General features: G+C 45.2%; 2 protein-coding genes and 1 non-coding gene across 6 annotated transcripts; 1 reads left to right on the top strand and 2 right to left on the bottom strand.

Annotated features, from left to right (window-relative positions):
* Positions 1-15,648: 15,648 nt before the first annotated feature.
* Positions 15,649-44,476, top strand: Zyg11a (zyg-11 family member A, cell cycle regulator). Its single transcript, XM_075945112.1, has 14 exons — positions 15,649-15,784; positions 21,188-21,353; positions 26,199-26,950; positions 29,900-30,040; positions 31,586-31,762; positions 33,463-33,527; positions 34,184-34,283; positions 34,369-34,422; positions 35,222-35,383; positions 35,462-35,506; positions 37,525-37,719; positions 39,808-39,869; positions 40,095-40,192; positions 42,792-44,476. Exons 1-14 carry the CDS (start codon positions 15,695-15,697, stop codon positions 42,971-42,973), a joined length of 2,289 nt encoding a protein of 762 aa, XP_075801227.1. The 5' UTR covers positions 15,649-15,694; the 3' UTR covers positions 42,974-44,476.
* On the bottom strand, positions 30,943-31,005 carry LOC142834511 (small nucleolar RNA Z39). The gene has a single exon (XR_012907602.1). It is a non-coding gene; the product is annotated as a small nucleolar RNA Z39 (small nucleolar RNA).
* Positions 44,460-60,438, bottom strand: Echdc2 (enoyl-CoA hydratase domain containing 2). 4 transcript variants are annotated; one of them, XM_075945113.1, is made up of 10 exons: positions 60,225-60,438; positions 55,569-55,636; positions 55,405-55,492; positions 52,972-53,058; positions 52,015-52,107; positions 50,613-50,669; positions 50,300-50,487; positions 47,017-47,067; positions 45,591-45,638; positions 44,460-44,983 (listed from the first exon to the last, which is right to left on the bottom strand). In XM_075945113.1, the coding sequence occupies exons 1-10, from the start codon at positions 60,355-60,357 to the stop codon at positions 44,906-44,908; spliced, it is 891 nt and encodes a 296-aa protein (XP_075801228.1). In that variant the 5' UTR covers positions 60,358-60,438; the 3' UTR covers positions 44,460-44,905. The 4 variants fall into 4 exon arrangements, with proteins under 4 accessions (XP_075801228.1, XP_075801229.1, XP_075801231.1 ...); XM_075945114.1 differs by lacking the exon at positions 52,015-52,107 and having other exon boundaries at positions 44,854-44,983; positions 60,225-60,432; XM_075945116.1 differs by lacking the exons at positions 50,613-50,669; positions 52,015-52,107 and having other exon boundaries at positions 44,854-44,983; positions 60,225-60,432.
* Between the last annotated feature and the right edge of the window lie 1,027 nt (positions 60,439-61,465).

The raw sequence follows: 61,465 nt of genomic DNA, 5'->3' as shown, positions 1-61,465 counted from the left end.
AAGTAGAGACACAGGGTTGTGGTCGACTTTGATCCCACTCAGCTGACAATTCTGCGTAAGTGCTAAGATTCCAGGCACATGCTGCTGTGTCTGGCTCTGGGATGGTTCTGAAAGCTGTCATTAAGACAGGGTTTTCAATTCTAACTGAAAATAGCTGAATATAGCTAAATCCTGAGTACAGCCAAAATATAGTAAATACATGTATGGTTGTCCAGCCAGTCTCTAACAGGTCTCTCCTTCATAATTGGAGACCATAATGAAGTACTTGCTACTTCCAAAGTCATTGGCTTAGGGGTGTGCTTTCAAGCAGCTTAGACTAAGCTGAATGACCTTGTTGAACCCATCAGTGTACTCAGACACAAGCCATTGAGTAGCAACACTTGGGTCAGCTGAAGGAAATACACGCACAGGGTCCCAGGTCCAGTCCCCAGCATCCCGCCCAGCAAGGAAATGAAATAAGACTTCATAAGATTGTAATCGAATAAAGCAAAGTATAGCAGATCAAAGCATCTGGTGTTTGTGCATCAAGTAAGTTTTGCTGTGGTCTTTATACTCTGACTTTTTCTCCTGGGTTGAGAGTGTAACTCAGCTCAGTACTAGAGTGAGTGGCTCTGAGTTAAATTCCTACTATCAGAAAACTAAAAATCTTAATAAAACCATAAATCAAGAAGTAATGGGGTGGACACAGTGACTAGTGATTGTAGCTGATTTAAAAGGTTTAAGAGAGTCCTATCAGACCCACAGGTTCAGAAATCGACCATTACTATTGCTGCTTGTTAGCCCGGCAGGTGAGTTCACCCACTCAGGATGAATGAAAACCGCCCTGGGAGTTCGCTTCTCTATTTTTTGTTTCTAAAGAATCAAAGGTCCATGTTTAAAACTACCAACCAGCCATGATTGGTGGCTCACGGCTTTAATCCAGTACTTGGGAGGCAGAGGCAAGTGGATTTCTGTGAGTTTAGGGTTCGTCTCATCTACATAGTTCCAGGAGAGCCAGGGCTATGCAGGGAGACCTTGTGTCAAAGCAAAAACTGCATCAATCATATAAATCCAGTTAATGATATTTCTCTTACAAATGAGTCCTTTTATGCTGGCCTGTTGTCTTCCTATTCAATTTTTATATTTTTTACTTGTTTTTGTTTTCCTTTGTTCTGTTTCATGTAACTAGAACTAGTTTAGAACTCTCAACCATCCTGCCTGTGAGCCCCAAACACACCACCTTACCACCTTCCTGACTGTTAGTCACTTCAGCATGACTGTTGAGATAACACTGGTCTGTCTTTGATGCTCTTCGACCATACTTCCCCCCTTTGGTATATGTTACTGAACACATTAAATATACAAAATTGGGGTGACTTATTGAACAGTAAGTTTGGCTTAGTTTTTGGTTTTGCTTCATTTTTTTTTTTTTTTTGGTTTTTCGAGACAGGGTGTCTCTGTAGCTTTGGAGCCTGTCCTGGAACTCCCTTTGTAGACCAGGCTGGCCTCGAACTCACAGAGATCCGCCTGCCTCTGCCTCCCAAGTGCTGGGATTAAAGGCGTGCGCCACCACCGCCCGGCTTGGTTTTGCTTCATTTTTTATTTGAAACAGTATCTTACATACCCCAAGCTGGTCTCAAACTATGTATCTAAGGATGACTTTGAATGCTGCCTCCCCATGCTAAATGTTGAGATTACAGGCATGAACCACCACCCCCAGCTATTTTTGCCTTTTTTTTTCTTTTCTCTTTTTTTTAGTTTTTTGAGACAGGGTTTCTCTGTGGCTTTGGAGCCTGTCCTGGAGCTAGCTCTGTAGACCAGGCTGGTCTCGAACTCACAGAGATCCGCCTGCCTCTGCCTCCCGAGTGCTGAGATTAAAGGCGTGCACCACCATCGCCCGGCTTGCCTTTTTTAAAAAAATGATTTTACGTGCATTGGTGTTTTCCCCGCATGTATGTCTATGTGATGGTGTCAGATCCTCTGAAACTGGAGTTACAGACACTTGTGAACTGCCTTCTGGGAATTTAACCTGGCTTCTCTGGAAGAGCAGTCTGTGCTCTTAACCGCTGAGCCATCTCTCCAGCCCTTATTTTTGCCTTTTTGAGATAAGAGTCTGGATATATATATTTGCAGGCTGGCCCCAGCCCTCTGAGTGTTGGGATTATAGGAGTGTACCAAGCCAGGTTTGACATTTTAAAATACATCCTCTGCCCAGAACAGTGTGTAACAGTACTCAGAGCAAAGGGGAGAAGAGGTAACAGAACGAACCATTTTGTACATGATAACCTGCAACCTGTCTCCTCTCCGATGGCATACTTTTATTAGTTGGTTAGTTGTGATTTAAACAGTGTAAATGAGTTGAAGACAGGTTAAGGCAGTGCCCTACTGTCAGCTAATAAGGGCTCTTTTGGCTTTATCTGCATATTTATGCGAAGAGTTTGTATGTTTGGGCTTCAGAACTGCTGAGGCTGCTTCCGGAGAGGTGTGCAAACTTGCTTTCCTTAAACCCCTCGTGGCCATTTCACGTGACTGTCTCTTGGATATTGGATATCCAGTTGTCATCTAGTGTGTGTTGACACGGTTTTAATTTTCAGTGTTAATTCAGAAATGTCCATTTTAGTGATGTGTAAACCAACTAGTGATAAGAATAGAGTATGACAGAGAATTTTGCAGTTGGGTTTTAGGTGTGTGTTATGGCTTGCATTACTTAGAATTTCATGGACCGACTTTGCATGATGTGGCATACTTTGTGGTACATGCATTTGTTTCCAAATCTTAACCCAAGAGACTGATGACAATAGCCTTTAAAAAACATTTTCTGAGCCGGGCGGTGGTGGCGCACGCCTTTAATCCTAGCACTCGGGAGGCAGAGACAGGCCAATCTCTGAGCTAGAGGCCAGCCTGGTCTACAGGCTCCAAAGCTTTGAGAAACCCTGTCTTGAGACACACACCCCCAAAAGAAAACATACTGCTGTGCTGAGGGGATGGCTCTCTAGGACAGCACAGCCTAGCTGACAGACCAGTGGTAAGAACATGCCAGGCAGTGTGCTAACATATGCTGTAACCTAACATGCAAGTGCTGGGGCAGGAAGATTGTGAGGTCTATACTGTCTTCTCCTATATTCTCAGATGCCAGGGAGGCTGAGGTAAGGTCATTTGAGTACTTAAATTTGAGGACTTAAATGAGATGTGAGTTTAAGATGAGCCTGGGTAACATAAAAAGATCCCCCTACCCCCAAAGCTTCAGAGAAACTCTGTCTCAAAAAAACAAACAACAGGGCTGGAGAGATGGCTCAGTGGTTAAGAGCACTGACTGCTCTTCCAGAGGACCTGAGTTCAATTCCCAGCACCAACATGGCAGCTCACAATTGTCTGAAGATCCAGTTGCAGGGGATCTGACACCTTCACACCAATGCACATAAAATAAAGTTAAATAAACCATAAAAAATATTTAAAAAAAAACAACAACACACACACACATATAATTATTAGTTGGGTGTGGTAGTGCATGACTTTAATCCCAGGGCTTGGAGACAGATCCCTGAGTTTGAGGTTAGCCTGGTCTGCAGAGTGAGTTCCAGGACAGCCAGGCTACACAGAGAAACTCTGTCTTGAAAAACCAGTTATACATATTTTTTTCAAGATTTATCAAAATTATTTTGTGGCAGATCATAAATCTATTTCATTAATGGTAAAGACTTGATTTTGAGCTTACTTTATGGAAAACTTTGAGTTCTTTTAAGGATTTTGTTGTTGGGTTTTTTTTTGCAGGGGAGGGTTGTTTGTTTTTTAGATAGGGTTTCTCTCTTGGAACTCACTTTGGAGACCAGGCTGGCTTTGAACTCACAGAGATCTGTCTGCCTCTCCCTTTGTTTTGTTTTTGTTTTTTGGGGTTTTTTTTTGTTTTTTTTTTTTTTTAGTCAAGAGACTTAATATGTTGCCCTGGCTGTCCTAGAACTCTCTCTGTAGAGCAGCAGGCTGACCTGGATCTGTCACAGAGATCCACCTGCCTCTGCCTTCCAAATGCTGAGATTAAAGGTGTGCACCATTACACCGGACTCTTTTAATCTTATTTTAATCAACTTTGAAGCAAGAAGTTTTTTAAGTAATGAAAGGTGAGTCACTTTTCATAAAAGGAAATCTTTGGGAACATTTTTTTCCTCTTAAAGAATGTCAAGATTTCTCAGTCTGCAGAAACACCTTTTTTCAGTCACCAACTTGTGTGGGCCAGTGAGATGGCTTAACGGGTAAAGGCGCTTGCTGCCAAGGCTGAGCTCCCTTCCCTGTGGTCGAAGGAGCCAGCTGACTCCCACAAGCTGTCCTCTGAGCCCATGTATGCATTATGTACACACTCATGCCCCACATTAAATAGAGAAGTATTACAAAATTAATCACCAACTTTTAATGTCCACACTGAGGAGACAAAGCAGAAGGGTCTTGAATTGGAGGCCAGCTTGAGCTGCTAAGTGAGGTCCAGGCCATCTTGGGCTATATAGAAAAACCTTATTTGCAAAGTTCAAAATAAGTGATTAATGACAAAATAAAATCTTTGATTCTGCAGGATTCCTCTGTCAAATTTTAAACTTGTGCATATGAAAAACTGTCTTTTCTTTGAACTCCTATGTGTTTACCTCTTCAAGGAACGGAGACCCATCAGGAAACGGAATGTGTATATCTCAGACAACAATCCTGAGTTGTTTGGGCTAAAGGTATTCTGGTTATGGCCTGGTGAGCAAGAGTATTCTGCACATGAATCATGCTGTATATTCAAATGGAACAGTACTTAAGTATTAATGTTGTATGTACAAATTGGGATTTTTTTGCTTAAATAAATGTTACAAATTTTACATAAATATGTCTAGTTTCACTCATATACTTTGAAATTTAATATTAAGCCAAGCTTTATGTTCCTTAGTAATCTATTGTGACGAGTGCTTTCTGAAACTTGCAGAACTAGAACATCATTCCTTAATGAAGTACGTATGTTAGAGCCAGACTTGCTGGTATACATCTGTAATCCCAGCACTTAGGCAGACTGAAACAGGACTCAAGTCCAAGGCCAGCCTGTATGATATAGTGAGACTCCCCCCACACACTTCAACAACAAAATTTTGTTTTAAAATAAAGTTTGGGTTCATGACTCATTGGTAGAGGGATTATTAAACATGCTCTGACACTTCAAGGAATTTAATTTTAATGGAGAAGCATAATAGATACTATTTAACAGTGTGTTCTAGAACAGTCTGAAGTGCTTGTTAAAGGGACCAATGACCACATCTAATTTTAACTGGACAGTTGAGTCCAATTAGTCCAAAAAATCCTTAGAGGGTAGGGCAGTAGTGGTACATGCCTTTAATCCCAGCACTCAGAAGGCAGAGGCAGATGAGTTTGAGGCCAGCCTGGTTTACAGAACTAGTTCCATGACAGCCAGGGCTACATAGAGAAACCCTGTCTCAAAAAACAAAACAACAAAAAAAAAGTTCTGGAGAAAATGATACCTGGGTTTGTCATCAACAGTGGAGATTGTGGGAGGCAGAGGTAGGTGGATCTCTGAGTTTGAGGCCAGCCTGGTCTACAGATCAAGTTCCAGGAGAGTAGGAGCTACACAGGGAAACCCTGTCTTGGAAATAAATAAAAATAAGACAGTTTATAGATAAGTCAACCTGACAATAGTGCCCACATTTAATCCCAGCACTGAGGGGACTTTGTTTTGTTTTGTTTTGTTTTTTTGGTTTTTTGAGACAGGGTTTCTCTGTGGCTTTGGAGCCTGTCCTGGAACTAGCTCTGTAGACCAGGCTGGTCTCGAACTCACAGAGATCCGCCTGCCTCTGCCTCCCGAGTGCTGGGATTAAAGGCGTGCGCCACCATCGCCCGGCTGAGGGGACTTTGGTTAGAGGTTTGACAGTCATTTTCATACACAAATTTAAATAGTATTTTTAAAAATACAAAGTAAATAAATAAAAATCCTCACTGCCTAGGATGTTGCTACCATGCAAAGTTCCACCACACACATACACAACTGTGAACTGAACCTAGGCACATGCTAGACTAGTGATCTACTACTGAGCTATATAGTTCAGTCTTTTAAAACTTTCTCCTGAGCTAGGTTGTCCATGTCGGCCTTGTACTCACCCCGTAGCCCAGGCAGGTCCTGAGCTTGTGATTCCCTCTACCTCAGCGTTCCAAGCAGGCATTACTGTTTAGGCTCCACAGAATTATGAAAAGATGTTGACTGTAAGGGATGGAGATCTAATGCAGTTAATAATACTGGAAATCCTTTGTTGGCTGGTGAAAACACTTAGGTAGGTTAAGGCACTTGCCTCCAAGCCTGACAACTTGAGTTTGATGCTCAGAATCTAGATAATTGAAATGAATTATTAAAAATGCTGCAGGATCCCGTTGGTGGCAGGCAGCAGAAACACTGCAGGTCCCCAAGCAGTGGTAGCGGACCGTGTGGCAGCAGGCCCTGAGAGCAGCCAGTCCCAGGCAGGGACAGCTGCAGGTCCCTTTGCAGTGGGGTTGGATGTTTATTTCGTGGTTATGGAAAGGAGGGGAGAAGAGAAAAGTAGAGATGCAGAGAGAGAGAGAGCGAGAGAGAGCGCCCTGGGTTCGATTCCTGGCACTATATAAAACTGGAGAAATGATTCAGCAGTTAAGAATGTGTACTGTTGCCGGGCGGTGGTGGCACATGCCTTTAATCCCAGCACTCGGGAGGCAGAGGCAGGCGGATCTTTGTGAGTTTAGTTCAAGGCCAGCCTGGTCTACAAGAGCTAGTCCAGGACAGGCTCCGTATCTACAGAGAAACCCTGTCTCGAAAAACCAAAAAAAAGAATGTGTACTGTTGGCTTAAAACATTTTTTCTTGCTTGTTTCGAGATGGTGTATAGCTATATAACTAAAATGGCTTCCAAGTCAGTAGGTAGCCCAGGATGGAACCTATGTGGGCAATATCCTGCCTTACCTTTCAAGTACTGGGATAACAGGCTCTGCCACCACACCTGGATCCTACTCTTTTTTTTTTCTTTTAAGATTTATTTATTATATATAAAATGTTCTGCCTGCATATGCCTGCACACCAGGAGAGGGCACCAGATCTCATTACAGATGGTTGTGAGTCACCATGTGGTTGCTGGGAAGTGCTCTTACGTGTTGAGCCATCTCTCCAGCCATCTCCGTGGATCCTACTCTTGTAATGTTTTTATTTTCTACACAGGACTGTGGATCCCAAGTCTGGGCATGAGTTCTACCACTGAATGCATCCTTAGACCTGTATAACTTTTTCTATATAATTCTTGTTTTAATTGTATTTTAAATTTTTTCTTGACAATTCCATAATGCATTCAATGTTTCTTGACCTTCTCCAGAACTCCCAACACATGCCTCTCCCAACTTCATGCCCTCTTTATTTTTTTTAACACTTTATTTGATGTGCATTGGTGTGAAGGTGTCAGATCCCCTGGAATTGGAGTTAAAGAGAGCTGTGAGCTGCCATGTGGGTTCTGGGAATTGAACCGGGGTCCTAGGGAAGAGCAGTCCGCATTCTTAACCACTGAACCATCTCTCTAGTCCCCTCTCTCTCTCTCTCTCTGTGTGTGTGTGTGTGTGTGTGTGTGTGTGTATTGGTTTTTCGAGACAGGGTTTCTCTGTAGCTTTGGAGCCTGTCCTGGAACTAGCTCTTATAGACAAGGCTGGTCTCGAACTCACAGAGATCCACCTGCCTCTGCCTCCCCAGTGCTGGGATTAAAGGCGTGCCCCACCACTGCCCGGCCTCTGTATAATTCTTAAAATTCATTTTTCTTAGCATTAAATTGTCTGCCCAATAAGTGACTTAGTAGAGTTTTGTTTTTTTATCACCCCACCCTAGGTTTATCTTTTTGTTGTTTTTGAGACAGGATCTTCCTGTCTCAGTCTTCTTGTTCCCAGACTGCTGGGGTTATATAGTCATGTACCCATGTCTTTGTGTCTTTATGTCCTGCTCTTTTGCTATATATATAACATGAGGCCTGGAGAGAGGATCAGTCATGAAGAGTGCTGGCTGCTCTTGCAGAGGGCTGGAACTCAAGTCCTAGTACCTACATAGCAGCTCCCGATCATCTGTATCTCCAGTTCCAGGGCATCTGATGCCCTCTTCTGGGGAGGTGCACATGTGGTGTACACACATAAATACACCCAAACACATGAAATGAAATAAAAATTCTTTTCAAGTTATTGTTGGTGTGTGTATTGGGTATGGGTACCCTCTCCTCTGTGCATGCAGAGGATGATGTTGGGGTATCTTCTCTCACTCCAATCACTCTGCTGACAGTCTCCAGCTGAACTTGGCTGGCTTGCCAATGAGAACGGACCTGTCAGTCTTGGCCATGGGTGCCTTTACCCTCCAAGTCATCTCACCAGTCCAACCTGAAGTCTTTGTGTGTATACAGGTCTATGTGTGTGGGTGTACATACATGCCACATCAAGATCAGTGAGGATCAGTTTTCTTCCACCATGTGGATCCTGGGGATTGAATTCATTGAAAAGTTTCTATATCCCATAAGCCTCTCCGCCTATGCAATAATCCATATCAGACCAAATCAAACTGAATTAGAAAAAGCCTAGGTTTAATGGGTACAAACACTCCTGGGTGGCTTTCCAGCCCCCCAGAGAGGAGACAGGAAAGAAAGTCCAGAAAAACACGGGGAGGGGCAGTTAAAATACCCTGTGGGAGTGGTCATGAGCATTTCTGGGGAGGGGTCATCATTTGGACAGCTTTCTGGGTGGGGGGCAGAGTCTGGAGGGAGGTCTTTCCACTTTCTGGTGTCTTCAAAGGTTTAAAGTTCTTGTCATACAAGTCTTCCACTTGTTTGGTCAGAGTTACTCCGAGATATTTTATGCTATTTGTGGCTATTGTGAAGGGCGTTGATTCTCTGATTTCTTCCCCAGCCCTTTTATCATCTTTGTACAGGAGGGCTACTGATTTTTTTTTTTTTGAGTTAATCTTGTATCCTGCTACATTGCTCAAAGTGTTTATGAGTTGTAGAAGTTCCTTGGTAAAATTTTTGGGATCACTTATGTAAACTATCATATCATCAGCAGACAGTGAGAGTTTGACTTCTTCTTTTCCAATTTGTATCCACTTGATCTCCCTTTGTTGTCTTATTGCTCTAGCTAGGACCTCAAGAACTATATTGAATAGGTATGGAGAGAATGGACAACCTTTTCTTGTTTCTGATTTCAGTGGAATCGCTAGGAGTTTCTCTCCATTTAGTTTGATGTTGGCTGTTGACTTGCTGTATATTGCCTTAATGATGTTTAGGTATGTTCCTTGTATCCCTGCTCTCTCCAAGATCTTTATCACCACTCATAAATCCAGTTCCAGGAGACAGGACACCCTCTTCCGACCTCTGCAGGCACCAGGCACACATACACGCAGGTCATACACACATACACATAAAATGAAATAATTTCTAGAAATTATGCTGGCTAGTTTTCATTTATTTATGCTTTTGGATTTATTTTGTATGTTTGAGTGCTTTGCTTATATGTCTGTCTGTGAACCACATGCAGGCCTTATGCCCAAGGAAGTGGTAAGCCAGCATGTGGGTTCTGGGAATGAAACCTAGGTCTTTGCCAGCTTCTCCAGCACCTAGTTCTTTTCTTTTTTATAATTTATTTATTTGCATTTGTGTTTGGTGACACGTATGTCTGTATAAGGATGTTGGGTTCCCTGGAACTGGAATTACAAACAGTTGTGAGCTGCCCAGGTCCTCTGGAAGAGCAGCCAGTGCTCTTAACCACTGAGCCATCTCTCCAGCCCCCCCACCTCCTAGTTTTTATGTAAACTTGTCCCATGCTACAGTTATCTGAAAGAAGGGAACCTCAATTGAGAAAAATGCCTCCATAAGATCCAGCTCTTAAGATATTTTCAGTTGTTTTTTTTTTTTTTAAGTTTTTCAAGACAGGGTTTCTGTGTTTAACAGTGCATTTTCTTGCTTTTTTTTTCTTTTTGGTTTTCCTTCTAGACAGGATTTCTTTTTTTTTTTTTTTTTCGAGACAGGGTTTCTCTGTGGCTTTGGAGCCTGTCCTGGAACTAGCTCTGTAGACCAGGCTGGTCTCGAACTCACAGAGATCCGCCTGCCTCTGCCTCCCGAGTGCTGGGATTAAAGGCGTGCGCCACCATCGCCCGGCTAGACAGGATTTCTTTGTAGCTTTGGGTCCTCTCCTAGAACTTGCTCTGTAGACCAGGGTGGCCTCGAACTCAGAAATCTCCTTGCCTCTGCCTTTGAGTACTGACTGATGCCACCACTGTCTGGCTTCAGGGCATTTTCTTTTCTTTTTTTTTGGTTTTTCGAGACAGGGTTTCTCTGTGGTTTTGGAGCCTGTCCTGGAACTAGCTCTTGTAGACCAGGCTGGTCTCGAACTCACAGAGATCCACCTGCCTCTGCCTCCCGAGTGCTGGGATTAAAGGTGTGCGCCACCACCGCCCGGCTCAGGGCATTTTCTTAGTGATCAGTGTGGGAGCACCCACCCTATTGTGGGTGGTGCCATTCCAGGACTGGTGGTCCTGGAGTCTATAAGAAAGCAGGTTGCCCCCGCCCCCCAAAAAAGCTGGGTGGTGGTGGCACACGCCCTCTGTGAGTTCAAGGCCAGCCTGATCTACAGAGAGAGTTCCAGGACAGCCAAGACTGTTACACAGAGAAACCCTGTCTTGAAAAACTAAAAAAAAAAAAAAAAAAAAAGAAAAGAAAAAGAAAAAAAGCAAGCAAGCAGGTTGGGCAGGCTAGTCAACAGCAGTCCTCCAGGTTCCTGCCCTGTGGCCTTCCTGTCCTGACTTCCTTAGATGGTGAGACACATGTGGAAGTGTAAGCCAAATAAGCCCTTTCCTTCCCAAGTTGCTTTGGTTATGATGTTTATCACAGTGATAGCAACCCTAACTAGGGTACACCAGAGAAGCAGTTACAGCCAGAGAGGAGAAGCTGTGCTACAGGCCCAAGATGCTATCTGATGCCATCCTTAGCTTCTGGCTTGGATGAAGCCAGTGGTCTGTTAACAGATTCCGAAAGGTTTCTGTCTATTAGTCATAGACGCTACTTCAGACACAAGTGAGCTGAGCAAGGAATGGCTGCTGCAGAGGGCTCAGGCTAGCACAAGATAAGGTAATTAGCCTGTGGGCCTGCAATGTTCTGGGCTCCTGACTGCAGGGAATTCTAATCAGCCCCTCCGTCTCTGTAGAGGCAGCTTTGGCTCACATCGCCACTTGAGATCAGGTGTTCAGACCAAGAGTCTTCCTGTTTACCTCTTAGCGCTGCACAAACATGCATGCCTTTCCCTTCCTAGTACGAAAATTAATACGGTCTCATAGGGGCTGGAGAGATAGCTCAGTGGATCTGGGTTTGGTTCCTATGCGGCTGGTTCAGTCACTCATCACACTGCGTCCAGATGGTTCAGAACCGCTGCAGTTCCAGGGGATCTCACACATCTTCTGACCGCTAAGGATTCCTATATGCACATGTTGCTGGGAAACCAGAGCAGAAGCCATGTTGGCTTTTCTTCAATACACGAGCCACATTGTGGTTAAGTCCCCGCACCCTACAAGGATAGGTTTCTACTTCTAGTTAGGAACCTGTGACCCCATGATGTACGACTGACTGCCCCTGGCCTGTCCCTTGCCCTGCAGAATGTTTCCAGGGGTACTTTGATCAATACTTGCGCCCACCAACTCTGTGATGTGACTCCTTAATGACATGATGGATATTCTTATTTTCTCATTTTATTTTATTTAATTTTTTAAAAAACTTTTAATGATTTATTTAACTTTATTTTATGTGCATTGGTGTGAAGGTATCAGATCTTGTGGAACTGCATTTTCAGACAGTTGTGAGCTGCCATGTGGGTGCTGGGAATTGAACTCAGGTCCTCTGGAAGAACAATCAGTGCTCTTAACCGCTGAGCCATATCTCCAGCCCCTTTCTCATTTTATTTTTGATAACTGCCAATTATCTTGTCCTTTTTGCAGCTATTTTCTATTGACCTTGTAGGTTTTTTCCCTCATAAAAGGACCTTAAAAAACTAACCCAGGTTGCTCTCTAAAATCCCAACTTAGTGGATCATGGTCGGGCACACACATACACATAAAATATAATAAATAAATATTTAGAACTCTTTGTGAGATGGGCATACTGGCACTGGTCTTGGTGAGTTCAAGACCAGCCTGGTCTACATAGTGAGTTCCAGGAGAGCCGGGGCTGCATAGAGAGATCCTGTCTCAAAAAAACAAAACCAAACCAAACCAAAAAAAAAAAAAAACAAGAACAGAAACAAAAAGATTTTAGATTGTTACCTTTTTGAGAGAGAGTGTGTGTGTGTGTGTGTGTGTGTGTGTGTGTGTGTGTGTGTGTTAAAACAGGTATCACTATGTGGCCCCTAGGTAGCCCAGAACTTAGGGATCAACCTGCTTCTGCCTCCTTGGGATTAAAGGTGTATGCTGCCATCCCCAGCAAAAAAACTCCTTCCCTTGGCTCTTCTGATGCTCAGTTCTGTTCTTTTTTTTTTTTCTGACACCGGTGGTTTATATTAAGCATATTTAAATACAGTACATTTTGGGGGAAAGTTTCTTGGTATAACACAAGCCCATGTCCACAATAAAGCTTAAGGCTTGATTACATCAAAATTCTTTTCAAAGTACTTGTCACTTCTTGCATGAAGATGGTTCTATAGATAGGCTACATATATGTGCTATCTTAAGGGCCTAGGGTAAGGCCTAGTGCTCTTAACAGTCATGTGCAGAGGTCACCCAGGCTATTAACCATTTCTGGCCCTGGTATGTGGGAGCCTGGGGGAGCCAGATGTGGCCTGGCCCTACAGATAGCACAGAGGTTGCCTTGCCTGTTAACCACCTTAGTTCCCAATGACCCTGCGTGTTCAACATTCCTGGTTTCCCTAGTGCGTATCTGTGAGTGCAAGGACCTCTGTACCCCTACAGGCCAGTCTACTTGTATATTTATTTACACTAACTCATAGTCTCTCTTTACAATGGATTTCTTTTTTTTTTTTGGATTTTCGAGACACGGTTTCTCTGTAGTTTTGGAGCCTGTCCTGGAACTAGCTCTTATAGACCAGGTTGGTCTCGAACTCACAAAGATCCGCCTGCCTCTGCTTCCTGAGTGCTGGAATTAAAGGCTTGTGCCACCACTGCCCCGTTTACAATGGAATTCTTTTTTTTTAAATATTTATTTATTATGTATACAATATTCTGTCCGTGTGTGTGTCTGCAGGCCAGAAGAGGGCACCAGACCTCATTCCAGATGGTTGTGAGCCACCATGTGGTTGCCGGGAGTTGAACTCAGGACCTTTGGAAGAGCAGGCAATGCTCTTAACCACTGAGCCATCTCTCCAGCCCCTACAATGGAATTCTTAAATCTAAGTATACACTATTCTTTTTTTTTAATTGATATTATTGAGCTCCACATTTTTTTCTGTTCCCCTCCCTGCCTCTCCCCTACCCGCCTTCAATCTTCCCCCAAGGTCCCCATGCTCCCAATTTATTCAGATCTTGTCCTTTTTCTACTTCCCATGTAGATTATATGTAAGTCTCTCTTAGTGTCTTCATTGTTGTCTAAATTCTCTGGGATTGTGTTTTGTAGGCTGGCTTTCTTTGCAGTTTCTGCTCTTTCAGTGTGATGAGTGACTGAAACCTAGCAGCCATTTCTCTACACCTCAGCTAGCAGTGAAGGTAAATTGAGGGCCCCTGTAGCCAAGAGCCCTTTTGACAATCAGAGAGCTGTAAAAATCCCTAGGGGTTGGAAAGCTGTTGGGGCAGGGGTGGGGAACTAGTCCAGGCCTAGAAGGAACATCTGTAGTACCTTCTGTTTTTTAGAAGTCACAGCAGAATTAAGAGACTTTTACCTTCTAGTCTAGAAGGTCCCCACATAAATCCTCAGTTCTTCCTATTTTATTGGCAGTGTTACCAAAAATGGGAGGAGAGAAGAGTGTTGGAGTGGCAGGTGATTGTCTAGGTTGAGGCGGGACCTTGTTATGGGCTCTGGCTGAATTCCCTAAGTAGACTAGGCTGGCCTGGAATTAGTGTTGATTCTGCAGCTTCTCCTACAGAGACTGGGGACCTCCCAGCCAGCCTCACCTTTAGACTCTCTGGGGTCTTCACTTCCTTGGGATGAAAGGAGGACCTCAAGCGTGGTACCAAATTTCCTTCCTTGTTTTGTTTTTAGTAAAAAACGATTAAAGACTGTTTGTGGTTGGCTTTTGGGGCTCACCTAGCACCCAGGGAGGTGGAAGTAGGAGAATCAGTTCAAGGTCACCTTCAACTACAAAGTTCCAGGGTGGCTGAAAAAGAAAAGAGCCTGTGAGAGACAAGTATTTCCTGGTCATTTGTTCTTGAAAACTAATTTTAACATTTAAATTCCTTTATCTAGATGGGGACTTTGGGTGGTATTTTCCTTACATTATCTTATGCAATCTTGACTTCAACCTTGGGAGAATTATCACCGGAGCACCAGATTTTACTTTTGAGGAAATTAAGTTTTAGAGACTTCCAACATTCCTAGGGATTTTAGCTCTTCTCTCTCTCTCTCTCTCTCTCTCTCTCTCTCTCTCTCTCTCTCTCTCTCTCTCTCTCTCCTTGCCTTGGCATGGATCTCGACAATATATGGACATTAAATTAAATAAGATGGTCTTAATGTAGTAGAGGCTAGTCTCAAACTATTTTTTGGATGACCTTGAACTGCTGACCCTCCTGACTCCCCTTCCCTGACGCAGTTAAAAAGGACCTAGACAACAAAGAGTACCCTATGTGGAATCTACATAGAAAGAGGGAAAAAAAGCAAGACCTCCTGAGTAAATTGGGAGTGTGGAGATCACAGGAGAGGGTAGAAGGGGAGGGAGGGGAGCAGAGGAAATGTATTGTTCAGTAAGAACAATAAAAAAAAACAAGCAAAAGGGTCTGTACTGTGTTTTGTTTTTGAAATGTTATTGTATGTGCGTGTCATGTGTGCAGGCAGGCGTAACTCTGCATGCTGTATGAAGTCTGTTGTCCCCTTTCACCTTTGTGTGGGTTCCGGAGATGGTACTCAGGTGTACCTTCTTTTACTCGCTGAACCAGGTCTCATTACAAGCAGCCCCTAAAAATATTTTGTATAGTTTACATCTAAGAGTCGAAGTGTGACTGGTGTCATACTTCTAGGGGCAAGACCTTTGAAAATTCGTTTAAATTTGTTAAAGCATTTAAAAACCTGGGATATGATAGTATTCCACAGCACAACTGCGTAATGCTCTAGGTTCCGTTTCTAACAGAAAAAACAAAACAAAACTAAACCAAACAAACAAACTTCAAGGGGCAGTGGCGGCACACTCCCGTCACCTCAGCCCGCGGGGACGAAGGTAGGTGGGTGGCTAAATCCAAGGCTAGCCCGCCAAGAGAGTGAGTTCAAGGACAGCCGGGACCACACACCCGTGGAAACCCTGTCTTGAGAAAAAAATAAATCCAATCCAACCCTGAGTGCGACTGTGGGAACGGTCTCGGCAGCCGGTTCCGAGGACGGTCGGCCTCCGCGGCTGCGCTCGGCGAGCGAGGACCGTTGGCCGTGCGGCCGGGGGCGGGGTCGCGGCGGGCGAGTGCGCGGCGGACGAGCCTGCGGTTCAAACGCCCTGCGCCCAGCGCTGCGCCCTCCGCGAGTGCGCCGTGGCGTGACGCTGCCGAGCGGGCTCGCGCGAGCGGGGGAGCCATGGTCTATTTCCTGCACGGGGTGCTGTGGCCGCAGGCCCTCATCCTGCCCGATGCCCTGGATGACGCGCGGGACCGCTGCGTCGTGCAGGTGAGTGTGGCCGCCGTTCGGGTCCCCGGGCTAGCGCCCGTCCGTCGTGTGGCGCGCCCCAGGGCTGCTGCGGGGCGGCCTCCTCCCCGCGGCCCGCGAGTTGGTCGTGACGCTTCCTGGGGTTCGTGAGTAGGCCCCCCCCCACCCCGGACCCCGTGGACGCCGCGTCCCGCCCCCGCGTGCTCCCAGTCCTGGGCTCTGCTGAGGGAGGCGCCGGAGTTCAATCCCCTTCCACACTGAGTGCCCGCTGCGCGCCGGCCCGCTCCCCTCAGACTCCCACCCAGTGGTTCTCCTCAGCCTATTCCCCTCAGACCCCCACCCAGTGGTTCTCCTCAGCCTGCTCCCCTCAGACCCCCATCCAGTGGTTCTCCTCAGCCTGCTCCCCTCAGACTCCCACCCAGTGGGTCTCCTCAGAGCCTGCTCCCCTCAGACCCCCATCCAGTGGGTCTCCTCAGAGCTTGCTCCCCTCAGACCCCCATCCAGTGGGTCTCCTCAGAGCCTGCTCCCCTCAGACCCCCAATCCAGTGGGTCTCCTCAGAGCTTGCTTCCCTCAGACCCCCATCCAGTGGGTCTCCTCAGAGCTTGCTCCCCTCAGACCCCCATCCAGTGGGTCTCCTCAGAGCCTGCTCCCCTCAGACCCCCATCCAGTGGGTCTCCTCAGAGCCTGCTCCCCTCAGACCCCCATCCAGTGGGTCTCCTCAGCCTGCTCCCCTCAGACCCCCATCCAGTGGGTCTCCTCAGAGCCTGCTCCCCTCAGACTCCCATCCAGTGAGTCTCTTCAGCCTGCTCCCCTCAGACTCCCACCCAGTGGGTCTCCTCAGCCTGCTCCCCTCAGACCCCCCCAGTGAGTCTCCTCAGAGCCTGCTCCCCTCAGACCCCCATCCAGTGGGTCTCCTCAGAGCCTGCTCCCCTCAGACCCCCATCCAGTGGGTCTCCTCAGAGCCTGCTCCCCTCAGACCCCCATCCAGTGGGTCTCCTCAGAGCCTGCTCCCCTCAGACCCCCCCCCAGTGAGTCTCTTCAGAGCCCACCCAACCAGACCCTTCAGTCCTCCTTAGCCCCCTCCTCAGCCCCCCAGCCCTTTTCTCAGCTCTCCCAGTCCCTCTTCTGAGCCTTTGCCTTCCTTCAGCCCCCTCTTCAGCCTCTTCAGCCCTTCGTCTCAGCACTCCATCCTCAGCCCCTCCCTTCAGAGCCCTCAGCGCCTCTTCAGCCCCTCTCCTCAGCCTTTTCCCTCAACCCCAGCCCCTCTCCTTAGCGACCCCAGCCCATCTCCTCAGCGCCCTCAGTCCCTCTTCTCAGTGCCCCCAGCCCCTCTCCTCAGCTGCTCACCTACCCACTCCATTAACCCTGTGGAGAAGGAGGAAATTGGAAATCCCAGGTTGGATGGGTCTACACAGGAACTTGACCTGGAGTATGCTGACCTTGGATGCTGAGTAGCACCTGGGGAGTGAAAATTGTGCTGACTCCGTTAACCCCAGTTCTCGAAAACTGTGTGTAAGAAAGAGATAGGATCTCCCAGTAGAGCCCAGACTGGCCTCAAACTCAGCTCTCCCTCAGTCTCCTGAGCACTGGGATTACAGTTGCCTGATAATATGGCCAGCCCCTTTTAATTTTTTCCCCTTGAACTCTCGAAATTCTCGTGCCTCTGCCTCGTCAGACCCCCACCCAGTGGGTCTCCTCAGCCTCTCCTTGGATTTAAAAGCCTTTAGCTCAATCCTGTTTTAAAGGTTCATGTAAAATTGGGTTGTATTTGCAAATACATAAAATTGATTTTTGTATAGCAATTTTGTATTCTCTTGCCCTTCAAAAGTTAGTCATTTTGTCTAGGGTTTTGTTTTGTTTTTTTGGCTTTTGCATGTGTGTGCAGATCAGAGTTGTTGGTAATGTATTCTCTCCTTGCACTATGTGGAGTTGAGGGACTGAGCTCATGTGAACAGGCTCCTTTGTCTGCTGACCCATCTTTCTGGGCCCCTACTTTATTTTGAAGTATGGGAATGAGACTGGTCTGGTGGCTCAGCAGTTGAGAGGACATGGGTGGGGTTCCCAGCACCTGTGGGTCCAGAAGAATATGGTCCATTCTCTGAATCTAGAGTTGCAGGCAGATATAGGTGCTGGAAACTGAACTGTGGCCCTGTGTGCCCTTTTAACCTTTGAGCCATCTCCTTAGCCCTTTTTTATTTTATTTATTTATTTTTTTGGAAATAAGGTCCTACCCTAGATCAGGCTTATCTGGAACTCACTGAGTAACTCATGCTGGCCTTGCATTCTCAACAATCCTCCTGTCTCATACAACTGCTAGAATTACTGGTTTGTGTCATAACTTCGTGCTTGGAGAGAGAGTATGGTGTGTGTCTGTCTCAGCACTCAACGTTACAGTTACAAGCTAGTGACACTGGACTCAACTTCTTTTTGCTTGTGTTTGGGGGTTGAATGCTTCATCTTTGTGCCTGCCAGGCAGGCATTTTACCACTGATCATTCACCTCCTCCCTCAAAGGTTTCAACTGATATTCATATCTATTTCTTTGGGTGTTATAGAGCTCCCTGTATACCTCCACATTTATAAAAGGGTTAATTCAGGGCAGTGGTTAACGCCTTTAATCCCAGCATTTAGGAGGCAGAGGCCAGCCTGGTCTACAGAGTCAGTTCCAGGACAGCCAGGACTGTACAGATTAACCCTGTCTCAAAAAACAAAATAAGGACCTGGAGTGATGGCTCAGTGGTTAAGAACACTGACTGCTCTTCCAGAGGTCCTGAGTTCAATTCCCAGCAACTACATGGTGGCTCATAACCATCTGTAATGAGATCTTCTGGCCTGTAGGTAGACATATAGGCAGAACACTATATACATAAAAAATAAATCTTAAAAAAAAACAGCAACAAAAGCAAAACAAAAACAAACAAAAAAGGAAGTCAGCATTTCCAGGGCTTAAATAAATTGCTGGCTTTGGTAACAGATATCCAGGAATTTTTTTTCTCTATTTATCAAATTTATTGGAATGAAATCTTCGAGTTTTACATTATCTTTTTTTGTTGTTTGTTTTCGAGACAGGGTTTCTCTGTAGCTTTGGAGCCTGTCCTAGACCTAGCTCGAACACACAGAGATTCACCTGCCTCTGCCTCCGAGTGTTGGATTAAAGACGTGCACCACCATCACCCGGCTAAATTATCTTTTTTAAAAACTTTTTTGTGTGTGACAGGGTTTCTCTGTAGACCAGATTGGCCTCAAACTCACAGAGATCTGCCTGCCTCTGGGATTAAAGGCATATGCCACCACCACCTGGCATAAATCATCTTTTTAACGTATATGGTACCTGTAAATTTTTTTCTGGTTAATAATAACATTAATTTTTTTCTGGAGAACCTTTTTTTGTTTCATTAGTTGTGGGTTGTATCTTTACAACCAGAATCTGTTTCTCTTTATCCTCTAGCACTGGGGTTATAAGCTTTGTCCGACTTTTATGTGGTACTGAAATTACCTGGTACAAGTGAGAAGGAAACACGGAATACAACAAAACCTATTTAGGAGTTTAATAGAGGGGGCGTGTACAGGCCTGGGGAAGTCAGAGTGCTGAGAGAGAGAGGGAGGGGAGGGAGCATGGGCCATTAGGCACTTCTGCCTGAGGGCTTGTCTGCAAGTGCTTGGCCCCTAGAACTCTGAAGTATCAGCCTTATTGTGGCTGGAATCATTACAGCTACTAGGGATCTGCTGTCACCTCTGTGTGTGGCATGTATTTTGGGTCCTGTAAATTGCAGGAACTTCCAGAGACTTGGCAGTTGATTGTTACCAAGATTTGTTAAGAAACCTCCTCCAAGGTAGACTGTTTGAACTCAGAGGAAATTGTAGCACAAGAATAGCTGAATCTGAACCTGGAAGAGAATTCCTGATCCTCCAGCCTCTGGGTTACTGGGATCAAGAGTGTGTTTTGTCATACCTAACTAAGAAAATGTCACACACACACACACACACACACACACACACACACACACCCTTAGGAGACAAAGATTGCCATGAGTAAGTTTTGTTTTTTTTTTCTTTTTTAAAAATTTCATTTATTGGGGCTGGAGAGATGGCTCAGTGGTTAAGAGCATTGCCTGCTCTTCCAAAGGTCCTGAGTTCAATTCCCAGCAACCACATGGTGGCTCACAACCATCTGTAATGAGGTCTGGCGCCCTCTTGTGGCCTGCAGGCATATATGCAGACAGAATATTGTATACATAATAAATAAATAAATATTTAAAAAAATTCATTTATTTATTTATTTGTTTGTTTGTTTTTTGAGGCAAGGTTTCTCTGTGTAACAGCCCTTGGCTGTCCTGGAACTCGCTTTGTAGACCAGGCTGGCCTTGAACTCTCTGAGATCCTCCACTTCTGCCTCCCTATGCTGGGATTAAAGGCATGAGCCACAACCACCCACCCACCTCTTCTTGAGTTTTTGTTTGTTTGTGGGTGCTGGAACCCGAGTCCTGGAAGAACAGTCAGCACTCTTAACCAGTGAGCCATCTCTTCAGCCCCTTTATGAGTTTTTAAATCAATTTATTTGGGGGGAGTACTGCGAAGGTGGGGGCGCAGAGGTCAGAGGACATCCTGGTGATCAAACTCAGGTCCTCAGTCCTGTGAGCAAGGGTCTGTACCAGCTGAGTCATCTCACCTCCCCTTTTCTGACTGCTTAATTTAAGCACTCAGAGTTCTAAAACTGAACTTTCAAAACTGCCTTAGCATTATCTCATAGGTTCTGGTAAGCTGTGCTTCCATTTGCATTTGGTTCCAGAAGTAATAATAACTTACTATTATTATTTTTGAGGCTGGCTCTTGCTATGTATACCTGGTTGGTCTTGAACTCACTGTGAAGATCAGACTGGCCCTGACCTTATAGATATATCTGCCTTTGCCTCCCAAGTGGTGGGATTAAAGATGTGCAGTATCATACCTGGTTGTTGTGTTGTTTAATTTAATATGTCCTGTATGTGGTATACGGAAAGCAAAGAACTACTTGTGGAAGTTGGTTTTTCTCAAGTATCAAATTCAGATCACCAGGCTTGGCAGCAAGCACCTTACCTGCTGAGCCATCTTGCTGGCAATGACCCCCTTTATGTTGAATGTTTGCAGATCATTTCTTTCTCTCTCTCTCTCTCTCTCTCTCTCTCTCTCTCTCTCTCTCTCTCTCTCTCTCTCTCTCTCTTTCTTTTTCTTTTTGATTTTTTTTTTTGAGACAGATTTCTCTGTAGCTTTGGAGCCTGTCCTGTCCTGGAACTCACTCTGTAGACCAGGCTGGCCTCAAACTCACAGAGGAGATCCACCTGCCTCTGCCTCCTGGGTGCTGGGATTAAAGGCATGTGCCGCCACCACTACCCAGCTGCAGATCATTTCTAACAATTTTTTTTTCTTTTTTGTCTTCTTGTTTAGGAGGAAGCATCACCCTACTCTTTGGTCAGCATCTGCCTAGATGTCTTGGTTGCTACATTAGAGCAATGGTGTTCTACAAGACCTGATGGAACATTGTGCCTCCCAGAGCATTGGCATCTCCCTCGAGAAATATCTGATCAGTTCCTTGAGAGGATGACTTGGCGAGGTACTAAACATTCTCTTTAGTTTGGTCTTAAAGTGCTTTACCTTTTGTGTGTGTGTCTCACTGAGTTTAGTTAGGGTAGTTTACAGAGCCGTTGACAAGGGGTTATTTACAGGAGCACAGACCCCCCTCACCAGTGGCTACACTATTGAAGACAACCCCATATCCTTATCTCCACCCCCACCTCACCCACCATGTGCACAACAACCATTAATTACATTTATATCCTCATGGAGATGGGTGCAGTAGAGAACACCCATTTAGGGCTCAGCTTCCAACAGGCTCGTGTGTGCTGTGTGTATATGGGTGCCCGTGTGTACACATGCAGAGGCTAAGAGGACATCAGGTGATCTGCTCTATCATTTTCTTCCTTAACTCCATGAGACATACATAGTCTCTTACTAATCCTGGAGCTAAGGCTGACAGTCAGCAAGCCCTAGCCACTCCTGTCTCCACACCCACACAGCTCTGGGTCTTGGTGGGCCTCTCACTTGAGTGCTGGGGATTTGAACTCCTGGGTATGTTATGTCCAGTCAACAAAACGACAGCAGTACCTTCCCTGCGAAGGCTTCTACCTCCCTGGCTGCAGGCTTTTGACCAAGTTTACAGTACCAGAGATAAATTCCCTCTTGTAGCATGGACCTCAAATCCAACTGAAGAGCAGCTGGTTTTTCCTATGACAGACTTGCCAGTATTGCCCCAGTGGCCGAGTCTTGCATGGCCCCTCGGTAGTTAGTATAAACAGTCCACAGCTGAGTAAAACTTGACAGTTTTCCCCTAACAGCATCTTTTGGTATAAGGCCTGGCGAGCAAGGGAGGAAGCGTTTAACTCAGTTCCAGCTTCACTGCTTGATTCCTCATGCAGTCAAAGTATATGGTGTCTTTAGTATGGTATTTGTTACCTCTAATTCTAGAGAGCATCTAAGAACAGTGACAATAGCCTGTATTATTTGGGGGAATGTAAGGAACCTCAGTGCTTAATAATTTGAAAAATAGGGGGCTGGAGAGATGGCTCAGCGGTTAAGAGCATTGCCTGCTCTTCCAAAGGTCCTGAGTTCAATTCCCAGCAACCACATGGTGGCTCACAACCATCTGTAATGGGGTCTGGTGCCCTCTTCTGGCCTGCAGGCATACACAGACAGAATAATGTATACATAATAAATAAATAAATATTTAAAAAAATAATAATTTGAAAAATACCTTTATTTATAGTTTTTACTTTGATTATCTCAATCTTTACAGGATAATCTAATTTTGTAAGCTATTCTTACTGCTAGCCTAATAGGTAAAGAAAATGAAGCCATTGTCATTGATCTGTTTCTGGCTTCCAACATTCTTATATTCGCATCCATTATTCTCTGAACTATGGGTGTGAGCTTTTAAAGTTTCTTTGGGGCTGAAGATGTAGCTTAGTGGTGGAAGACATGTCTAGTGAGTTTCAGGACACACAGAGCCAGACTCAATGGCACATGCCCGTAAATTCAGCACTTGAGAACAGGAGTCAGGAGGATCAGAATGTCAGTCCTCTTCAGCTGATAGTGAGTCTGATGCCAGTCGGGGCTCTAGGATATTCTGACTGGGGTGAAAAAAACAGCAACAAAGGAGAGAGCAGCAAGAAGGCTTAGTTAGTGTAAGGGCACTGAACACTAAGTCTGATGGCCCAAGTTCTAACCCTGGGGCCTACATGGTGGAAGGAAAGAATAAGTTCTGTGAGTTGTCTTCTGACTTCACACATGCACCATGGCATCAGTGCACCCCCTCCCCACCTGATAAATAAACTGTAAAAAATCAAAATAGCAACAAGAAGTGAACAATGAGAAGGAATACAAGGATATGTTTGATTTGCTTTGTTAGAATTAAACATTTGGTTTTACATTTATTTGTGTGTGTGTGTGTGTGTGTGTGTGTGTGTGTGTGTGCAGCAAGCTCCTTTATCTACTGAGACATCTCACTGGCACTTTAAAAATATTATTCTACTTGAGACAGAGTCTTACAGTGTAGCCTAGCTGGCCTGGAATGTGCTATGTAGTTCAGGCTGGCCTCAAACTCATGGAGATCCTTGTGCCTCAAGGCATGTACCACCACACAAACCTATTTCTTTTAAAAAAGATTTTTTTTACATGTATGAGAGTTTTTTCTACATGTACATATGTATATCACATGTATGCTTGGTGCTCAAGAAAGCCTAGTAAGGTCATTAGATCCTGGAAGTGGAGTTATAGATGTTTTAAGCTGCCATGTTGGTGCTGGGGACTGAACCTAGGTAGGCTTCAAGAGTAGCAAGAGCCATCTCTTCAGCCCTCGTTTGATTGATTGATTGATTGATTGATTGATTGAGATGAAGGTCTCATCCTTTGAACTCCAGCATGCAGGCAACCCTTGCCTCAGCCTTTTGAGTAGTTGAGACTACAGCCTGCATCACCCCACCTGAATGTGGGTATTTTAGAGAGTTCTGCGGGGGTTGCATATGCCTCATTTCATGTGTTTAGGTCCTGGAATGTTTTGGATTTGGGAATACAGTTGAACACCCATAATCTGAAAATCTGAAATGCTCCAAAATACAGAGCATGTTTAGTATTGTTTTGACTTTTTTTCTTAGTGTGTGTTGGTATTTTGCTGTGGGTGTTGGGTTCCATGGAACTAGAGTTAGAGTTATGAGCTGCCATGTGGATGCTGGGAATTGAGCTTGGGTTTTCTGAAAGAGTAGCTAGTTTCTTAACCACTGAGCCATCTCTCCAGCCCCCTTGTTGACATTCTTGACCCCACCTCATTCTAGTAGAGTTCATTCTAGTTATTTACCGTCCCAAAATTTGTTGGGTTTTTTTGTTTGTTTGTCTGTTTTTTTGGACAGGGATTCACACATCTTCCTCTAGGCTGATCTCAAAATCAAATATGTAGCTGAAGATGCTCTTGAACTCCTGATCCCTCCTTCCTCCATCTCTCAAATGTTGGGATCACAGGTATTCACTATCACACCTGGCTATTTCTTCTTTTTTGAGGGGTGGTGGTGGTGGTTTCTCTGTGTAGCCTTGGCTGTCCTGGAACTCTGTGCTGTCGCTCTGTAGACCAGGCTGGTCGCAAACTGAGAGATTCGCCTGCCACTACCTCCTGAGTGCTGGGATTAAAGACTTGCGCCACCACCACCTGGGGCTTTTTTTTTTTAAGAAACATGTACCAATTTAACCTGACATTAAGCACTCAGAGTAATGGTAGAAGGCTATAAAGAAGACAGTCGCCACCAGGCGGTGGTGGCGCACGCCTTTAATCCCAGCATTTAGGAGGCAGAGGCAGGTGGCTCTCTGTGAGTTCAAGGCTAGCCTGGTCTACAAGAGCTAGTTCCAGGATAGGCTCCAAAGCCACAAAGAAACCCTGTCTCGAAAAATAAAACAAAAAGACAACAACAAAAAATTTTTATTTAATTTGTATGGTTGTGTGTGCTCATGCACATGAGCAGCCAAGTCACACGTATGGATGTCAGTCTGCTCTCACTTTCCAACACACATGGGTCCTGGGGATCAAACTTGGGTCATCAGGCTTTGCAGCAAGCACCTTTACCCACTGAGTCTTCTCAGTGGTTCCCAGCTATGTCTCTCTGAAAATATAAATATAAGCTAGGAGTGATAGCTGGGCTACAGAATGAGTCCCTGTCTAAAATACACAGAACCTTCCCTAAAACACATCACTCTCACCTGCTCCAGTTTTATCAGTCATATTTTCCTACTGTGAGTTTAAGTTTTTTTTTTTTTTTGGTTTTTCGAGACAGGGTTTCTCTGTAGCTATGGAGCCTGTCCTGGAACTTGCCCTTGTTGACCAGGCTGGCCTCAAACTCACAGAGATCCGCCTGCTTCTGCCTCCCAAGTGCTGGGATTAAAAGCGTGCGCCACCACAGCTCGGCATGTACAAGTATTTTAATTATCTACTGGTGAACCCTCCAAGATTGAGTTCCTTGGGCCATAGATGTCTGATGTGCCCATTGCTTAGCATGGAATCTTTATACACGCTTTATAAATCTTTGCTAAGTGGAGTCTAGTATAAGCTGTTCGTTTTACAGATGAGGATAATAAAGTCTTCTGAGGTTGTAGCGGTGGCTCAGCAGCAAAGAGCACAGTTGCTCTTGCAGAATCCAGGTTTTGTTCCCAGTACCCATATGGCTCACAACCATCTGTAACATCAGTTCCAGGGGATTGGATGCCCTCTTCTGACCTCCGTGGGAACCAGGCACACACGTGATGCTCGTAGACTCATGAGGGCAAAACACTCATATACATAAATCAATCAAAAATTAAAAAAAAAAACGGGGATAGGTAAGTGGCTTGTTAAGTCATCCTGGATTTTGATTTAGAGTGATTATAACAGAACAAGCCAGGTGTATTGGCATATGCCTTTAACCCTAGCACTGGGGAGGCAGAGGCCAGCTTGGTCTACAGAGTAAGTTCCAGGACAGCCAGAGCTACATAGTGAGACTCTGTCTTGAACCCCCACCTACCCTAAAGTGATTATAATGGGGTTACTTGCTTATTGTTTGTTCACCTATTTGGTTTTATGCTTTGTTTCTTTGAACAAGGTTGGCATAGATTAGCCTGAGCTCCGAAGTATAATCTTCCATAAATTGACCTTAGGCAAATTAAATTCTTACATTTCCTCATCTATCTGACAGTAAGTACCAATAATTCCCCTGTAGTGTTAGTGCAAAATACGAACGAGGTAAGAACAGCATCTGGCACAGAGCAGGCAGCAGTAAATTTGGTCAGAATTTTTAGTAGCGTCTGTCCTTATTCACTGCTGCATCACGGCCAGGAAAGGCATGAGATTTGGTTGTCATTGTAAGCGGTTCTGCTTCTCTTACAGGCAAGTTGACTGACAGGACAGCAGCCATTTTCCAAGGCAAGCAAACGAAACTGAAGCAGATAAGTATCCAGAGAGCTAAACTCTCGGCAACAGCCTTCACAAGAGCTTTCTGCCATCACAAGCTTGTTCAAGTGAATGCCACCTCAGTTGACTCTGAGCTTCTAGCCCCAGACATCATCCACGCTCTCCAAAGCAGTGCCTGGATCCAGGAAAACCTTCAGTGCCTTCTGTTAGACTCAGCTAGTGTCCCTCAAGACTCAAGACTACTGGCCTTGGGTCAGTTTGTTGGCATTCGCACTTTAAGCGTGGCCAACATGTCCTTTTGGAGTGAAGACCTAGTGAGCGTTTCTCAGTTACCAAACCTGGAAAACTTGGACATCTCCAATACTCTGGTCACTAATATCTCTGCACTCCTCACCTGTAAGGACCGACTCAGATCTCTCACCATGCACTATCTGAAGTGTCTGACCATGACCAGTCCACAGATCCTTGCAGTCCTCAGACAGCTGAAATGCCTGCTTCACCTTGATATTTCTAATCACAAGCATCTCAGGTCAGATCTGGCTTTTCGTCTATTACAGCAGAAGAACATCCTGCCCAACCTAGTATCCCTGGATATTTCTGGGGGCTTTAATATCACCGATGAAGTTATGGAATCCTTTCTACAGCGGCGGCCTGACATGCGGTTTGTGGGACTCTTGTCCACGAGTGCTGGTTATGCTAATTTCTTTATCACAAAGCAAGGCTTGAAGGTTTGTTTTAACATACATTTTTGTTTTGTTTGTTCAGAACATTATATGTTCTTTTACATTAGAATCTATATTAGTTTGGCTTGCTTATATATAGAGTCCTTAATAGTTTTTATTTTATTTTTGTTTTTTGTTTTGAGACAGGGTTTCTCAACATGGCCCTGGTTGTTCTGGAATTCACTGTGTAGACCAGGCCAGCCTTCAGCTCACAGAGATGCACCTGTCTCTGCCACCTAGGTGATGAGATTAAAGGTGTGTGCCACCACTGTTGGGCTCAGCTAGTGTCCTTAATTACTGAGCCATCTCTCCAGATCCCTGAAAAATAATTTTTTAAAGAGCACTTAAGGAGGCAGAGGCGGGTGGATTGTGAGTTTCAAGTCAGTTTGGGCTGTGCAGTAAGACCCTGTCTCAACAGAACAGAAGCACTTTCTTGTCAGTTTGAGTGCTGGGAAGATGAAGGGAATGGGGGAGGCAGGTGGATGTTTTAAGTTTCTTTTCATTTTGTAAGATCCTTATTTGTTGTATCTCTTCTGTTTAGTTTTTGTTTCCTTGTTCCTTACTACCAAGGAATGTTGAAAACTTGATCATGCCTAGTATTTTTTTCTTAAATCCTTGTGTTTTGGAGAACAGCTACAGGAGAGGGTGTAGTAGAAAATCTGGAGACCTGTCATCTTTAGGCTAACGAAGTGGGCTGTTTAAAACGCATTATCCTGTAGTCAAACAGTCCTGTACAATAAAGGAACTTCTGGAGGCATCACAATCCCTGACTTCAAACTCTACTACAGAGCTAGAGTACTGAAAACAGCCTGGTATTGGCATAAAAACAGACAGGAGGAACAATGGAATCAAATCGAAGACCTGGATATTAATCCACACACCTTCGAACACCTGATTTTTGACAAAGAAGCAAAAAATATAAAATGGAAAAAAGAAAGCATATTTAACAAATGGTGTGGGCATAACTGGATATCAACATGTAGAAGAGAGAAAATAGGTCCATATCTATCATCATGCACAAAACTCAAGTCCAAATGGATCAAAGACCTCAACATAAAGCCAGCCACACTGAACCTCAAAGAAGAGAAAGTGGGAAGTACACTTGAACGCATTGCCACAGGAGACCACTTTCAAAATATAATCCCAGAAGCACAGACACTGAGAAAAACAATTAATAAATGGGACCTCCTAAAACTAAAAAGCAAAGGACATGGTCAACAAGACAAAACGGCAGCCTATAGAATGGGAAAAGATCTTCAGTATCCCCACATCGTATAGAGGGCTGATGTCCAAAATATACAAAGAACACAGATATTGGTCATCAAAAGAACAAATAATCCAATGGAAAAAAAATGGAGTACAGACCTAAACAGAGAACTCTCAACAGAGGAATCTAAAATGACTGAAAGACATTTAAGGAAATGTTCAACATCCTTAGTCATCAGAAAAATGCAAATCAAAACAACTCTGATATTCTGTCTTACACCTGTAAGAATGGCCAAGATAGAAAACACTGATGCCAAGTTATGCTGGAGAGGATGTAGGGTAAAGGGAACACTCCGCCATTGCTGGTGGGAGTGCAAACTGATACAGCCCCTTTTGGATGTCAGTGTGGCGATTTCTCAGAAAGTCAGGAAACAACCTTTCTTAAGATCCAGTAATACCACTTTTGGATATATATCCAAAGGATACTCAATTGTACCTCAAGGACATGTGTTCATGTTTGTCATAGCCAGAACTTGGAAACAACCTAAATGCCCCTCACCTGAAGAATGGATAAGGAAAATGTGGTACATTTACACAATAGAGTACTACACAGCAGAAAAAAAATGACATCTTGATATTTGCAGGCAAATGGATGGATCTAAAAAACATTGAGTGAGGTAACCCAGACCCAGAAAAACAAATATAATATATACTCACTCATAAGTTGTTTTAAGACATAAAACCAGCCTACAATTCACAATCTCAGAGATACTGGAAAACAAAGAGGACCATCAGAGAGACATACATGGATCTAATCTACATGGGAAGTAGAAAAAGACAAGGTCTCCTGAATAAATTGGGAACATGGGGCCCATGGGAGAGGGTAGAAGGGGAGGGGAGAGGAAGGGAGGAGAAAATAGAAAAATATATAACTCAATAAAATCAATAATAAAAAACAAACATCGGGAGGCAGAGGCAGGCGGATCTCTGTGAGTTTGAGACCAGCCTGGTCTACAGAGCTAGTTCCAGGACAGGCTCCAAAGCCACAGAGAAACCCTGTCTCGAAAAATCAAAAAAAATAAAAATAAAAAAATAAAAAAAAACCCAACTCATCACCCTGGGATAGCAAAGCAAGGAAGAGTTATGGCATATGAGAAATAGGGTTAGCACCAAGGATGAGGATGAGTGCTCTCCTTTTTCTGTGCCTTCCAGCTTTGACTGGATGCTTTCTCCTGTGTGAATCTTCCCATAGACCTCCATTGTGATTGTTGATTGTTGGAATTTTGCACACTTCTGTGTGGCTTGTTTGCTGTTTGCACTAGAACTGTACCCTGGGCTTCACCAAGGCAAATCTCCAAAGCACAGCCAATTAAGGGTTTATGGGTTTTGTCCTTAACCCCCCAGTTCTTGATTCAGATAGGGTGCTGGTCTCAGATTTGAGAATTCTCTTGCCTCTGCCTCCCGAGTGTTGGGATTCCAGGCATAACTGGACTGTAGTTTAGGAAGTGCCTGACTCTGACACCATCACCAGCTTGCTTTGTTATGGTACCGAGCTGCACATTTTGCTCCTAGGATAGATCTGTAAATTGGAGGTTGAGGAACACAAGATTCTCTTAGAATTAGGACTAAATGGGAACAACTTTGTAAACACCTGGGTGTTTGACTAAACAGCTACTATGGCTCTGAAGCTGTGGGCACCCAGATGCTTGTGTGAGGAGGTGAAGCTTCCCGTAACTCCATATTTTTCAGGTTGCTGGAGGAGCCAACATGCACCAGCTCTGTGAAGCCCTGAGCCGGTATGGAAACAGGTCGTGTTTTATGAAGGAAACGCTCTGTATGCTCTTCACAGAGACGCTCTCACTGCACGCCATTCTGCCTGCCATTCTAAAGGTACCTCAGGAGGTCTCATCTTACCTTACCTGGGCATTGAAAGCTGTTTACCAGCAGGCATGGTGGTGCGCACCCTTAACCCCAGCATTCTAGAGGAGGCTAAGGACAGGTCAGTGGGGGTTCCAGGTCTCAAAACAAATGGGAAAAACTGTTTATTGAACACTGCAGGAAGATAATAGTAGCATTGTATTATCTTTTTAAAATACAAAACAGGAGTTAGGAGTTTGTAGGAATTGAATTCACTTTGCTTTAGACATTTCCTATGCATGTACTTATTTGTTTTGTCTTAAAAGTCTCATACCTGATCTTTTTCATTCTTTTTCTTCTGTGAGTCTCACATGTCCCAGGTTGGGCTTAAGCTTCATGTTGCTGAAGATGATCTTGAATCACTGAACCTCCCACATCTACCTCCCAGGTGCTAGAATTACAGGCATGTGCCATGATGTCCAGTGTATGTAGTGCGGGTGACTGAGTACACCTCGTGTGGTAGGAGGTGCTGTAGCACTACGCTACAGTCCCAGCTCCAGCCTGGATTTTCTGATTCTCTTCTGACCAAGTGCTAGGACTGCAGAAGAGTCCCAGGTTTTCAGGCATGTTTACACGCCTGGCTTATGCCATCCTGGGCTTTGAACCCAGTACTTTGTTTATGCTAGACAAGTGTTCTATTAACTGAGCTAGATTTCTTGTCCTAAAGTCAGATTTTCTGAAAGAAAGCAAGAACAGAACAAAATGAAATGAACTGTTACCTTGAATAGTGATACATACTTGTGAATCCAGTACTCAGGGTGCAAAGATTTGAGGATCAGAAGTTCAAGGTTATCTTTGGCAAGGCCAGCTTGGGATACATTATAGCTGAACTTTGGCTTAGGAAATGATAAGCTCAGTTTTATTTTTATTTTTTACACATCAGAAAGCATTCACACTATCTTGAGTTTATCCATACTGACTTGCTTCATCACATTTAAAACTCACTTTTAAAATTTAATTTTACATACATACAGGCAAAACACTCATAAAGTAAATCTAAAAAAGAGAATTTAACTGGGCGATAGTGGCGTATGCTTTTAATCCCAACACTCAGGAAATATCCCCCAAACGGTATAATCTTTCTGATGTTTGTGTCTCTTATAGTGCTTGTCACAGTACCTTGGATGATGGCTTGGGAAATGATCATACAATTCGTGGCACACATGAAGAGATTCAGATCCAGAGCTACCTAGCTGGTTAATGGCTTCATTTGGATTTGAAGCAATTGCAGCAGTTCCTCAATGTCCTACAGAATAAATGCTATAAGAATAGGAAGTCTGTTATTAACCTAATAAGCGGACAGTTGTACCAAAATAGACTGAAGACAATGTGGGGGGTGGGTTACTCTGTGTAGCTTTGCTTGTCCTGGAACTCTCGCTCTTTAGACCAGGCTGGCCTCAAATGCAGAGATTTACTGCCTCTGCCTTCTGAGTGCTGGGATTAAGGCATATGCTACCACTGCCTGGCCACCAGAATTTTTAATGGTGTCTTGTCCCTCTAAAACAAATTTATCTTCAGCTTGTTGCTATAGGAATGAGGAATCATCCACAGGATCTGCCAGTGCAGTTCACAGGTAGTGCTTGTATCCTCAACCTGATTCGGGAGAACCTGGCTAAGGGAATGCCTGTTCGTCTGTTGTCAGAGGTCACCTGTCTACTCTTCGAAGCAACAAAGAATTTTCCGTTCTACAAACAGGTAATTTGAATTAAATTGCTGACTAATATTTAGTCTTTGAGCAGATGCAAGGAAAATACATATTACTGAACTGCAGTTTTCTGTTCTTTTATAGATAAAATAGTACTCAACTTTATAGAGAAAAGTAGGAAATATCGATATGCAATGAAGCATTTACTCAGAAAGCTGGGTGTAGTGGTATACACCTTTAATCCCAGTGCTCGGAGGCAGAGGTATTGTACTCAGATCTCTGAGTTTGAGGCCAACCTGAGCGATTTCCAGGCCTGCCATGGCTACACAGAGAAACCCTGTCTCCAAATATATATAAATAAAAAACCATTTACTAAGAAACATCCACTTGCTAGGTGGTGGTGGTGCACGCCTTTAATCCCAGCACTCAGGAAGCAGAAGCAGATGGATCTCTGAGTTTGAGGCTAGCCTGAGTTTGAGGCTAGTTCCAGGACAACTAGGGCTGTCTCGAAAAACAAAAATGGGCTGGAGAGATGGCTCAGTGGTTGGGAGCATTGCCTGCTCTTCCAAAGGTCCTGAGTTCGGTTCCCGGCGGCCACATGGTGGCTCACAACCATCTGTAGTGAGGTCTGGTGCCCTCTTCTGGCCTGCAGACAAACACACAGACAGAGTATTGTATACATAATAAATAAATAAATAAATAAAATTTAAAAAACAACAACAAAAACAAGCAATGCAAAGCAAAAAACAAAAAGCCCATCCACTAACATTATCAGGCAGGTGTGATGGCACTCACCTATAATCCTAGCACTTGGGGTGGAGGCAGTAGGACCAGAAGAGTGGGTAATTCTCTGCTACTACATATGGAGTTAAAGGCCTGACAGGGCTACATGAGATCCCCTCTCAGACAAACAAATTCCAGGGAAAAAAGAAAATTGAGTTGTGGCCAAAAGTAAAAGTTAGCACTTAGCAGGTAAACATGACAAGCCTTAAGATCTGAGTTTGATCCTTGAAGGTTGGGGTCATCTCTCCCAGGCTGGAGAGGTGGCTCAACAGTTAAGAGCACTGGCTGCAGCTGGATGGTGGTAGGTAGTCCATGCCTTTAATCCCAGCACATGGGAGGCAGAGGCAGGCGGATCTCTGTGAGTTTGAGTCCAGCCTGGTCTACAAGTTCCAGGATAGCCAGGGCTGTTACAGAGAGGCCTTGTCTCAAAAAAAAAAAAATCAAAACAGCAAAACGAGCACTGGCTGCTCTTCTAGAGCACCTGAATTCAATTCCCAGCACCCACATGGCAGCTCACAAGTGTCTGTAACTCTAGTTCCAAGAGATCTGACATCCTCACACAGACATACATGTGGGCAAAAATGAAAAAAGATATATTAAAAAATGGGAGTTGGTCTTTTTAAAAAATGATTTATTTTTATTTTATTTGCATTGGTGTTTTGCCTGCTTGTATGTCTGTGCTAGAGATCTTGGAATTACAAACAGTTGTGAGTTGCCATGTGGGTGCTAGGAATCGAACCCAGGTCCTCTAGAAGAGCAGTAACCACTGGCCCATCTCTCCAGCTTGTGACTTGGTCTTTAAGAGTATAATTCAGTCTTTACTCCAACTGTAGGAATAAGTTAGAATCCTGGAGAGGACTCCATAGGTAGCGAGGTGTCCACAGGTCACACCAGCCGCGCAGCTTAACCTGGCTCAGAATGGAGCATCACGTTTGCTTATGAGTGTCTGTCTTTTCTTCCCTAAAAGTTACAGAAGAATTGCCTTCTCTCCTTAACCAGTTCCAGGATTCTTTGTGACGTTCCGTTTGACAGGCAAGTACATAAAACATCTTATTGAGTTCGGGCCGGCAGCACTTGGCTACTCGCCTTCTTACTGGAGTGTACTTCTCCTGGAGTCTCTCTGAAATGTTCTTATTTTCATTGATAAGGCTTCAGAAGTTGACATTTTTACTTTAATTTTTAAAATTTTCTTAGCACATATTATACACAATACTGGATTTCTTTATGATACTTTCATGCCTGTATAAAATGTATTGCTATTATTCAGCCCCAAGTACTTTCTTGTTCCCTTCTACTCTGAGCCTCTTCTTCTTCCCAACTACTCATCCTTCCTTCTGCTTTTCATTTGTCATTTGTGAACCTGTTAGCTTAATTAGGCTTACTTACAGGAAATAAACAATGAGGGTTTATTTACGTGGAGGGACACTGGCCACACCAGTGAGGAAAATACCCCTCCCTCTGAGATAAGCCATTAACTGGATAGACTCTAAGGGAGGGGTGGGGCCTCATGAGCTGCACCGCGTATTTAACTGATTTATTCTCAGGGAGGGGCTGCACCTTGGGAGGCCTCTCCACTGTCAGCCTTGAACTGTGGATAGATGTTTTTAGAAGGAGAAGAAAGAATTTATTTTCACTTTTTATAATTTTATAAATTTTATGTACCTGTGAGAAAAAATTCTACTTTTCAGGTTTGATGCTGCCAAGCTTGTTATGAGGTGGCTGTGCAAGTCTGAGAACCCCAAGATGCAAACAATGGCAGTAACCATCATCTCCATCCTAGCCCTGAAGGTAGGCATGTACCAGAAGCACCGTTTCCCCTTCCTAGGCTTGGGAAAACTTGGCCACTTCACTTGGCTCTCCTGTTTGCTTGCAGCTCCTGCCTGAACAGACTGAACAGCTTCAGGAAGAGCTTATCATGACAGTGAAGGTGAGCTGAGGGGATCGCCACTCCTGCCCCACCATCTGGGGTTTGGACCTAGGGCCTTTTGCATGCTAGGCAAATGCTCTACCGCTCAACTATATCCTTGGCCCGTGATACTGTTAAGAAAAAAAGAATTTTATGAATGAAGCATTTATTGTTTTCAAGTGACTTTTTTTTATAATGTGTGTGAAATTTTATTTATTTATTTATTTTGAAACAGGGTTTCTCTGTGTAACAGCGCTGGCTGTTCTGGAATTTGCTCTGTAGATCACGCCTGCCTCTGCTCCTGAGTGCTGGCATTAAATGTGTGTGCCACCACCGACCAGCTTAATGCAGCTTCTAAAATGGTTTTTATTCTGTACTTATTTGAGAAGAGGTTGTATGAAATACAGCTGAGTGTTTGAGTGAGAAAGACAAAATTGAGGGTTGGATTTGCCTGGATATGAGGCAAATGAATGGCACATTCCTGAATAATAAAAAGTAATGATCGAGGAGAGTAAAAATATGGTATCTAAATGGTGAGAAGAGGAACTAGCAGTCTGTGGACATATTCACCAAAGAAATAGGATTGTTACCAGATACAGTGGACACTTCTGTGTTTTTTTGTTTGTTTGTTTGTTTTGATTTTTTGAGACAGGATTTCTCTAATAGTCCTAGCTTCCTGGGACTCGCTTTGTAGACCAGGCTGGCTTCGAACTCAAAAGTACTCAACCCAGCTATATTCCCAGCTCCTACTTTTAGGGTTCCTCTTCCCTTTCTTATACAAGAGTGGAGTGGTTTAACTCTCTGTTTCTTTGGTTTTTAGGAGCTTCTAACAATAATCAGAAAAAAGACAGCCGAGAATTTAAAAGATGTCACCTTCTTGTTTACTCTGAAAGCGCTTTGGAATCTTACAGATGAGTCTCCATCAGCTTGCAAGTACTTTATTGAGAATGAAGGATTGGCAGTCATCATCCAAGTCTTAGAGGTGGGAAGGTGGGATTGAGTTTAGATATAAAGTTCTTTCTTTTGTGGTGTAGTAGTAACCTATGTGTTCTTTTGACAGACGTTTTCCGAGCCTTTGATACAAAGCACAGTACTTGGTCTTTTGGTAAGGTGAATTGTTTGAATTAATTTATATAAAACTAATCCTTAACTACTACTTACCTTGTGTTGGGCACTGCTATAGTCAGTTTAGATGCATAGATTAATTTAATCATATTCTGAGCCAACAGATAATCCTTGTATGTTAGTTACCTGTTGTTGTGAATAACCCACTGTTAACATGAATTGGCACCAGTGGTCAGTTCAATCTTATGTCTCACAGCGGAGACTAAAGTCCCCATTTACCAGACCTTTCCTAGCTCTGCCTATATCCTGTTTACTAATATTAGCCAAAGTCAAGCTGAGATTAAGGGCAGTGGGCATCCTTTCATGGGAGGAATAGCAGAGTCCCATTGCTAAGGAATATTAGGAGAGAATTATTTCAAGAATAAGCAAGATTGTGGGTTCTAATTGCACTCTGTCCCCAGTGTCAGGTAGGACTCATTTGTCTCGTCTAGTTGGTAAGAGGTAGGATGAAAACCCAAACTCAGGCAGCCAGGGTCTAGACCCTCTAATAAGAACCACTTAACCTGTAATTCCAGATTGTCAAGGCAGTCAAAAATTTCAGACTTCTGCCGGGCAGTGGTGGTGCACGCCTTTAATCCCAGCACTCGGGAGGCAGAGGCAGGCGTATCTCTGTGAGTTCGAGACCAGCCTGGTCTACAAGAGCTAGTTCCAGGACAGACTCCAAAACCACAGAGAAACCCTGCTCAAAAAACCAAAAAAAAAAAAAAATTTCAGACTTCTAAATTCATATGTCTGTATTGTCTCTTGACCAGGAAATCCCACAATTTAGAAAGTTGTTTCCAGAAGAGCTGGAATTTGAAGAAAAGGTGAAAAAGAGAAAAACAGTAGAAAATAGTCCGACAAAGTTGAATGGAAGTGTTGTATATCTTAGATGAAAAACATCTCATCTGCCAATATAACAGATATGATTTTAGTCCTTCTGGAAGCCTGGTAGACTGCTAAAGACTCATGAGGACTTTTCTCAGAGTTATGCTAATGGTAACTTGTGTTTCTGCTGGGACTAATGTTGGATAAGCTTCACACGGAAGTCATGTTATCAACAAGGGGTTTAGCTGGTTAAAGAAGGATTGACTAGTCTGAATCTCAAAACCAGGGCAGTTGCTTTACAGTTGTGATTCCTTTGGACATCCTAGTGTCTGGACCTGAGGACTGCAGAAACTAAAGTGCTGATTTAACGATCTACTCTATGAAACAGTGAGGCTTCCGGGGCTTGTCTCCATACAAACCTCTCCCTCCAGCATGAGCAGGTTCTTTACTTCTTTCTAACCAATAGTGTGGCAACTTTGACAGGATGTTAACTTTGCAAAAGTAACATACACATACAAAGCTTCCACTGCCTCAATGTCAGTGAGTGCGTGGTTGGAAAAGAGGGACATCCACGTTCCAAAGAACTTCAGATACCCTGTAAGAGTTGAATAAGACACTGAAGTAAGTCTTAGTTCTGCAGCCACAGGAAATGAATTCTGAGTAAGGCTGCATGAAGTTGTGACCATGCGAGACCTTACTGTCATGTCTCATGCCTCGCGGCAGCTGTGAAATAATAAATGCTTGTTATTTTAAGCCAGTAAGTTTGTGGTAATTTATTACACAGCATAGAAAAAGAACGCAATGTGTTTAAAACAACAGGACAGTTTTCATTTTTAAATTGATAGATAATGTAAGCATTTGTGTTAGACCTAGATTACTTCAGGCAGTCACTGGCAATGCTGACAAGTTAGTCTTGCTGAAGGTCAAATTTCTTTGCAGGATTAAACATTAACTGAGAGATAAAGCTGTTTTTATTTCTCTCATACTGTGCCCAGCACTTAGTAGGTGCTTTATTCTGTTTGCTATTAAAGATCATGTCCTTCATGAAGGGGTGAGACTTGGGTCATAAGCCAAGTTCAGAGGGAGGGGGCTGGTCTAATTCTGAGACCGTGTCTAAAGGGAGCAGTAGGGAAGGTGCTGGTTCCTGGTCCTTCCTCAATTCCTGCCCTGCTGTGTTTTGCTACCCTGTAGAACAACGTAGCTGAAGTCAGAGAGCTCTCTCCCAAGCTGATGACAGAAGATGTTTTGAAACATATCACCAGTCTGCTCCAGAGTACCAACATAGAAGTGAGCTACTTTGCTGCAGGCGTGATAGCCCATCTGACATGTGACAGACAGCACTGGCTATCCCGTGACCTACAGAGGAGACATCTTCTCCAGCACTTGGTACAAAATCCAGAGTAATTTCTTCCTCAGACAATTTATTTTCCTTGAGTTTTAGAAAGATTCTATGTCTACTGAGATTTACCACTCATCTCATTAAATGTGTGGGCTACTATACCTAGCTTTAATAATAGTTCCAGAGTTTTGTGTGGCTTTGGAGTTATTTTAGAGTTCTACAGCATTTAGATGTCCTGTCTCTTTAGTATTGTTTCTGCCAGTAATTATTCATCAGGTTTGTCTGTCAAGTTAGCAGAGGTATCTAGGTCAATCACTTAATCCAAGATCTTACTCTGTAGCCCAGGAAGACCTGGAGCTTTTGACATTCCTCTTTCCCTATGCTTCACAGTGGTGGGACTGTAGTCAATGGCCTAGCCCAGTCAACTTTCTGTTTTCAATCCCACCTCTAGTTCATTTCAGAAAGTACCTGGTATGCCAGCGTTTTTTCCCTCAGAAGTTCCATTCTTTTTGTTTGTTTCTTTGTTTTTGTTTTTCATGACAGGGTTCCTCTATGTAGCCCTGGCTGTCCTAGAGTTCACTCTAGTCTAGGATGGTCTCAAATTCAGAGATCTGCCTGCTTCTCGAGTGCTGGGATTAAAGACGTGTACCACCACCGCCTGTCTATTCGTATTTGTTTGTTTGTTTGAAAAAAGGTTTCTCTGTGGCTTTGGTGCCTGTCCTGAAACTACCTCTTGTAGACCAGGCTGTCCTCGAATTCATAGAGATCCACCTGCCTCTGCCTCCCAAGTGCTGGGATTAAAGGCGTGCGCCACCATCACCCAGCTCGTATTTTTAACTTTATCCAATGCTGCATCTGTTAAATCAATAATTTCTCAATCTACTCTGTTTTCTGTTTGCTTCTGTTTTAAATCCTGTGGACATTTGTTTTGGCGGTCTCGTCTTGCTTTAAAGATAACTTCTTGTGAATGCTTGGAGAAATACAATGGCTCTATGTTCATCTTTTGCAAGAAGAAAGGATGGATCTTTTGTTTTAAAAACAACAGATTTACCATTCCGTTAAATAAGAATTAAGGAAAGTGTATAGGGAAAGCCATATTCAGTCCACTCTCTTTAAAAAGAGGTCTTTGGTTTGTTTGAAAAAAATTTTTTTACACCTTTAACTTTTATATATACGGATATTTTGTCTGCATGTATATGTCTCTGCACCATGTGTGCAGTGCCTGTGAAGGGTAAAGAAGAACATCATATTCCTTAGAACTGGAGTTAGACTGTTGTGAGCTACTATTTGGGTGCTTGGCATTGAACACAGGTCCTAAGCAAGAACATTCAATGGTCATTTCTTCAGCCCTGCTTTTTTAATTTTATGTGCACGAATGTTTGCCTGTTGGTCTGTGCGCCATGCCTTTGGAGGCCAAAAGAGGGAGATCCCCTGGAACTGGAGTTTTAGATGATTGTGAGCCACCATGCGGTTCTGGATTCAAAAGCAACTAGTGCTTAACTGCTGAGTCCTTTAGTCATGTCCTCATCCTTCTCAGAATACTAGGCACTGATTGACACAAGGCTTCACAACAAGCTAAGCTAGCAAAGCACTCACCACTGAGCTGTTTTGCTTTGTTTTTCGAGACAGGGTTTCTTTGTCCTGGAACTCGCTATATAGACCAGGCTGAATTCACAGAGATCCAACTGCCTTTGCCTCCTGAGTGCTGGGAATAAAGGCATCTGCCCGGCACTACTGAGATCTTACACCCCAGCCTACCACTGCAGTTTTTTCCACAAGTTGTTCATAAATTAGGTATATCTAAAGTTTTCTAAATCAGCCTCATAATTTAAATCATTATTATTTGAAATATGTCTAAATAGGCTGGGCTGTGGTGGCGCACGCCTTTAATCCCAGCACTCAGGAGGCAGAGGCAGGTGAATCCCTGTGAGTTCGAGGCCAGCCTGATCTACAAGAGCTAGTTCCAGGACAGCTAGGACTGTTACACAGGGAAACCCTGTCTCGAAAAACAAAAAAAAAAAAAAAAAAGAAAGAAAGAGAAAATGTCTATATGAACTAGCCTATTGTGATGATTTGTAAGTCGTAGAATTCAACAGTAGCACAATACTCTGTTTCTCCTTCTCTCCTGAGTGCAGCGTGTAACCCTCCAGAATTGGCCAAGTTCACAGTGTAAGATGTCAGCATTGGTGACTTACAGGTAAGTCTTACAGCAGTCAGCCTTGCCTTCCGTGTCCTCTCCTCTGCAGCGATGCAGTGATAAAGTGTTAGGTCAAGTAGTCTCCTGTAAATTCTAAGGAAAGCTTTAAGACTTAAGTTTTCCTTATGAAAAGAGGCTACCAGCATGTGCTCATTCATTTTCAATGAGACAGTGAATATGTGCTATATCCTAGCTTTCTGAATTGACACCTTTGTGTTTTTGCAGATCTTTCAAAGCATTTTCTCCACTCCTTGGCAACTTCTCTCAGCCGGAAGTTCAGCACTGGGCACTATGGGCCATGCATCATGTCTGCAGTAGAAACCGTATGTATTCAATGTGCATTCAGAGCAAGTGTTTTCCAGCTAATATCCGAGCAATGGATGAGTTTAAAATTGATTTTAATAAGATGTTCTCCCCCACAAACAAACAAACAAACAAAAATGTAAAGCTGGGCAGTTGTGGTGCATTTAATCTGGGAGGCAGAGAAGGTGAGTTTCTGAGTTCGAGGCCAGCCTGGTCTACAGAGTGAGTTCCAGGACAGATACACAGAGAAACCCTGTCTCGAAAAGCCAAAAAAAGTTTATGGTTGGGGTCACCACAACATGAGGAACTGTATTAAAGGGCCATAGCATTAGGAAGATTGAGAATCACTGGAGAGATGGCTCAGTGGTTACGAATACTTAGTTCGGTTCCTGGCACTCACCTTTGGGTGACACAACACCTGATTCCATCTTCTGGCCTTCTTTATTTTTTAACCAATGACCTTCCTCCATCATTTCCCCTTTTTCTGTTTAAACAAAAAAAAAGGAAGGCTTTAACTTTAACATAGCAAAATTACATATAACAAAAGTTATCAAGTAAGAATTACAGTTACAATATTTATATCTACATTATCCTTTATCATAACAAAGGAAAACAGCTGTAACTATCTATTCAACTGCATCAAAGACTTCAGAAGGATATAATATTACCTAAGTAAACAAGAAATAAGCAACTTTCAAAACTCTAGAAATGACTTACATGTACACATTAATTTTTTAAATGAAACCTAAAATTATTAAAGGAAATAGAAAAGATAAGGGGAAAGTGAAAATGTCTTACTGGTTTTTAAGAAGCTGCAGAATTCTAAGCGCAGACATCCTGCTCCTACTCCTCACAGGTTAGGACCATGAGCTGTACTGCTCTTCTTCCCTTTTTGTCTTCGGGTGCTGAGGGTTGGCCTCTGCAGCCTTGCACACATGAGGCACTACACACCACTGGCCTCATTCTGTGCCTGCAATTCTACAGTGTGCTTTTCCGTAGTCACTTATCACTAATACTCCATTGTGTGTCTGAGATAGTCTCTCTTGGTAGCCCTGTGTGTCCTGGGACTTGCTTGTACAAAAGGTGTGTGTTACCATGCCTGGGTGTATGTTAGTTTCATGTGTATGGGTATTTTGTCTGCATGTGTGATTCTGTATTCCATATATATGCAGTGCCTATAGAGGCTGGAAGAAGGCATCAGTTCCTCTGGAACTGGAAGAGCAGTAAGTTCTCTTAGCTGCTGAGCTGCCTCTCCAGTCCCAAGAGCTTCTTTCCCTTTTTATTCTGGCTCCAGGATCATTCCTTTGCTCTATTCATTCAGCTAAACATTTAGAATCTTTATTTGCAACGGTGTACCTGAGAGTGTATGTATGTGTACATATGATATGGGATTCCCTTCTGTATGCTAGGAATATGTTTTGTTACCATTGGTTATTAAAGAAGCTGTTTTGGCCAATGGCTTAGTAAAGCTGAGCGGGAAATCTGAACAGAAATAGAGAAAGTAGGCAGAGTCGAGGAGATGTCAAGTAACACCAGCTGCCAGTCAGAATCTTATCAGTAGGCCACAGCCTCGTGGTGATACACAGATTAATAGGATTTAAGATATAAGAGTTAGTTAATAAGAAGCCTGAGCTAATAGGCCTAACAGTGTTGTAATTAATAGTTTCTGTGTGGTTATTTGGGTCTGAGCAGCCGGGAAATGAACAAGCAGTCTGTCTACATACATACATTGCTTTTAGGAACCTATGGAGGCTAGAAAAGAACATGTTGGAATCCCTGAAACTAGAATTACAGGTGGTTGTGAACTGCCATGTGGGTGCTAGGGATTGCATACAGGATCACTCCATGGAAGGCTAAGGGGAAGGACTTTTTATTGTAGATATGAGAAAGAGAAGTCAGAAGCATCTAAAAGAGTCCACAGCGGGGAATAGACTGAACATGGCCAACAGACCTGGACATGGCCAGGGCTATCTGCCAGAGAGGGGAAAATAGCAGGGGTTAGAGAGTAGAGAAAACAGAAGTGGGGAGAGAGAGAACCCATGAACATGCAAACATTGAATAACAAGGCTATAAGGAGAATGGGTATCTCTGGCAAGGGAAGCTCATGAGCTGGAGGGAATTTATGATGGGGAGGATGAGAAGGGCAGGATTTTGAAATATGTTATAGTTACCTTCTGCCAAAGGTGAGAGAAATGATCCTTTTAGTAGATGGGAACCAGTTTCACAAGTTCCTGAGAAATGCTGACTTTTATCTGACCACCATACATCCTGTAGTTCAGGATGAGCTCATTGGACTGCCTTTTGGAGTCTGGGGAATTGGAGTTTTGTTTGGTGCAACCAGGAGGAGCCAGCAAAAGAACTGAGCACTGTTAAAACTGCTGAGCCATTTCTCCAGCTCTGGTGTGCTAAACCTAAAGGTGTTTGAAGCATAGAGTTGTCTAAAAAAAATGCACTACAATGACCATCTGTGGTTTCGCCATGCTAATTACTCTGGAATTGACTCGTTTTTACCTGATAATTCCTGAGCCACAAAGACTTCAACCTTTCCACTGTGAATGTCGTGAATTGGGAATGTTTAAAATGCAAGCTGTCCACAGAGGGCTTTTGTTTTTCTTCTAGCTGGCAAATACTGCAAACTGCTGGTCGAAGGAGGAGGACTGCAGCTTGTGTGTGATATCCAAGAGCACGGTCAGGCCAATGCCCAGGTGAAGCAGATGGCGGCCTCCATCCTGGAGGACTTCCGGATGCACTTCACAAGCTACCAGACACTCCCCACAGCTCCAGTGCCCTCTTTGACCTAGGAGCCTTTGAGGGGTGCTGCTTTAGGACAGAGCTTCTGCCTTTGGGTAACAGAATTTTAAAACCAGCTGTTGGCGTTTGTCAGTTGTCGGCATTTATCTATTGACTATCTTGGTGTTTTTTTTTTTCTGCTACAAAAAAGGCTTGGTCCTACTCCTGCAGAACAGGAACAAAGACCTCAAAGAGACTTGGTATTGGCCCAGACTTAAGATCTTACTATGCATGCAAATTTGTGTGTGTCCATGTACACATTTGGGCGAATGCTTAAAGAGGCCAGAAGAGGGTATTGGATTTGGAACTGGATGTAGGTAGTTTTCCCATTCCGTAGCCACTCTCAAACACTGTAGATTATATTAATTACAGATGCTTGGTCAATAGCTCTGGCTTATTACTAACTAGCTCTTATATTTTAAGTTAACTCATAATCTATATTTATGCTCTTCCATGTGTTGGTACCTTTATTAGCATGGCATGTTCATCTCCTGTTCCCTGTGTCTGCTGATGACTCCAGATTATACCCTTGTTCTTTATTAACCAGTGAGAGTAATACATATTCAGTGTACAGAAGGATTATTCTGCAGCAGATGGAGTTATAGGCAGTTGTCAGCTGGGAGCTGAGAACCGAGCTTGGCTCCTTTGTAAGAGTAGCAAGCACTTTTACCCTTACCCGCTGAGTCATCTTTCTGGCCTCTGGCCAAGACTTAACTGGAGTAGTACCATAAGCCCTCTTTGAGCGTCAATTCAGGAATAAACTCATTCTTAGCAATTCTAAGCCACATTCTAAACTATAACCCCAGCCCTGAGACAGAAGATATAGAAGGATCTCAAGTTCAAACTAATCTTGCCTACATACCACCTTGCTTCTATTGTCCACTGTCTCAGATAAGCAGAATTTATGATCATGTCAATAAACTGCACACTCTACTCACATTGCTGTGTGTTCACCAAAAAAAGGTTTAGTTTCTGAGCCTGGGTTCTAGTACTTAGGAACATTGTGTTCCTCTGCTAGTGGGAAGGTGTGCAAGGTGTGTTGTCCAGCTCCCTACCAGGCACCCCTTCAAGTTTGGTTTCTTTTCCAGTAGTCTAGATCAGGAAGATGCTGAGGGTGGGCTGATATTAAGGCCCTGAATCCGTGGTTTTCTCCCTTCTGGGATGCAGACATAGCTTGGTATTTGTTTAGGCAGCAAATCAATGGTAAGGCTGGTGTGTTCTGCAAGCCATGCTTCTGTGGCTCCAGGGCAAGCTTGTCCTTAGTAGAATAGGAGAGGAGGCAGGCATTTAGGTATGCAGGGGCCTGGGTGGAGCTGGCCCTGTATCCCCTTTATTTTTCAAGTACGGCACCTTTCAGCTCACCTCTGCTTATGCCAGTTCAAACCACTCATCCTCCAGGCACCGCCCGAATCCCCATCCCGTCTTTCAGGGCTGCTAACCTTCGTCAGTGTTCCTGGCCTTCTGCTGTTTGCAGAAGGTCCACAGTTCAGAACAAGCTAATGGCTGTAGCATGTTTATTGAACATAAGGATTTTAAGTCATCACAACTGATTATTTCCAGATAAAAAAGCTGAATTCTAGAGAAGTTAAATGGTTTGTCCAGAATTTCCACCGGGTTATCTGCAGAGAGCTGGGATCTCTGAACTGGCTGCTGACACTTGCTCAGATAAACCTGGATGGATTTGTTCTGTGACTTCCTTCTCACTGTTCCATGACGATCAGAGCTTCTTTGAGTGAAGGGAACCAGGAAGGCCTGGGTCCCACTGACTAGCCAAGGTGAGCATTGTGGAAGGTGGCAGTGGGTGGCATGGTCAGCGCCAGTCACAGTGTCTGTCATTGTTCTTGTGAAGAAACTGAGGGCTTAAGAGGTGAGCTTAAGAGGGCTAGCCTGCACTTTTCCTCTGCATCCTGTTCTTTTATGGTGTGCGTTTAAAATTAACTGGATCACTTGCCAACAAATTTTGGGGGTCGTTTCTCCCTGAAGGCCGCCATCCCTTCCAGCCGGTCCTGGGTTGGGATGTTCTGCAATGATACAATGGCTATTAGTTTGGGAAGAATAGGATCAGAGGACAAAAAGGCCATTGCATAAGTGGATCTAGACTGTGACATCTGGGTTCAAGGGCTCCCATTGTCTCTGGACTCTGGGTTGTGTAAAGTTGCGAGCCCCAGAGGCTGCTGTATCCGGAAGGCCAGCCTCTAGCAGCTGGCTGTCACTCCTGACATTTGGAGTGCCCATGAGGGCGTCGCTAGGTTCTGTTCACCAAGTCAAGACTCTTTGCTTAGGATTTTTGTCTGTTTGTTATGATTGAGAGTAGCGTTTTTTTGTTTCCTTTCTCACAAGTTATCAGAATAGTATGCCATCAGGTGTATAGCCCCTCCGTGTGTTCTAGCCATGCCCCAGCTTAGCCCCCAGTAGAGGCAGCTGGCACTGGGCAGCAAAAGTCATTTTTTTCTGTTTGTGAAGCATCTTTTATTCCTGTGGCTCTCTAGGTACTAAATGATTAAGGAAAGAGTCTTGAGTTGAAGATCTGTGATTCCCTGGGAGCCACTGGCATAGTTAGACTGCATGAGGCTCCCTGTGTTTGCTCAGCCCCCACCAAGCATGCACAAACCAGCAGTTGTTACATACCTGGGCATAGCACATGTGTTCAATGGCCATCCCTGATGCAATGTCCACCTGCAGAAAAGTACTTGCTGAGTCAATATGACTCTTTCTAACCCCCTCCACACAGAGTCCGCCCACCCTACTGTCTCCACTAGTCAGAACAGAAATAACTGTTGCCTGGACGTCACAACAGTGATGAAGACGCCAAGAGAAGTAGGGAGGAGGCTGTGTGCTGTGGCTTCTGTGTGTTTCAGCCAGTGTCTCTTCTTCCTGCCTTTTGTCATGAGGCTCCAGTCTTTATGACCTGGCACATTCTCTAGCCTCTGCGGCCTCGTGCTCACTGTTGCTGACGCTGGCACAGTCACTAGCGAGCACAAAACTTACTTCCAAAGCAAGTGCTTTGATCTACTGGGAAGTCTGAGACGTGTCAGAGTAACCTAAGGTCCCAGATGCTGCAGTAAGTGGAAAGAGTGGGTCTTTGGCTTGAGACCCCTCCCTTCCAGGTTGCCATGTTGCCATTCCTAGTTGGTCCATCCTCAATTTACATGTCTGTGTTTCTGCTTGTATTTCAACTTTTCTCTGGCTCCTTGCTTTTTTTTTTTTTTTCAAGACAGGATTTTCTGCATGGCCTAGACTGGCCTTGAGTTCTGAGATCCTCTTGCTTATGTCTTCTGAATGTTAAGATTAAAGGCACACGGGCGCACACAAACACACACACAATGTCTAACTCAGTACTGCTCAGTACAAATAGCTACTTGTCCCATGTGGCTACTTAACTAACTTGGTAAGTCTTTCAAATATCAGAAGTGAGCAGTAATTCTTTTCACAGTTGGGGCTTGAAGCCAGGACCTCATGCTAACCAGGCAAGCACTGGGCTAGTACCTGACACTGGTACCATTAATATCACGTAGGCAGTAGACATATTTCATTTCAGTTCTCAGGTCTGGTGCAGAGGAATGGTCAACAGGTCCTGAGAGCTGACTTATGTTCTTTATGGGCCACCAACCCAAGCTCAGGTACATGAACTGAGGACCACACAGACCTGCCTTCTTACTGCTTACTTTTATGTGGTCTTGCCCTTCTGAACCTGTTTCTTTAGAATGCAATCAAAAATATTAGCACATGCTAGGTGGTAGTGGTGCATGCCATTAACCCCAGCACTTGGGAGGCAGAGGCAGGTGAACCTCTGAGTTTGAGGCCAGCCTAGTCTACAGAGCGAGTTCCAGGACAGGATCCAAAGCTACACAGAGAAACCCTGTCTCAAAAAACCAAAAATGAAAAATAGGAAAAAAAACCCAGTACACTTCCCACTGAAGTGAGCTACATGTACACTGACTCCCTGAGTGTTGGGAGAGTCCATTTCTGAGGAGCTCTGACAGCTGTGTGGCAGGAATTTACTACATCCTACCTAGTGAATGGCTGACTTAAATCCTGACCAGGAGAATCTTACCTCCATTCCTCGGTCGATGGCAACTTTGCCCAGTCGCACAGCAATGGGAGCCTAGGGGAGAGAACATCCAGAGACTTGGACTAAAGAGACAAATAGCTCAAGGGAAGAGCTTTGGACAGTTAAGTACAGCCTGATTGTATGTCCAGCTTTCCCATTGATACACTCTTACTTTAGTGTATTTAGTGCATTCATTTCTAGAATGAAGGAAGCACATGTCCTGGCCCCTTTAGTCTTAACCTACTGGCATCATTAAGTCCAGCTTTCCAACATGTTCGACCCATTACAGTCCACAGACCTTCAGCTTCACCCATGCTAGCCAAGTGCTCTCCCACTGAGTGAGACCCGCAACGAGCCCCTCACCTCTGAGCAAACATTTAAGGTCTTGCTAAAGCTGGTCTTCCTTTGTGGTCCTTATCCTCAGGATAACAGGCATGTACCACAAAGGTGGTCACGGTGCTTACAGACGACACATCTTACAGATGGGATTGAGTACTGCAGCCACAAGTATCCAGCGAGTTCCCCAACTCCCATTCACCTCCCCATTGTTGTTCCTTCCCTTCCAGCCCTTCCCCAGTAAGTGCTAGTGTTTGGCTTTTATTTTATCCCCTTCTTGCCTCCTCTATTTGGTTTGTTTGCTATGATAGCCGATCAGCAGCACTGATTTTTCTCATAAGAATAAAAACTTAATGTCCTCCATGATAGCACCTGGGAAAGTAAATTTGAGGCCAGACTGAACTACATGAGGCCCTATTCTCCCCCCAAAAATAAAGAGAAAAGACAAAGAAAAAAAAAGCTGAGTGTTCATGTTCATAGAAGTGATGGGTAGAATAGAATAAAAAAAACTAGCGCATGCTGGGCGGTGGTGGCGCATGCCTTTACTCCCAGCACTTGGGAGGCAGAGGCAGGCAGATCTCTGTGAGGCCAGACTGGTACATAGAGTGAGTTCCAAGATAGGTAGGGCTACACAGGGAAACACTGTCTCAAAAATAAAAACAATTGTTAAAACATACATACACCACATGAACATAAGCACATTTCTAGCTATGTGAATATATTAAAATTAGAAATACAGTGGATACAATTTCAGATGTTACTTGGGAATAGGAATAGTGGGTCACTGTGGCCTTACAGCCAGCTCCTTTAGTTAAAGGATAATATATTCTAGTGGGTCTCTGTAAGCTCCAGAACTGTTTCACTCTCTGTTCAATGGTTTGCCCTAATTGCCTACTGCACAAACCCTACTCTGAAAGTTCTAGCTGTGGGACATGTAAGTGGCCAGTGTGGTTAGGCTGGTGTTTGGTACACAAAGTTACTTTGATTTTATTTAGAAGCAAGGTCTTGTTTTGTAGTTCTGGCTAGCCTGGAACTTGCTATGTGGATGATGCTATGTAAACCTCTACTGTGTTTAAAGGTATGTGCTACCTCTCATTCCTGGCTTTTTAATTTTTGTCAGTACTAAGGATTGGTCCTAGCTAGAGCCTTGTGTGTTTTAGGCAAGTATTCTACCACTGAGTCAAATCCCCAACCCTCCCTCCAGCTACTCTTGAAGCACTGAAATGCCTGTAACTCTAGGATGATGCAGATCTTCCATACTTCACTATTTGGAAATCTAAATCACCCTGAGCTTCTGTTCCGTTTATTCCAAAAGGCAAATATCCAGACGACATGTCCAGCTAGCTCGCCTGCCTGGCTCACTTGGTCATTCTGAGTTCTGTATGAGCTCAGAGGCTTTGTCAGAAGTTTGTCAGCTCAGGGCATCAGACTCCTTGCTGAAGTATACGCAGGAAATTGGTCCGAAACAAGTTAATTGTCCTTGACAGAACATCCCATTGTGTGGGATCATTTCAATTTAAAGACTGCAGAAGTTCCCCTCCCCTCTAAAAAGTTTAGGGGGCTTAAGATAGGTTCTCCGTAGCCCAAGCTGGTCTTGACCTCAAAGAAATCTTCCTACCTCAACCTACTGAATGCTAGCATTATACAACTGGCTTCAAATGGAGTTTTCAAGACAGGGTTTCTCTGTGTCGCCTTGGCTGTCCTGGAACTTGCTCTGTAGACCAGGGTGGCCTCAAACTCACAGATCTTCCTACCTCTGCCTCCCAAATGCTGGGATTAAAGGCGTGTGCCACCACTGCCAGCTTCAAATGTAATCGTAATGTTAAACTGATGTGTGGCTAATATTTGAAATACTGTATTTTGGCTGTTTTGTAACATTGAAATTAATATATTTTCCTTCAAAATTAAAATTTTTGGATTCTACTTCTGAGTGTCTCTTGTGTTTGTACACATGTCCACCTGTGTTGGTGTGTGTGGACCAGCTGACACTTCACATTTCATCCTGGCATTCTGCTCCACATTTTTAAGACATGGTCTCTCTTTGGTTTCCCAGTTAGTTTAAGTTGTCTGGCCTCCAAATAAAGCCCTGACAGGTTTTTACTTTCATTCTGGGGACTGAACTCAGATTCTCATGCTTGGGAGGCAAGCACTTGACTGGCTGACCTCCCCAGACACGTTTCACAATCCTACAGTTTTGATGCTACAGTCACTCGGTGACCTAGATGAGTTCAGTTGCCTTACACTTTCATGAAAACTGATCTTACCCTCACTTCCAGCTTCCTTTGTGAAAAGCGCAAACCTCCAGGCCTTGGACACCCAAATCAGCTAGATCCTGGGTCTAAACCTGCCCATCAAGTAGTTTAAATCTTGTGGGATTACTCCAGGATCGACCTCAGGGCTCTTGCATCTAGCGCAGGCTAGTCTTTAACTCACTAGTTAAGGTTTATTTAGCATGTATGAAGTCCCCTCTACCAAGTCCTACTCCTTCCTAAGGATTTCTAAAGATGAGTTAATGTAGGTCCTGATTATTTCGAGAATCAATCTGCTGTGCAGTGTGGTAGGAAAGGTGGCACGTCTCGTTTTCTGGTTCTTGGGGACACTTAAAGGGAGCGCTGTGTAGTATCACAGGTGCCTCCTGCATTTGAAAGGGATCTACTGTGGATTGGGGATCGTGACACCATGCTTCATACAAGTAATGAAGGTTGCTACCATCACAGGAAGTTACTAGATACTGCAGCTTCGATGGCTGACAGCCCACTAGATTCTAGTCCTTCTAAATTTACTTTGAGTTTAGAATTAAAGTTGGCTTCAGCTACTCTGTAACAGAATAGGTGCCAAAACTTCAGGGGTCACTTTGTCTTTAGGTGTGGATCCTGTGCAGCTCCAGGACACATTTGGTCCCCTGGGCCGCCCATCATCCCTCCCTGCTGTGCCCCAGCTGTCACCATACCTGGGGCAGGATCTCCTGAGCCAGGGCCAGTGCCCGGTGGTAGGCAGCATTACCCTCCTCATTCTGAGCCACAGTGTGATTTACCAGGCCCAGCTGATGGGCCTGCATCCCATCAAGTCTCCGGCCTGTGAAGATGAGCTCCTTTGCTAGGGCCACGCCCAGGCAGCGGGGCAGCCTCTGAGTCCCCCCTGCCAGTAGAGGGGAGAGCAGTGAGTCAGGCTGAGAAGGGTAAATGGAGAGAAACTCATCTTGGGAACAGTCAGGACGGAAGGAAGAAATGACCTGGGGCAAAGAAGTGGGAAAGAGAGGTTACCTGCTCCTGGGAGAAGTCCTCGGGTGGTCTCAATTAGCCCCATGACAGCTGAGGAAGCTGTTTAAACAAGAATGAAGTTGCCTCTTACACATCCTCTATTACCAGTCCCTGGGCAGACCATAGCTCTGCCTCCAGCTACTTCCTCTCAAGGTCTGGCCATACCAAGACCTCCAGTCTGCCCAGGCCCCTGCCCACCACTCCAGCTACTGTGGTAAATCTTCGGGTCTTCCCTTCCTGAGTGTCCATCATGGGGAAAGATGGCTACCCTTCTGCCCATGTCACACAGACTAGGGAATGAATGAAGTGCCGGCAGCAAGGAAGGGGTCCCCAGCGGATGCCTGACATTGATTTGTAGGTTACTGGATTTTCTAACCTGGACTGTTCATTTCACCTGTTACAGCTGTGGTTCTCCCTCATAGACTGTGTCAGCCTGAAATATCCCTGAGGGTTCACAGGACAGTCTTCTAAGTTTTGCCTCCTGAGTGTTTTTCCTTGATAGTCCTCTGCTGAGTTCCCTAAATACAGGCCACCTGACCCATGCAATAGAGGAAGTAAGATAGGGCTGCGCCATTGCTCAAGAGGGGTTCTCCACTCTGAGTTACCTGCCTGGACCTCCTGGAGAATTCTGTTGGCCTGGCTCTGGGGTTGAACCCTCTCCAGCTTTTAGTGTGTTTGTGTGTGTGTGGTGCTGGGGATGGAACCAAGCTTCAGGCATGCTAGGCAACCCCTCTACCACTGAGTCAGACCAAAGCCCCGCTCAAGTCTCTCTTCTGCACACACGGTGTAGACAGAAACCGCTTTCATGCCTGGATACATAGTTTAATATTCCTGGCTTTGAAAGGGAAGGCAGTAGGGGGCGGGCACCTTGGTGGCACTCCAACTATCTACCTCTCTAAGAAGGGCTCTCCCAGCTAAGTCTGACCTTGAAAAGTGACCAGTGATCTTGGTTCTCCTCCACTACTTGGGGCTCTACTGTAGAACAAGTAACCACACACCTGGCTGGCGCAGTGCACCTGATCACACTGCCCAGTCACCTTTGCAGTGAGCTGGGACAGTGACAAACAGCCCTCACGGCTCACCTTTGTTCAGTTCAAGTAGTCTAACTTGGCCAGATCTACACGGTCAAGTTCCCTAACTTTGTCCTCTTTGGCTTCGCCTCTCTTTGCTGCGTAGTCAGCTGTGGCTCAGAGAATTCTGCAACCTTTCTCAGATGAGGAAAGTAACTCTCGTGGGCATGGTCTATAGCAGCTATGGGTGGTAAAGCGGTTTATCAGCTTCCCTGTCTCCTACGCTGCCTTGGGGCTTCAATTGTTTGAAAGGCCAAGTGCTGGCTGACTTAACAGAAATCTGACTTTCCCAGCTTGGCTCGGTTGCCACCCCCCAACTCTACCCTGCCAAGTACCTGCTATTCGGAGGTCACAGGCCAGGGCCAGTTCCAGGCCCCCGCCCAAGGCAAAGCCATCCATGGCTGCAATAGTGGGAGCAGGGAAGGCAGCTGTGGAGACAAAGGTTGGCTTAACCTACAAAACCTAGTAGGTCCAGTACGGAGGGCCCCAGACAGAGGGTCTTGCAGATCCCAGGCTGAGGAACCCCACCTGATACCTCAGTCAGGTTATCTGAGAAACTTGTTTTTCCCAATAGGGTAAGTTCTGGGCCCAATTAGGGATTGGGAACAAGGGAATGGGCTGATGCTGCAAGCCCACCCTCTTGCTAGGACCCGTCTCCTATGTACCAAGCCCTGTGCATGGTCCTGGCATGGAACCCAACCAGGTGTACCCCCGTCCCTCCAGGGGGATCAGCCTGAGAAGGAAGGCAAGCAAACTCATAACCAGGCAATGACAATCTGAGGCCTTCTGTGTTCTGAGAACAGGGAGCTTAGGGTTGTTGAGGAGGACTTCCTGTGTGAGGACGCGCTGGAGGCCTTGGAGGGTGGCTGAAAAGTCAGGTAGCTGGGAAGGGTGTGCCAGGGACTAGGCACAGTCACTGTCAAAGCCCGAAAGTGTGTTCAGTGAACTTGACAACTCCGGAGTTACTAGGAGGACTGGGAGGTCCACGGGACTGGGTCTATGGCTAAAGAACTAGGGCTGCTAGAAATAACTTGTAGCCAGACTTGGTAGCATATGTACACCTGTAATCCCAGCAATGGAGGAGGTCCAGCCTGGAGTACCCAGGGTGTATAATAGTTTTTAAAAGGAGGAAGGGAAGAAATGTACCTCTCCGACCCCCGTCTGCTCTTCGCAATCCCTTGTGTCCTCATTGAGCTCAAAACAGGAAGAATACCCTCTTTAGAGAAGGGATGGCGTCAGCCAGAGGAGGTGCCAGCAGAGCCCCCAGCCCTCCACCCCACTCTCAGACTCACCAATCTCACTCATCAGGCCTCGGAGCCGCTGGACAAAGAACCCCACCTCCTCAGCAGTCATCCGCTCCCGCTCCTTCAGGTCTGCACCTGCGGAGGGCAAGCCCTTGGTGACTACTAGGAAATGGCCTGTTACAGCATCCCAGGTAGTGAAAGGAGCCAGCACGGGAGACCAGAGAGAAAGCGGAGGAACCAGGAAACACAGTCCTAGGAGCCAGTAAAGAGAGGGGCAGCCACAGCATCAAAACGAAGTGGACTTCTTCAAAGTGAACGCCCTTTGTACATCAAAGAACACTGTTAAGGGACTGGAGAGGTGGTTCAGTGGTTAAGACTGCTCTTCCAGAGGACCCGATTCAATTTACAGCGCCCACATGGTGGCTCATAGCCATCTGTAACTCCAATTCCAAAGGATTTGGCACCCACTACTGGAATTTTTGGGCACTGCATGCATACACACATACATAAATATTTCTTTTCTTTTCCTTTTTTTTTTTTTTTTTTTTGGTTTTTCAAGACAGGGTTTCTCTGTGGTTTTGGAGCCTGTCCTGGAACTAGCTCTTGTAGACCAGGCTGGTCTTGAACTCACAGAGATCCGCCTGCCTCTGCCTCCCAAGTGCTGGGATTAAAGGCGTGCGCCACCACTGCCCGGCTCTTTTTTTATATTTTATGTATATATTTATGAGTGTTCTGCAAGCCAGAAGAGAGTGCCAGATCTCATTACAGATGGCTGTGAGCCACCATGTGGATACTGGGAATTGAACTCAGGACTTCTGGAAGAGCAGCCAGTGTTCTTAACTGCTAAGCCATCTCTCCAGCCCCCTAAAAATAATTTTTTTTAAATATTTATTTATTTATTATGTATACAATATTCTGTCTGTATGTATGTCTGCAGGCCAGAAGAGGGCACCAGACCTCATTCCAGATGGTTGTGAGCCACCATGTGGTTGCCGGGAATTGAACTCAGGACCTTTGGAAGAGCAGGCAATGCTGTTAACCACTGAGCCATCTCTCCAGCCCCCTAAAAATAATTTTTAAAAAATTTTAAAAAAATGAAGAGAAAATTTACAGGTTTCAAAACAAAACCAAACAATTTCCCCTTCTCTCTCTCTTTCCTAGACAGGGTTCACTATGTAGTTCTGGCTGTTATGGAACTATGTAGATGAAGGTGGTCTCAAATTCACATAGATCCGCCTGCCTCTGCAGAGTACTGAGATTAAAGGCGTGCGCCACTACACCCGGCCTTTAAAGATTTTATTTTTGTTTTAAATTATGTGGGTGTTACCTGTGTGCACACCTGTGCACCTGTGCAGAGGCCAGAAGAAAGCAAGCGATCTGCCTGAGCTGGAGTCACGGAGCTGGAGTTACGACGGTTGTGAGCCATCTGATCTGGGTGCTGGGACCCAGACTCAGGTCCTCTGTGCTGGCAGGTGTGGTGGTTTGGATAAGAATGGCCTCTAGAGGCTCATAGATTTGAATGCTTCATCATTAGGGAGTAGCACTCTTTGAGAAGGGTTAGGAGGTGTGACCTTGTTGGAAGTGTGTTACTGCCCAGTCTCCTCTGCTCCTCCCCCACATCCCTCTCTCCCTCCTTCCCTTTTTCTTTCCCATTCCCCCTCCCACCTTTGCCTTCAGATCAGAATGTAGCTCTCAACCACTTCTTCACCTCAATGCCTGCCTACGACAGCAGTATATGCTCTTAATTGCTGAACCAGCTCTCCAACTTCCAGAGAGATGACTTTCAAAAAAAAAAAAATCACAAGCTGTGGGTGGTGGCACACACCTGGGGTTCCAGAACTCAGAGGTGAAGGTGTGAGAGTCAGAAGTCCCAAATCATCCTCAGCTACAAAGTGAGTTCAAGGCCAACCTGGGCTATAGAAAAACGTTTCTTGAAGGAAAAAAAGAAAAGGAAACAAACAAAAAACCAGTAAAACTAAAAGTTAAATGATCATTTTTATCTTCTTGTCAGTCTCAAAAGTGCTGGGGATATGGCAAGTGTCATCACACTTAGCGAATTAATTCTTCAAAGGTTAGGTTGTAGGGTCCATGGGGCTAAGAGTTTTTTGTGGTTTTTGTTTGTTTTTCCCCTCTTGTAGGTTTGGAGTGCACGATTCTCAAGTTCAAGGTGCCCTCAAGAGCCAGGGGATGCAGGTTGGAGGCAGTGCTCTAGGGACAAGGACTGGAATTTACTTTGTGAGCTTGCTGGGACTCAGTGTCTCCATTTCTTCCATAAAGGCTCAGAAGGAAGCAAGACAGAACAGAAAGAACAAAGATACAAGCCAGAGAGACCAAGTTCAAACTGAATCCTATACTAGCTGTTTAAGCCATACTGGGTGAGGAACTTTGCCTGCCTGCGTCTTTCCAAAATGGGAATGTGTCCTATTCTGGAGCCCGAAGGCACAGCAATCCCTGGGGAGGAGGGGGTGGGAGGGAACCCACCTGCACAGAACACACCCTTCACTCCACTTCGGAAGATCAGGACACGGACTTGCTGGTTCTCCCGCAGCTGGGCCAGAGCTTCCAGCAGCTGGAGAGGACAGAGACCATATAGTCAGACATCTTCTAGTCTATCCCTGGCCACGCCCTGGAGAACCCTTTCTCACCTCACTGACGAAGACGTTCCCCAGGGCATTTCGGGCATGAGGTCTGTTCATCAGAATTTCAGTGATTCCTGCAAGGGACAGGCAGCCTTAAGTGAGCCGGGTGGCCCTACTCAGTCAGGGACGTCTGGAGGCAGGAGGCCCAGGTTCAAGGTAGGCTCTTCCCTTGAGGAGCCCTGTGAACTGCAGCAAGCTGCACGCTTGATTTGGGCCTCAGTTTTTCCAAGCATCAAACAGAATAACTTTGCTTTCTCTATCCCAGAGGGAGTATAGGGGCTTGTGAACTGTGAATTGAACCAACAAGAGCATGGACCCGCAAGCTCTCTCATATATGAGCCTTCAGTTCCATAGCTCCCTCCACATTATCCTCCCCCACCCCAACCATACAGTTCTTTCTAAGGAATAATATTCAGGATACAAATATCTTTGTATCCGTCAGCCAGGATAAAGACACAGAACTGGACCAACTACCTCAGGCTCACCACGCGCCCTGGCCAGTCAGTCCCGTTTCCTCTCTCCTCCGGCTGTAGAAATCACCTCTGTGAATTTCTTTCCTTTTTTGTTACTCCCAATTGTTACTCCTAATTGTTGAGATGAGGTCTAATAGAACCCAGACTGGCCTCCAATTTGCTTTCTTTTTTTCTTTTTTTTGGTTTTTCAAGACAGGGTTTCTCTGTGGTTTTGGAGCCTGTCCTGGAACTAGCTCTTGTAGACCAGGCTGGTCTCGAACTCACAGAGATCCGCCTGCCTCTGCCTCCCGAGTGCTGGGATTAAAGGCGTGCGCCACCACCGCCCGGCTTTTTTTTCTTTTTGGTTTTTCGAGACAGGGTTTCTCTGTGGTTTTGGAGCCTGTCCTGGAACTAGCTCTTGTAGACCAGGCTGGTCTCGAACTCACAGAGATCCGCCTGCCTCTGCCTCCCAAGTGCTGGGATTAAAGGCGTGCGCCACCACCGCCCGGCTCCAATTTGCTATGTAGCCAAAGGGGAGGATGTCTGCTCCTCCTGCCTCGACCTCCAGAGCACTGGGATTAGAGACAAGTTCCGCCACACCCAGTTTATCCGGTGCTGGCTATCAAAGCCAGGACTTCAGGTTTGCTAGGTGAGTATGCTCCCTGCTAGGCTATATATCCTCAGCCCCAGATATGCATCTATTTATTGGAAACAAGATCTCCAAGGTATTCCTGACAACTGGAATTCACCATGTAAAGGCTAGGCCAGCCTCACAGAGATCCACCTGCCTCTCTCTCTCAAGTGCTCAGATTAAAGGCAAGTACCACCCTGCCCAGATAATGTCTAATGCAGCCCAGAGTAGCCTTAACTCCTGAGTCTCCTGTTTCTACCTCCCAAATATTGGGCTTCCAAGAGTACACCTCTATGCCCAGCAAGAGACCCAGCCTTCACACGGCAGGTGGTCTATATCTGAAGTCAGTGCGACAGTTCTTTTTCATGAGACAGATCAGGGAGACAAAACTCTTTCTGAGCCGGGCGGTGGTGGCGCACGCCTTTAATCCCAGCACTTGGGAGGCAGAGGCAGGCGGATCTCTGTGAGTTCGAGACCAGCCTGGTCTACAGAGCTAGTTCCAGGACAGGCTCCAAAACCACAGAGAAACCCTGTCTCGAAAAACCAAAAAAAAAAAAAAAAAAACTCTTTCTGAAGGGATTTGGCTAAGGGGTTGAGCATTGGTTAATATTGTTAAAAATACTAATTGCAGGGCTGGGGAGATGACTCTGGTAAGAAGTCAGGCTGCTCTTCCAAAGGACTCTCATTCCGTGGCTCACAACGATCTGCAACTCCAAATCCAGGAGATCCAACAACCAGGCGCACATGTGTGCACACATACATAAGCAAGCAAAATACTCATATACATATGATAAAAAATAAGTGAGAAGAAACAATAAGCCACGCAGTGGTGGCCCACACCTTTAATCCCAGCACCCAGGAGGCAGGGGCAGTTAATCTCCGAGTCTGAGGCCGGCCTGATCTACAGAGTGAGTTCTAGGACAGCCAAGGCTGCACAGAGAAACCTGGTCTTGGAAAAACAGTTAAACAAACAACCAAAAGAGAAAATGTTTATTTCCTGGGTCATAGAGATGGCTCGGTGGGTGGAGGTGTGTACTGACAAGCCTGAGAATTTGAGTTCATCCCTGCAACCCACATGATGGAGAATCAAAACCTGCCAGTTGTCCTCTGACCTCCACACACACTGTGTGGCATGTGCCCTCTCCTCCCACCCAAAATACATGCTAGAAAAAGGCCAGCTTGGCTTCAGGGCAGTCCAGTTGTTCTGAGCACGCTGCCTGGATCACTGTGAAGAAACGGCACTCCAGTGTGAGCTGCTGCCACCACAGCTGCTGCTGAAGCCACCAGTTTCTACTTTGGGTCTTCTCTAATCAGAACGGTCCCGGGCTGCGCCTGCTGGAAACTTCTGTTTATTTCCCAGTGGCCTGCTTGCTGTTGTTTAGGGAACCTCCCTTGACTGCCCCTAGTGGCCAGCAGGTGCAAGGCCTTATTAGAAAATTGCAGGTTTACCACTGGGAAGTGTGAAAGACTTTACACAAGTGTTGCTAATTACGATGAAATTCTTTTAAGAATTCTTTTAAGAATTACATTTGTAGCCGGGCGGTGGTGGCGCACGCCTTTAATCCCAGCACTCGGGAGGCAGAGGCAGGCGGATCTCTGTGAGTTCGAGACCAGCCTGGTCTACAGAGCTAGTTCCAGGACAGGCTCCAAAGCCACAGAGAAACCCTGTCTCGAAAAACCAAAAAAAAAAAAAAAAAAAAAGAATTACATTTGTAGCTGGGCGGTGGTGGCGCACTCCTTTAATCCCAGAACTCGAAAGGCAGAGGCAGGCGGATCTCAGAGTTCCAGGACAGCCAGGGCTACACAGAGAGACCCTGTCTCAAAAACAAAAATCAAAACCAACAAAATCACATGTATTTATTTACTTAACTATTGTGTGTATGTTGGTATATGTGGGGACATGCACATCCCATGTTAATTATGTGGAGATCAGAAGACAGCTTGAGTGAGCTAGGTCTTCTGCAGCGTAGATCCCTGGATTCAGAATGGATCTCGTCAGGTTTGGTGGCAAGGGCTTTCCCCCCTAAGCTATCCGGCAGTCGATGTGAAATTATTATTATTATACACAGGGTCTCATTATGTAGCCTTGACTGGCCTAGAACCTGCTGTGTAGACCAGACTGTCCTGGAAAGTCAGAGATCCACCTGCCTTTGCTTCCCAAGTGCTGGGATTAAAGGTGTGGGCCACCGTGCCTGGCCCCATGATGCAATTTATTCTCTCTTGATTAGAGGGTTTAGCCATACTCCAGGGTGGTGGAAATCCTTTCTCTTCCCATGTCCCCATAACTTTGCCTCTCTTCCTGTTCCGCCTCGGTGGGACAATCGTGGTGGTTCATGTATGCCAAAAGTGACCAATGCACAGAGGGACTGGTCTACACCAGGAGGAAGGTGGTGAAGGTTTAGATTTATTCAGGAAAGCAGCTCTTCAAAACTTGGTGCAGGCCTTGAAGAGGAAGAGGCACTGTAAAAAGTCCAGTGCTACGCCATCTGTATAAGTTAAAACCCGATGCGAGGAGCCAGCAAGATGGCTCAGTGGGGGCTGGAAAGATGTCTCAGCAGATAAGAACACAGGTTCAAGACCCAGAACCCAAGTGGTTCTGAGCAATCGTCCATCTCCAGTTCCAGGGGATATTACACCCTCTTCTGTCCTCCACGGGCACCAGGCACTCAGGAGATACGCAGACATAAATGCCCACAAAGGACATAAAAATATTGTTTGTTGGACGGCAGAGGCAGGTGGATCTCTGTGAGTTCGAGGCCATCCTGGTTTACTAGCGCTAGTTCTAGGGCAGGCTCCAAAGCTACAGAGAATCCTTGTCTCAAAAAACCAAAGGAAAAAAAATTATTGTTTAAAAAGTGTGCTCTAGCCGGGCAGTGGTGGCACATACCTTTTTTAGTCCCAGTACTCAGGAGGCAGATGCAGGCGGATCTCTGTGAGCTCGAGGCCAGCCTGGTCTACAGAGTGTGTTCCAGGACAGGCTCCAAAAAAGCTACATAGAGAATTCCTGTCTCGAAAAAAAAAAAGTGTGCCCTATAGAACACATATCCACACTTGTTCAATGATAAAATAAGTACATAAGTCTGACACAAACAATAAAACAATACATCAAATATGGGAAAGGAGATGGGAGGGAGGTCACACTGATGGGAGAGGGGTCCGCACCCAACTAATGCCCCTGAGGTCCAAACAAACACCCATACTTCACAGCATACTGTATAATAAAAGACTTAGTCGAGAACTTGAACTTGTGTGTTGGCGGACCCACACCAGTGCCTCCCTCCCTCCTTGTCCCCGCAGGTCCCTCCGGATTGGATCCGCCATCTCCGCCCCCAGGATCATCGCCAAGGTCCTGGGAGGGAAAAGTCCGGGCCGGCACTCTTGGTCCTAATCCCCTGGGGCACAACTCCGCTCCGAGCTCTTCTGTCCGCTTCACACCTCCCCCTAGTCCTCCAGAGAGTCTGGGGAGACGGATACAAAGTCCACTCCGGACAAAGTCCGGGAGCTCCTTCTCGACCGCGGGACGTCCTGAAATCCAATCCTCCTATCCTCCCGCCTTAGTCTCCCTGCCTGTAACTTTACCTTGGTCCGGACCTGTCAGCGCCTGCACTAGGATCTCGGGTGTCCTGGTCGAAGCGCTGGAGGCGCAGTCGCGGGCCCCCGGGGACCTCCAGGGGCGCCAGAGGCGCAGCGCGCTGGGCAGGGCGCGTAGCATCGGGGAGCAGGCTGGCTTGGTAGCGCGGAGACCGGGGTCCTCCGCCACCGAGCAGGAGAGTCGAAGTTCCGGGGCGGGCGAGGCCTCGCTAAGGGCTCCACCTATGGGCGGAGAGAAGGGTGCGGCGGCCCGCGACCCCGGAGACCCCGAGGCGGTGTGAGAAAGCTCAGCTTCTGGGCTGGGCGCGCTGCGGTTTTCCACGACTGCACCTGCAGGAAGGTGGTGTCCAAACCCGAATGTGTTGCGTGTGCCTTCTTCACGTGTACCCTAAGTTCACTAGTCACTGGGGAGTGGTCTGCACCCAGTGACAAGGTCTCATCTCCCAGAGGCAGTAAGGTCAGGCTAGAAATAGCTGTGAACTGCCAGTCCACCTCATCTCCATTGTTCACCTAATCTTCCTACATAGAGGTCTGCAGGGACCTGGGTGGGTCACCCAGGGTGCATCAATCAAGTGTCTGAGGTGAACACCCCCACAGTAAAGCTATGGGCTCTCTGTTAAGCCATCTAAGAGTAAAACTCTTGCCGCTGATGTTTGTGTGTGCGTGCGCATAGTGGAGCGCCTCCGTTAAACAAGACCACAAAAAGTCAGTTATCCGCAACTAGGCGGTGATCTCAAGGCCAGCTTGTGGCAAACAGCGCAAAATAACAAATAACACAGCAAACTACACAATCTGTATTCAAAATGCTAAAAGGAAAAAAAAACCCTGTTTATCAAGAATCCTTGCTCAACAAACTGTCTTTTAAAAGTGAAGGAGAATCTGGGTTCGATGGCTTTAATTCCAGCACTCCAAAGACTGAGGAAGGTAGGTTTTTGTGAGGTCAAGGCCAGCCTGGTTTGCATATTGTAAGGTCAACTAGGCCTCCTCCACTGACACTGTCAAAAAAATAAAAATAAAAATCAACCAGTTACCACCAAAAGAGAACAGGAATGGCTATTAGAATATCAGCCAAAATTACCTCTTTTTTTTTTTTTAATGTGTTCGAGTGTTTTGCCTGCCAACTCTGTGTGCCTGTTTCCTCTGGAGGCCAGAAGAGAGTCCCTATCACCTTCCCGAACTGGAAAGACAGGCAGATTCTGTGTATTTAAAGGAAGCCACGGTTACACAAT

The sequence above is a fragment of the Microtus pennsylvanicus genome, chromosome 13, assembly GCF_037038515.1.
Source record: "Microtus pennsylvanicus isolate mMicPen1 chromosome 13, mMicPen1.hap1, whole genome shotgun sequence".
NCBI classification, from domain to species: Eukaryota; Metazoa; Chordata; class Mammalia; order Rodentia; family Cricetidae; genus Microtus; species Microtus pennsylvanicus.
This window is presented reverse-complemented; position numbering and strand designations above follow the sequence as displayed.

Coding starts and splice junctions, on each gene's coding strand:
- Zyg11a (XM_075945112.1), top strand. CDS start 15,695: ATGGTCTATTTCCTGCACGGGGTGCTGTGGCCGCAGGCCCTCATCCTG. Junction 15,785..21,187: donor GGGACCGCTGCGTCGTGCAG/GTGAGTGTGGCC, acceptor CTTCTTGTTTAG/GAGGAAGCATCACCCTACTC. Junction 39,870..40,094: donor TCAGCATTGGTGACTTACAG/GTAAGTCTTACA, acceptor GTGTTTTTGCAG/ATCTTTCAAAGCATTTTCTC.
- Echdc2 (XM_075945113.1), bottom strand. CDS start 60,357: ATGCTACGCGCCCTGCCCAGCGCGCTGCGCCTCTGGCGCCCCTGGAGG. Junction 53,059..55,404: donor GAAGGGTGTGTTCTGTGCAG/GTGGGTTCCCTC, acceptor TGCCCTCCGCAG/GTGCAGACCTGAAGGAGCGG. Junction 45,639..47,016: donor CCATCGACCGAGGAATGGAG/GTAAGATTCTCC, acceptor ACTTTTCTGCAG/GTGGACATTGCATCAGGGAT.